The 60,948-nt window shown below is 40.0% G+C and overlaps 5 protein-coding genes across 5 annotated transcripts; 4 read left to right on the forward strand and 1 right to left on the reverse strand.

The window, feature by feature from the left end:
• Positions 1 to 2,591: 2,591 nt before the first annotated feature.
• pou3f3a (POU class 3 homeobox 3a) lies at positions 2,592 to 4,089 on the forward strand. Its single transcript, XM_033986982.2, has one exon. The coding sequence runs from the start codon at positions 2,652 to 2,654 to the stop codon at positions 3,837 to 3,839; it is 1,188 nt and encodes a 395-aa protein (XP_033842873.1). The 5' UTR covers positions 2,592 to 2,651; the 3' UTR covers positions 3,840 to 4,089.
• Positions 4,090 to 6,459: 2,370 nt separating this feature from the next.
• On the forward strand, positions 6,460 to 10,419 carry gpr45 (G protein-coupled receptor 45). Its single transcript, XM_033986952.2, has 3 exons — positions 6,460 to 6,601; positions 7,939 to 8,053; positions 8,707 to 10,419. The coding sequence occupies exon 3, from the start codon at positions 8,823 to 8,825 to the stop codon at positions 9,984 to 9,986; it is 1,164 nt and encodes a 387-aa protein (XP_033842843.1). The 5' UTR covers positions 6,460 to 6,601; positions 7,939 to 8,053; positions 8,707 to 8,822; the 3' UTR covers positions 9,987 to 10,419.
• A 538-nt stretch (positions 10,420 to 10,957) lies between these two features.
• c21h2orf49 (chromosome 21 C2orf49 homolog) lies at positions 10,958 to 12,348 on the forward strand. The gene is made up of 4 exons (XM_033987032.2): positions 10,958 to 11,069; positions 11,219 to 11,382; positions 11,473 to 11,701; positions 11,774 to 12,348. The coding sequence occupies exons 1-4, from the start codon at positions 10,959 to 10,961 to the stop codon at positions 11,825 to 11,827; spliced, it is 558 nt and encodes a 185-aa protein (XP_033842923.2). The 5' UTR covers position 10,958; the 3' UTR covers positions 11,828 to 12,348.
• A 346-nt stretch (positions 12,349 to 12,694) lies between these two features.
• fhl2a (four and a half LIM domains 2a) lies at positions 12,695 to 15,956 on the reverse strand. Its single transcript, XM_033987454.2, has 6 exons — positions 15,849 to 15,956; positions 13,823 to 13,997; positions 13,576 to 13,750; positions 13,314 to 13,483; positions 13,063 to 13,249; positions 12,695 to 12,969 (listed from the first exon to the last, which is right to left on the reverse strand). The coding sequence occupies exons 2-6, from the start codon at positions 13,976 to 13,978 to the stop codon at positions 12,818 to 12,820; spliced, it is 840 nt and encodes a 279-aa protein (XP_033843345.1). The 5' UTR covers positions 13,979 to 13,997; positions 15,849 to 15,956; the 3' UTR covers positions 12,695 to 12,817.
• Positions 15,957 to 24,461: 8,505 nt separating this feature from the next.
• On the forward strand, positions 24,462 to 59,999 carry nck2a (NCK adaptor protein 2a). The gene is made up of 4 exons (XM_033986572.2): positions 24,462 to 24,703; positions 50,606 to 50,847; positions 57,355 to 58,109; positions 58,467 to 59,999. The coding sequence occupies exons 2-4, from the start codon at positions 50,622 to 50,624 to the stop codon at positions 58,659 to 58,661; spliced, it is 1,176 nt and encodes a 391-aa protein (XP_033842463.1). The 5' UTR covers positions 24,462 to 24,703; positions 50,606 to 50,621; the 3' UTR covers positions 58,662 to 59,999.
• Positions 60,000 to 60,948: the final 949 nt, after the last annotated feature.

Consider the following 60,948-nt stretch of genomic DNA (forward strand, 5'->3'; position numbering starts at 1 on the left):
ACATAATTCCATATGTCTTACTTCATATATTTGATGTCTTCTGTATGTATCTAAAATGCAGAAAATAGAAAAAATACCAAACTTTTAACTACTATTATTAAAAACTACTTACTAATATGACTTTTTCTTCTACATTTTTCCCTTTTAGGCTTGTCGCGTGTAGCCATGGGTCTTATAGGTTATGCATGTATGTATGAGGTCAGCGGCAACATACAGTCTTCATAATTTCCAATTCTTCTGAGTTGTACAGGGAATACCACGTTGTTTTCATTTGCACAGGTGAACAGCAAAAGTCAATTTATACAAAATGACTCGGGATATGATGTAGCCTCATTGTTGGACCAGCTGAGAACCACTAAAAAGAAGAATGCAAAAGTTAAAGACGATATAAAGCCTATTTAGACTTACAGCCCGTAAAACTATTTGACTTTCCGTCTCCAAAATTTCAATGAGGACTTTGGAAAGAGGCACTTTGATCATTTCCCCTCCAAAGCCCTCCGGTTCCCCACTTCCACTTTGTCTCTCCCGTCTGTATTGGCGTGGCTGCCTCTGCTTGTGCTTTGAACACGCAGCAGGGGGTTGTGGGTAAAGTCTCACGCTGCGCTGGATCTCTCTGACTCAGGGAGAGCTGAAGGTCAAAGATGCTCGTGATCACAACAGCAAAATCATTATGAACAAGCTGGATCTTTAGAGTTGAAATCTGAGCCTATATAAACGGTACAGCTTTTTCTTGTCTTATCCAAATGTGTTTCTTTAATAACTTCGACTCTTAACTTGAAAACGACAAAAATCCCAAACTGAAACAAAATCATCTGTTTCTTTGAAAAGGAAAGCTTCTGGAGCCCATATGACGCTCTTTCTCTGCTTTATTCCTTGCGATTTTTGTTGGGAGCATTTGCATATTTCAAAAGTCTACCAAAGAAAATAGCCGTGGGGCAGAAATGGCCAATCTGCATATTGAAGACTCAACAGAGCAGTGTGCACAGGAGGGAGGGGGAGAGGAATCTTACAGAAAATAATCTAATGATTTTAAAGCAACAACAATGGTCCCAATTAGCAGCTGAGTAATGATTAATATAGTGGATTCATAGCAGCATTGGGTACAGATAGAAGGCATGGTTCTGGAGGAGTTCTGTGGGTCTGCGTGCTTCATAAGGAGGCCTCTTCACCCGGCTTCCTTCATGAATTACAAATCGGGCTCTGTGACCAGCCAGCACAACACATGAAAAACATTATTGCATTCTCAAAACGTCTGTGGAGAAGCTTTGTGCTCGAGACTGGAAATACAGACAACCGTTTGGCCAAGCTGCATATGCAGCACAGTAATAAACACTGACGTACACAGCATGTTATAGCGAAGGCAAAGTCCTTAAACCAGCGTGTGTATGTTTCATTACTTTACAAATGTGTGCAGAATGGCTATATATGTCAAACTCATGAATTGATATAGTATTTTTTGTGAGTCCAACTATTAATTTTACTCAAAAATTACTCACGGAAAGACATTATTTACCCATGTTTATCAGAGCATTATTATCAAATATAAAATACACTATTCACATATTTCAAAGTAGGTCTATAATGAAAATTTCTTACATTTTCATTTCAATATAATTGGGTCCAAAGTGGGACAAGCTTGGCAGTAAATGATGGGCCCTGATCATCAAGCTTATCTTTCTAAAATCACAGAATTACTACAGTGTTGGAGACTATTGTTGACATATTGTATATTACTTTGTTGTTAAAGATGCACACACATGGCTCATGGATTTGGAAGGTAAAAACTATGAAGTAAAAGAAAAATCCCTTGCACATTAGACAGTCCTTAAGTATTCCACGACGAAAAGAACACAAGTGAGTTTTCTCCATTCAGAGGCAGAGGTGGATTCCTCACTCCTCAGTGCTCAGCTGTGCGTCCCGTCACGCCACCGTGGCCTCGCTTTGACCAAGTGAAAAGCGGCGCACATTAAGATGCAATAAACGTCCGGACCTGCTCTGAACAGACTGCTGTATCCCTGACAGTGGCACCACAAAAGCTCTGCGCTCCACACTCTCATGGACTGTGGTCAGGGAACACTTTCTTTTAAGTGAGTATTATTTTCGCATGAAGTAGGACTAAATGCTCTAAACCTCTGTATAGCCTATTCAATTAAGAAATTATTGTTTCCTAGATCATATTATAATTTTCTACTGTGTGTGTCCCATAGCAGAAGTTTTCCTATACTCTGGACAAGATGACACTCCTCATCCTTCCCGTGTCCAATCAGCGGAAACCTCGCGCACCCATTCTGCTGTAATTGGATGAGGATGGGAAATTAATAGACGTGGTTGAGGCACAACGTAAACACATCTCAGCCTCTCAGTCAGAAAGACGCACGGGACGCAATGCCTAAAGTAATTTTTTTGAAGGAATTTGCGTAAAGAACATCCTTTCATTTTTCTTAAAAGAACCAAGAAGTAATTTTAAAGGAAGACGTGTGTACGCGCTGGATTAACTCAGTGGTCACAGAGGGCAAACTTTGGAGAGATTTATTGCACTGACTGTGATGTTTGTCAGTCTCTGTAAATTATTTTTTTTCACAACTGCGTCTTGAAAAACTCTCCATGGACCAAACTGAAGTGAGCTTTTAAACTCAAAAACACGCACACATATGCTTTGGGGTATGGCCGCCGCCACGTCCAGTCCGTACTTATCCAGTAGCAGGGTCCTGCACACCGACAGGAGGGGAGGTATGCAGCCGGTTACCACGGGCTCCAGCGGCTACCGGCCAGAGCCACCGGTCAAGATGACTCAGAGCGACTTTATGCAAGGCGCCGTTGTGGGGAATGGGAGTCACATGCTCAGCCACCAGTGGGTTACGTCGCTCCCTCACGCTGCAGCGGCAGCAGCTGCAGCCGCAGTGGCAGCGGCGGAAGCTGGGTCCGGGTGGCCTCCTTGCGCACCGGCACAGGAGGCAAAGAGGGGCTCGTCCCGCGAGGACCTTCACGCTGGCTCCACTTTGCACCACAGGACGCACCTGGGCGGACACCAGACGCACGCGGGCAGCTGGGGAGGCGGTTCGGGCGCGCATCTTGCGGACCCAGCCCTGGGATACTCTCAGACCGGCTTTACGGTTAATGGCATGCTCAGCGCGCACGGACACAACCTCGTGCACTCTGGCATTGTGCGCGGAGACTCCCCTGAGCTGGACCCACACCATCACCACCACAGCCAGCACGCGCACCACACGCACCACCAGCACCACGGCGTGGCGCACGAGCCACACTCAGATGAGGACACGCCAACATCTGATGACTTGGAGCACTTCGCCAAACAGTTCAAGCAACGTCGTATCAAACTTGGTTTCACGCAGGCCGACGTGGGACTCGCGCTGGGCACGCTCTACGGAAACGTGTTTTCACAGACCACTATCTGCAGGTTTGAGGCGCTCCAGCTCAGCTTCAAAAACATGTGCAAACTAAAGCCGCTCCTCAACAAATGGCTGGAAGAGGCAGACTCAACCACTGGAAGCCCTACTAGTATAGATAAGATCGCTACACAGGGCCGTAAGCGGAAAAAACGCACGTCCATAGAGGTAAGCGTAAAAGGCGCACTGGAGAGTCACTTTCTCAAGTGTCCCAAACCGTCAGCCCAGGAGATCAACGCTCTGGCAGACTCGCTCCAGCTGGAGAAGGAGGTGGTGCGCGTCTGGTTCTGTAATCGCAGGCAGAAGGAGAAGCGCATGACGCCGCCAGGACTGCCACGCTCACCCGAGGACACGTACTCACAGGTGGGCAGCTTGGGGCCCGACACACCGTCACCACCCGTGGACTGCAAACGGATGTACAGCGACACGTGAGAAACATCCGGGAGTTCAATCAGCAACTTTCCTGTTTCCCATAGCTTACCCAAAACTCTGACATTTTACTGCACTATAAACCAGCCTTTTGGAGAGAAAAAAAACAAAAACAACAACAACAAAACTTTCTAATCAGATCAAATCAAATGGAACCAGTTGTAACCAAAAGAAGAGGATGCATTTAAATCTCTACATCTTCTGCAGATATTTATGTCATTTCAAAGACTGCAGCGTATGTTTCAAAAACAGAAGTCTAGTAAGAAGCTTTACTGGAAGAAATTCCATTTGAAAGCAATAATGTTTTATTTCTTTAATTTGTGCTGTGTGATTATTCAGTGTGACTTTTCCAAGTTTTATTCCAGAAATGCTTTGAAATGATTTCTTTATGTTGACTATCTGTTGTGAATCTTTGTGAGATTTGAAAAATGAATATTTATTGTTGTCCTTTTCCACTGTGTCTATTTTTATGTAAATTACTAATTATTTAATAAATTTCTCATAAAATGTAAATGTTGATGTGCCTCATTGTAGCCTATATTTACTTCCTTAGGCCAATCTATACGCTCCACTATGTGAAAGTTCAATAGAGGATGATCTTTTACAAATATAAATATCTCCACACGTTTGGTCATGCATTTTTTTTTTCAACTTTTGTTGTATAATGAAATGATATTCACTCTTTTTCATACATTTTTGAACACCATGCATAGTCTCTGTCTTGTTGAGTGCCACAAGGACAGATCAGCAGTGGTTCTCATGGTGGCAGAGAGAGACGCCTGGATAATCAGCTGATGGAGAACGGAAAGTGTCTCTTTTCACCTTCTATTGACAAGCTCGGTGCTTTGACTAATTAGATACAGGCACAGGGCCAAAGTACAGCCCCACATTACTACCACACAAGTGCAACGCAGACCGCTGTATTTGTAAAATAATGTTCATGAAACTTTGAGATACATTTCAGAGTTCTGCTCTGTAGACCTGGGTGTCCCACATGCTACATCATAGAGTAACTCACCCTTTGACAGTCTCAGATCAACAAAGTCACTATGGTTTTCTAAACCACATCCCAGGATGATGTGGTCTTCTAAACCAGTGCTTCTCAGCTGCTCCAGTGATGAACCATTTTCAGTGGGTTGATTCTTGAAATGAAAACAGAATGTGAGGAAATTGATTTTAAAAAGTAAAACAGGGCCAAGCTACAGTGTAGTTTTAAAATGTTTGTATTGTATCACATGATATTAAAGTGATGTATTGATCAACATTAGATATTTTGCATTCAGGAGACAAGGCAAACAGTGAAACAATGAAATTCATATTTTATTTGGGTCTTGGCTTGCAGTGGGTCTTGAGGCTACACCAAGAACCAGGGCTGTGTCCTGACAACCAGAGATGTGTCACACAAGTGTCACACAGGTGCCTCTAAAATGATTGATATTATTAACATAATGTTTTTTAGGAAATATGTTAGACACATGAAACATTGAAAAAAAAAACAAAAAAAAACAATACACATGTGCCACTAGGAATAACCTCATTGTTAATAGGAAAATGTTTTGCAGAAGAGAATGTGAAAGAACTGTACAATGAAGCAGAAAGAAAAAAACAGGTAAAGAATTAGACTATTATTAAAAAGCACAGCTGTGGTATCAACTTTCTCCAGGCTAATCACTTAATTTAGGGCCCTAGGTGACTTTTGCACACAGCAATTGGCACCATAAGAATTTTTTATTACGTCTGGTTCCAAACACACACACAAGCCCAATAGATCTAACTGTGTTTGTATGTACCAAGATCCAGCTGTTCACATGATCACTGCCTGCTGCTTGGTCTTCTCCATTAACACAGTGCAGCTTTTCCACAGTGAAGGATTAGGGCCCTAGTTATGGAAACAGTTACAATATTGGGGAATTATGGAGGAATTTTGCAGGGGGATAAAATAAACATATTTTCTAGCCCTGCTGACCAAAGGAATGACTCCTCCTGAGCAGCACCCCGGATGTGTTGGTGCTACGGGACGTGACGTGCATACATGTGCCAGTCCGCTCAAGTGGAACAGGTTTGATGGGCATGTTCAACACGTGGGCATGATGCCAATTTAGACAAGCGCACGGCGTGCGCACCAGTTCAACAAAGTGAGCTGCCACTGCGCAGTTAGTGAACTGGACACGTGATCCATCACTACAGGTCCATTGACTGTTAATTAGTGCTAATTTAGGTATGCAGCCATAAGGCTATATCACCTGAACCCGGTAGGCTACTGGCCTACACTTTACCAATAGCACTATAGTTGTTTTGTCCCCTTTCTGGAATAGTAATAAGCCCGTTAGCCTTGTTTCCCAAACATCAGACTAAGTAGAGTAGAATAAAACATGTGGAAATGCTGCCACCTTCTGGACGAGTGCAGGCGCTGTTAAATCAAACATGATAAAGACCAGTTGGCCTGACCATTCCAGGTCAAAGCCTTCTTTAACTAAAGAGGAGAAATATTAAACTATGTCAAATAAATATTTATATTTTTAGGGTTTAGGTTTAAATAAGCAAAAATGTAAAAGTTACAGAAGATTTAGCCTACAGTCTATTGTGGGTCTTTTATTCCATGGACTGCTCCTTTAACGCGGAGACTCTGCTGGCGTCAGCATCATCTGGAGGCGGCGCAGGAGAAGAGGAATATCTGAGAAAAAACGTGCCGTACCATAACGATAATCACTGTCACTGATCGTATTGGCTCAAGCAGGGAGGACATAGACCCAGGTGCTCTAAAGGTAGGTCAGGCTAAACAGTCTTCAAAGCAGTTTAGTCTAGTCTATGTTCTTACATTTCAACCAAACACCGTAACCTGTTCAAACATGCACAAATAATGAGCAGTGACTTACACAGGGAATGCACACTGACATTCACTGGCTCTTTCTCTGTTGTGGCTCCATGTTTGCAGTGGGATACTTGTGGCTCTTTCTTTGTTGTGGCTCCTTGTTTGCAGTAGGATACTTGTGGCTCTTTCCCTTTTGTGGCTCCTTGTTTGCAGTAGGATACTTGTGGCTCTTTCTCTGTTGTGGCTCCATGTTTGCAGTGGGATACTAGTGGCTCTTTCCCTGTTGTGGCTCCATGTTTGCAGTGGGATACTTGTGGCTCTTTCCCTTTTGTGGCTCCATGTTTGCAGTAGGATACTTGTGGCTCTTTCCCTGTTGTGGCTCCATGTTTGCAGTGGGATACTTGTGGCTCTTTCCCTGTTGTGGCTCCATGTTTACAGTGGGATACTTGTGGCTCTTTCCCTGTTGTGGCTCCATGTTTGCAGTGGGATACCTGTGGCTCTTTCCCTGTTGTGGCTCCTTGTTTGCAGTGGGATACTTGTGACTCTTTCCCTCTTGTGGCTCCATGTTTGCAGTGGGATACTTGTGGCTCTTTCCCTGTTGTGGCTCCATGTTTACAGTGGGATACTTGTGGCTCTTTCCCTGTTGTGGCTCCATGTTTGCAGTGGGATACTTGTGGCTCTTTCCCTGTTGTGGCTCCTTGTTTGCAGTGGGATACTAGTGGCAGCTGTCATCATATTTAGCTACTGCCTCAGTTATTGATATGGCACAGCTTTTATTGGTGGTTATTGAACGAGTCACCTTCATAAACAAGGATGGTAGTTGTGACACACTTAGGTCTACTATGGTCGAATTCTGTGACAGAAACATCCTCTATTGTTGCCTTCTCTCCACCGTTGCTTATGTCTCACTCACGTTGATAGTCAGACAAAATCCTTGAGGCAGTGATTGTTCACATATAACACTGACATCAAGTCTCTTGTAAAAAAAAGAACAACAGGCCTATGTCCTTTTATTTGCAGACTAATCTTTGACAAAATACGGGATGAGAGACTGCCTGTTGCCATGGTACCCGTGACCTTGTTGCCATAGCAACATACATCAGCGACAGTATGCGATGCTGTTTTGATTAAGAGGCTACAACCACTGAAGAAATTGTGTTTGGGTTATATTTTACACATTAAAACATCTTAAAAAATATAAAATATTTTAATAATTTTGAAACTAGCTGGTGGCACTGTAGAAGAGGCTCTTATGTCCTTGATCTATGGTGATGTTCTTTTTCCCCACAGTGTTGTACCTGGAGGACTAACCCTGAGCCCTGAAGCCTATGCGTTAAAGAGTGTCCAGCATTACACCTGCGCACGCTCATGCTAAGTCAACACGCCGTCGCCTTTATCATCATGGGTGTGTACCACTGTTTGTGTCAAATATAAGGTGTACGATGTGAAGTGGGTGCTGTGGCAAATGTGTTATATGAGCCTGTGCTTGTTAATCATCAACCCAGATATAGTGCAACTGTATTTTGTTTTATTCTGTGTTTGGTCTGTGATGCACACTCTGGCCACACACAGTAAAATGCCATTTGAATGATTGCATTATTCCATTTCGTTTCAATAGACTAGCCTTGCATTATCCTACTTTACTTTTGTGTAGGATAACATATACTTATTTTATGATATGAGCATACTATATTATATGAAAATAATAATAATTATAAATAATAATTAAAATAAATAATACAATAATTTAAATAAAACAACATTTAAATTTTAATATTCATGAGGCTTACACAATTAACAAAATAGATAAAAATGTAACCTAGCTAAAACGTAACAATAAAAATGTAACCTAGGTAAAACATTTCCAACCTTGATAAATTTGCTGTTTCTCTCAAAGTATAAAAATGATTAAATACAGTTAGTTTAATACTAGATTATTTGATATTTGTTGTTATTACTTTAGTTTAGGACTCCTGGATTTCATCCGTGTTCAGCATTTGGCAGCTTAAATAAACTCTTTGCATTCACCATGTACAAAACTATCATTATTCTTCACAGCCCTCGACACTCCCAGCGCTGGTCAAGAGAATGACAGAAGACATCTCCTTCTCCTCACAAAGACTCCCAAAGATTTCCGTCCTCATTTTGAATGATACCCTGCTGCAGTCCACAGCATGTCCCTCTGTAATGACAGCCTGCCAGAGGACTGTGTGTTCATGGACCCGGGTGGCCCCGTGGCCCCAGATGACATCATGCCGTCCTCAGTCACTGGGACTCCTCTCATATCGGTGACACTGCGGGTGACACTGGCTGCCATCATGATCTTCATGATTACCATTGGTTTCCTTGGCAACGCTGTGGTGTGTCTCATTGTTTACCAGAAACCTGCCATGCGCTCTGCCATCAACCTCCTCCTGGCCACGCTGGCATTCTCTGACATCATGCTGTCTCTACTGTGCATGCCTTTCACTGCTGTCATGGTGGCCACTTCGGACTGGACATTTGGGAGCACCTTCTGTCGTGCTTCAATCATGCTTTACTGGTTGTTTGTACTGGAAGGAGTGTCCATACTTCTCATAATTAGTGTGGACAGATTTCTTATCATAGTGCAGCGCCAGGACAAGCTGACCCCATACAGGGCTAAAGTGTTGATCGCAGGGTCCTGGATGCTCAGTCTGTGTATATCCCTGCCATCAGTGCTGGGATGGAGGACAGCTGCGGCTGGTATCGGGAGCACCTGGGCCCCGCAGTGTGTCCTGGGATACAGCGAGTCCCTTGCAGACCGTGGGTACACCATCCTCTTAGCAGTAGCAGTTTTCTTTGTGCCATTTACAGTCATGCTCTACTCATACATGTGCATACTCAACACAGTGCGACGCAATACGCTTCGCATTCACAACCACACCAACGAGCACTCCTGTCTGCCAGCACTCAACCAAATCAGCAAAATGAGGATTAGCGGACTGCAGCGCCCCCCGCAGATCAAAGTGGACATGAGCTTCAAGACAAGAGCATTCACTACAATTCTCATCCTGTTTGTGGGGTTCTCTGTGTGCTGGTTGCCTCATACGATTGTCAGCTTACTTGGAGTTTTCAGTCATCGATTTTATTACAGCTCAGTATTCTACCCCATCAGTATAGGTGCCCTGTGGCTCAGTTACCTCAAGACGGTGTTCAACCCAGTCATCTACTGCTGGAGGATCCGGAAGTTCAGGGAGGCTTGTCAGGAGTTTTTCCCCAAAAGCTGCAGGTTGTGTCCCAGGGTCCCGGGTCGGAGCCACAGGAGAGTCAGACCCAGCAATATCTATGTCTGCAGTGAAAGCCAGTCTTCTGTGTGAGCAAAGGATGTTTCATGTCTTTTGTGTTTTCCATATGAACAACCAGGAACCAAAAAAGTAGCGATGATTGTAATTTTTTTTTTTTATTTTATTTAAATTTTTGTCTTATTTTTTCGTTAGGCTACACTGTTGGGACATTGTTTGTTTGTGTATCATAAAGTTGACAATTAAATATGTGGTTAAAAAAAAGTAATATTTAAAAAAAGAAAAAAGTAGCACATGCTCAGTCCAAGCTCTGAAGATGCAGTAAAAAAAGTACATGTTTACATTTCCTTAAGCACTATTCTATGTTATTTCTATTTCTGTAAGGGAAAAAAAAAATCTATTTGTACAATGCACAACTCCAACTCTCAAGTTTTCTTACTGTCAACCAATGTGCCAGTCAGATTTTGATCTTTGTGTCCTGATTATAACAATAAATATTTATAACTGTATAGTGTTATTCTTTTTTATTGGGTGACTAAAGGCAGCAGGTCCCTGAAAGAGCTTGACAGAACAGAAGATGGCGCTGTTTATGCTCAGCTCCTGCCATTAGAAAAGGAGGACGCTTGCACCCTTGCTTGATAACCCACTTACGCTTATGTGATGGGTTTAATGCATTTTTATTGTTAGGCCTTTCTCATAAACAAAAAGAAAATATCACATTACGTACCAACATCTATTAACTGGTAACTGTTAATTAAATATATTAGCCTTTTTAAATTTTATTTTAACTAAGTAGATCAAGGTGTACAACATAAGACATGATCCTGTAAGTGCCTGTAGTCTGCCGTTTGAGTAATGGCATCTTTTCAACCACACTTATAGAAATAATCTCTATACCTCTGTTGAAATTATTCTCTTATTATATACTTTATACATATATTTTTAACTTATATATAAAAAAATACAATGTTGTTTTTTGTTTTTTTGTGATACGTCTATACTTCAGTCCGTTTTGTTATGACGCGGTGCATGCTGGGAAATTCAAACATGGCGACTTCCACGGGACAAGCTGGAAAGGCTAACTCCTCTTCGGATGTGGATCTTTTACTGCACCCTGAGCTTTTATCTGAGGAATTTATCAAGTTAATATTAAACGAGGTAAGTGTGTCTTTACAAAATTGCGTCTTAAAGCCACGTGCGCCACTTCCATCGGGTTATTTATGTTATAGTGCGCATAAACCGCTCATTCGTTATCAGTGTGCGCCTTTTAACAAATATAAAAAGCACCGCTCGTCTGTTTAATGCAGCGGAAGGTTAATACTCGGGACACTAAGAGCCGGGATGAGCTTACGGAGCTGTACCTGCGCCATGTGATGCCCCTGCCTCAGAGGACGCTCCCCTCCAGCCGCTGGGGCAGGACAGTGGCCAAAACCAGAGAAGCGCACGCGCCACCATCAGCGTCCGCGCGCAGGTCAGACTCTCCACGCGGCGGCTTTTATATGTTTATTAGTCTGCATGCATGGACCATACTAATTATTGATCACGGATGAACTATTTCCAGCCATGACCCCAACAGAAAAAGGCCATTAATAGTGTTCGATGGAAGCTCGTCAAACAATGGTCCTCCCAAAGTGAAAAAACCAGAGGGGAGTGGTCTATCATCTGGAGGCACAGACCGGTTAAAGCCACCCCCAGGAGCAAACCTGGCCAGCCCCACCCGAAAGCTCACATCAGTCACTCCACCTTCATCTATAGAGAAGTCAAAGCTTACACGAGAAGCCCCCTACTCTGTAAGAATCTCTGAGTTACTTTTATGCAGTTTTGATCTCTATAATCTAACCTTATATTGTGTTTTCTCCCAGAGTTCAGATTCCCCAATGGCGAAGAAAAAGATCCAGCATGTGACATGGCCCTGATGTTTGTCCTCTCACTAAAACTGTGTCCAGAGCTTATGGTGCAATGCTGACCACTACAGTACATGTTTCCTCAAGTTTCTTCCAGTGTTGCAAAGAACACAGTAAGACATATCATGGTAGTATTAGAAACGACTGGTCCAATAAACTTAATAGGTCCAACACTTTCTTGTAGTTTTTCCACAACCTCAAGTGCACTTACCATCAACCACTACACTTGAAGGCATAGCAACCTGCTGTAACTATTTAAATAATATCTAGTCTGTGTAAAGACCCGTAACTAATTGTATTTACTTTGCTAGCAGCATAGTTTTCATATGTATTGTGATTATGATGGATAAACTGCTGCGGAGTGTGGTAATGGCCATACATAATGATAAAGTTCAAGCTCAATTATGAAATTTCCTGTTTGACTTGATGAAGAACATATTTAGATATACTTTTTAATCTTTGTGCAAATAATGTTGTGAAATTATTCAGGCCAAAATGAACATTTATTTTTATGTGATTGGTTTAATTAAACAATTGTAAAACAAAAATGGTCTTGGACTTAATTTTAACCCGAAACAGAAAAGTCATTGAAGTCAATACTGGATTTCTTTATAGGATTAAACGTTAAAGGACTTTATTTATAAGCACGCATGAAAAATCTCTGGTAGCTTTTTGTTTTTCTCAATACACTTTTTCATTTAATTTCAGAATCACAGTTTGATACAAAGATGCATATATTAATTCTTTAAGCTGTGATAATTGCACTTCTAGATGATTTTTTAAATATCTCTATGTTTCATAAGCACAAATCTTTACAGTCATGTCAGACAGCCACAAAGAATTTTAGTACATTTTCAACAGTGAGCATTCACACAGCAGTTAGTTAAGTGTGGCTTTTAATCATGTACATTTATAGAGAGCAATATGAGATTCTATGTGAAACTCAAACATAACCTAATATGCCATTGTTATCACTATGACATGTTTTCTGATGAGATCCAATTAGATGTCCTTTCCACATTCAGGACACAAGATGTCATCACGTTCAGTGAGGAAGCCACGCCCGACCAGGGACACGGAGCACTTCTTGCAGTTGAAGCAATCATTGTGCCATTGGCGCTCCTCAAAAGAAATGTACTTGCTGCCACCCAGACCTGAAAGGAAGATGAAGTTAGGTAAAGACAAAAATGTAAAATGTGTAGAAATACAGTACGTGATGTATTTCTACATAGCATATGAGCATGTACCACTGATGGGGGTGGTGCAGGAAGCACACTTCTTGGCATAAAGGTTGCAGAAGCAGTTGAGACAATAGGCGAAGTCATCTCTAGAGGTGAACCTCTGTCCAGACAGCTGCTGTTTGCAGCTAGTGCACAGGAAGCAGTCCTTGTGCCAGGGCTGCTCACGGTAGGTCACCCCTCCAGTTGTAATCGGCTGCAATACAAAAAAGCATTGGAAGATTTTCTTTTTAGTTGTGAGCTTTTGCAGTCTATCCTACCTTCTTGCAGTGGATGCACTGCATGGCAAACTGCTTTTCATAGCAAGGCACACAGTAGTTATGGTTGTCCTTAGGGATGAAACTCTTGGTGCCGATTGGCTGCTGGCATCGCTGGCATGTGAAACAAGTCTCATGCCAGCTGTTCCCTTTATGCTCCATCTTCCTTGAACCTGGACCAACAGATGGAGCAAAGATAATGTCAATAATATAATATTGAGTTTGGAAGACAAATAATTGAATTATATTATCTCTGTCTTCCTACCGGGCATGATGGTTTTCTTGCACTCATGGCACTTGGAGGAGTATTCATTGGAGTAACACTCGGTGCAGAGCAGCTGCTCATCTTTGGTGGAGAAAGGCTTGTCCACCAGTGAGCGCTTACACTGAAAGCACTTGAAACAGTCCTCATGCCAGTGGCGGTCCTTGTAGGACAGATCCTGTAACACAACACAATCACAGTTGATACTTTTCACCACTTCTGAAACCTGGGGTCAGTTGTAGTGTCTCACCCTGGAGTTGCAGCCAATGGGCTTCTTGCACTCCTCACAGGAGTTGGAGTACAGGCTCTCGTAGCATTTCACACAGTAGGGGTTCTCCTCTCTCAGGACGTATTTCTTCCCAAACAGGGACTCTTTACAGTAATGGCAGTCATAGCGTTCTGTCATGTTGACTGTGAATGGTGACCTAAAACAAAGACAACATTAGCACCTGTACATTTTAACCAGTGCTCCTATTGTCTCTCTATACTGGGAATGTTACTGTACAGCCTCTTTTCACCTATGTACTTTTTGTCTACTCTTTATTTTGTTCTGTGTAATAGGAGTGAAAGGTGACATGAGGAGGTATAAATAACCCCCATCAGGCCTGCTTAGAGACAGTCAGGGACCCTCTGCATACCAACGCCTTCTATGCCACGCACACTGACCCATCCGTCACCTCACCTCCAGCTGTCAGCACAAGATCCCTTATTGACTGTGTATGTGGCTGGAATGGCATTTGTAATAATGGCCACTCACGAGCTGCAGCTGTTGACGGTAGGCCTGCAGAGTCATCTGTTTATCCCATCTGTGGCTAAGTACTGCATTTATCCATGCCATCTTACGTGTATGCCCTTACTGAGGGCATGAGAGACTCCTGGGACTCACGGGACGAACACAATATATCTAATCAATTAGTCACTAATCACCACTAGCCATATCTTTGCCAAATTTGAGTCATGATTTTTCTTTCTATATATTATAATATTATATATTACACAATATAATAAATAATATTATAAAATGTGTGCGTGCGTGTGGTGTGTGTGTATGTGTGTATGTATATATATATATATATATATATATCAATCATATATAACATTATACATATTAAATGTATTATTTGTCATTGTATTAATATTTCATATTATACGTATTTCTTGGAGACAACTGTGCTCTGAAGGTATGGCCAGGATGTGTGGTGCCGCTGGTATTCAAGAGGTCTGTATCTTGTCTCAGTTGAAATAATCTTCCTGCCCCTCTGGACCAGCTTTTCCACCCCCTCCCACATTCTTCCATTGTCTGTTGCTCCCATCATGACTCACCTAGCTTAGAACAGGGTTTATCCAGATCCTAAAAATAAAAAAGATAATCTAAAGCTACACTAAACCTTCCAGCTATTCATGCTACCCATCTGGGATTATTGGTGCAAAGAAGTTGAACTTCAAAATGGCAAGATGACAGCTGATGGAAAACTGAGATTTCTCATTTTTCTGCAGAGTACACATCTACAGTAGACAATTGTAATGTTTTCACTCTGCTTAACTATCCCTTAAGTGGGAAGTAATTATAGAATTTAATGTGTGTCATTAACTTAACATCTGGACAGATTCAAACCTTACATCAAGCAATATTTATATAACTTAAAGACTGATTTGATGTTATCTTTTCTGGTTAAAAACAGTGCCCAGAGTGACCAGCACATGTATTTATACTGAGATTTTTGTTATTCATTTACATGTAAATAAATTGTTGAGGTTAATGCATCCATTGGCTCACACTCTCTCAAAAACATACACATTCACACATAGACAGCAAGGCAGGGGAAGTGTCTTGCCCAAGGACACAGCACCAGAATGCACTGAGAGAACTGTCATCAGATGATTGGGCTAAGGCAGAATCACTGCTGTTGAAATAATTTCAGCCACTGGCCTATAATTAAAGTTTACTGTAACACAAAGAAGCCATTTGTTTAACTGACATTTTTGTTTTACCGAGTTAATGAAAAATGCGCCTCTAAATATAGGACATGAGTGAGAAGGGAGAATGAGTGTGAAAGTGATGAGGAACAAAGCAGCACACAGAGAAGTGATTTTAAAGTTGTAGTTTATTGCTCAGTTAGGAATGAAGATTATAGGATTAAAAAGGTGTACAAAGAGGAAAGCACTGCAGTTTGAGGTAGACAGAAGATGGCACTGCTGATGCACATCCTGCTGATGAATGAAGATGCAGAAGATGAGAGGAAGGGGAGGGATGGAGAGATGGAGCTGGGTCTTACCTTTGGTCCGAGGAGGTGTCTGTGTGGAGTCAGGGCAGACTGAGCCGCGGGCCTCTTGTCAGCTCTACTTACTCCTGATTGCATTACTCCACCCATCAGGGACTAATTGAAAAAATGGGAGGGGCTCTGGAGGGAGTAGTGTGAGGGGAAGGGGTTTTTAGAGATGGTCTATAAATACAGCAGTGCTTCTCAGAGATAACACCAGGGCCCCCATTTTACCCACTCAGTCCCACCAGGCCAGTAGCCTTTTAAGGTCACGCCTTTATGCACTTGCACTTTGTGCCATATCCAACATCACAAACATCATCTCAACACCAGTTTTATTGTAGAGTAAATAGATTTTGTTATATATTCACATTCTTCATATTGTCAGTATATTATGTAATGATTACAATAGAAGTTATTATTTTGTTATGCAACACAATATACTTCGTACTTTAATAATGGAACGATGCCAGATACCAAATGTGAAAGGGTCTTGCCCAGAGAGAATTACCCCTTCTCTAGTGTCTCATCCGTCTGCGCCTTCCTAAATTCCTTCTCACTAGGGACTCCTCTTCAGTCCCTCTGCTGTAATATGTTGGTGATAGTATCTATGGCCAGTAATGACACTTGGTTTCGGAGAAATCTAGCACTATTTTCTGCATCCTCTGGTCTTGTTCACACTGTTGCCCCCTGGTCGCTGTGAGGCAGGCTTTCCTGACCTGCTGGTCTCGGGGCACTTTCCAATGACCAAATGCGTCATCAGTGCTCCCCTCAAGAAAGCACACAGAGGGCGGGGTGCCATACAAGACTCCTTCATGATAGTGGAGACTGATAATACCTCTACTGTGCTTTTTTAAAGCTTATGCCAGTTTGCAGAGGAACACTTGTGATAAACAGGACATTTTTATATTACAAAATTAAAACCCTATGATTGTTAAACTACCCCCAAGGAAATGAACACTGAAAATCTCATTACTGACTGGGTCGTAAACAGCATTTGGACCAAAGCATTGCTTGTTAATTATAAAAATGATTTGGTTCTCTACAGCTTGGACAGTATTTGGATGACTTGGATGTAGTTGTATTTGCAGTTTTGACCACATGTGTTAAACAACAGATTGTAGAGTTCAAGTGGGAATACACATTAGACTGGCATCCTGCCCTACAAGAAAACCCATAATAATTGAATCTAGGAAAATAGCTCTTTAGTTGATTTAATTTTGGACATGTGCTGTAATCAATGTCAAATGACAAATGATGGTCTGTGACCATGCCAGCCTCTAAACTAACATGTTCCTGTAACATTTGCCAGCCTGCTGTCTTCAGCTGGTCCCAGCCTGTCCCTCCCACACACCTACAACATGGAGCCAGGACCCAGTAGCCCCAAGGATAAAACCGCAGCTGTTTGGGCACAAGAGGGTTTAACCCAGTACTTACTTTTGATGTGACCAGTGCTTTATGCAAAGGTCAAACCATAAAGGCTAGTCGGGCCGGATCCCCCATTCCTAATGAGTTCACTGTTAATCATTTATCCAACACAACAAATGCAAGGGGAATCTGACATGCCGATCTTGGAGAAAAGGCCAGGGCTCTGCTGTCAGCCTGAGGAAACAGATCCTGCACATGACTTTGTGGAGCATGCACGGTTTTAATGAAGGTCTCTCATGACCAATTAGAACTGATGAAGAAAAATACACTCATTTGGGCCCACAGAGGAGAATGGTTATAAGAGCCATGGGGAGAAGAGCCTTAGCTGAGTTGTATACACTGATAGTATTGTGTTCTTTTGAACAAAATAGGTTACAAAAGTACATTCCAATATGTAAGGAATTGGCCCTAAAAGCCTTAATACAACAGACTCTGAAAGAAAGGTGCCACAGGTCAAATATAAAAGGATGTTGCCCTGACAGTTTTGCACTAGAGGACTTGGCATTCCAATCAGCTAAAATAGACAAATATAAATTCATTTGAAGTGTTGGTCCCCCAACCTGAAGGTCGGAGGATCGAGTCCCGCTCGGACCAAGTTCTGTCGTTGTGTCCTTAGGCAAGACACTTCACCCACATTGCCTAGTATGAAAGTGGTGTGTGCGCGAATGATAGGTGGTGGTCGGAGGGGCCGATGGCGCAGATTGGCAGCCTCGCTTCCGTCAGTCTCCCCAGGGCAGCTGTGGCTACAATAGTAGCTTACCATCACCAAGTGTGGAAATGAATGAATAATGACTATAGTGTAGCGCTTTGAGAGGCTTTGACAAGCCTGTAAAGTGCATTATTGTTAGCATGTCATGTTTATGTGCACAGATTCTCTGCTTTTGATGGAAAATACATTTTCTGTGAATTAGAGGCTGATTTTTTACATGGCTCAATGATATATGCTGTTACTAATAGATAGTTTAATGTTTAGACTTCTGGTGTATAATACAGAATGTATGCTCCCATAGGGGCCTGTGTAATTGAATTTATTAGTCTGCAGCGCAGCACGGCCACTAACGTGTATAAATGAATTAACAAACTAATGCCACTAATGTCTATATCCAAAGGTACATTTGCATTGCAGCCCTTCACCATTCTGAAACAACAGCCAAAGATAATATGGAGTATAGCACGTCATATTCACCTTTTCCATGAGTGTGGTGTGAGTGTGGCCGCTGTCCTCGCTGCCTGCTCTGATGTGGGCTAAATCTGACACAGCAAATCCTTGATCACTGAGCCTGGTGTTGTGTTCCCAGGCCGCTAAATCCTCAAAGATGAGATGTTCCAACACTTTATATAGACCAAGTTATATTTTCCTCTTTTTCCTTTGTTCATGGCTCTTTTAAAAATACTCTTGAAGAACAACTGACATACATTTTTGCCAATGCGATGTTAGGTGGAAGGGGGAAACTGGAGTTTCAGTCCTTGGCCAGGCTCATATTATTGATGTGTTAATGGGCAAGACACCTCACCCTTATTGCAGTAAATGAAATGTATGTCTGTCTTTGTCCGTACATTTAGTGAGACTGCAGATGTTCTGAACTGTCTGTGTATCTCCCATGTGCTAGTGCGTTTAACTCGTGTTCCTGTTTAGGAGAAGCTCTCATCTGATCTCACTTAGCTGTAACAGTTGGGCCCCTCTGTCTGGGCTGCACGACAAGGACAGCTGACCGGCTGTGGGACTCTCCACCAAACGCCCAGGCCACAAAACAAAAACATTCACTTAGATCTGGAAAAGTCCTTTATGACAGCTGCACTCATGCCTCCTATTAGAACATCTGTGTTATGTTATTTTTCTGTGAAACTCTTTTATGCTATTATTTTTTTATGGAAAGTAAAATGTAATCATGAATTGTCAATGAATTGTAATCAAGACAAAGATGTTTCATTGAGATTGAGTTCAAGTTAAGTGTTTTTATAATGTGTCACCAGTTATTATATTCTAGCAAAGACCTCAAACTCGATTAAAGACTTTTAGGTCAATGGAAATGCACATGGCCTGATTAAACACATCAGGGTTTTGTATCGGCCAATCCCTGTACTTCTATAGAAACATTTATTTTGTGATAGTTTATCTCTAGATGATATAAATTTGACTCTGGGAGCGTGGCCAACTATTGACACAGACGTCACTCATCAACCTGAACGCTCCCAATATTTCATTCAGTTCAATGGGCCAATCATGTATTAGTGTCATATTGATACAAATCTTGTCTGTGTTGTTTTATGAACCCTCTCTTGTCTGTTTCAGTGTCATTTCTGTCATACTCACAAATTAAAATGTATGTTTAAAGTCCATAGCCGGTGTGCCTTCTCTCCATAGCCGTATGAGTGACTTGAGTGTTATATAATGCCCACTTGTCTCACATAGAGGCCGGTTGTGAGCGCGGTGCCTTCCCTCTGAATGCAGGGCAATCATGTGAACATACTCCAGGCAATCTCTTTAATGAATGAAAGGATCCTCTTTAAAACATTCACATCGATGCCAGCGTCTCAAATACAATTTAAATTAATTAAGATAAATTAATTGGATTTGTCAAGATGACTAAACGTACTAAAGCAAGTACAACATACCAATGATGGGAAGAATACTTAGAAAATGTATTTAGTAACAAAATACTGAATATCTCAATTAAAATGTATTTTGTAACGTGTTCTGACACATGGTTCAATCAAAGTACTGTATTCTGAATACTTAGAATATTTTTACATTGAGCCACATTTAAATTATAATGGAAAAACACAACATCGGATTAAAAAGCAGCTTTATGTTTGTTTCACCTTTTGTTCTGCATTAAGTATCATCGATCAGAGAAGGAAAAATTACACATGCGCTCACAGGAAGTGGTGTTTTGCATTTTTCTCACTAATACTGTGGAGTTTGAACCCAAAATTGTGTGATAAAGCACTGCACTGTATTCTGAGATTTTAGGAAAGTAACTGTACCGGAATACAGTTACTGGATAAGTGTATTCAGAATACACATTCACAGTACATGTATTCAGTTACTTCCCAACACTGCCAACAACTAACCCTGACACTCACCCTTTAAAGCACAACTGCATGAATACATGTTTACCCCCTTCTTTATATTACCTTTAATGCAATGACCTCTCAGGTGGCTTCCATTCTGCAGAAAACATGTGCCACATTTACACAAACAGGCTGAAGTGTCTTGCTCAAGGACATGCAGGACCAGGGATCAAACTGCCAACTTTTGGATTATTGACTGATCCTCTCGTTCAACTCTCCTTAATTACCTGAACTTACCTGTGATTAATAACTAAAAAACTTGATACAGTAAGTATTCAGACACATGATCTGACTGCAGTGCGTAGCCTTGTCCTCGGCATGTATTTTGAGGGAGTGTATTGTGATAGCAGCAGGCGTCTGAATGGTAACCATAGCTGAGCGGGCTGGGTCATGACATACATCAACACTGTCCATCAGGTGGACTTGAGACCGGGAGCTTTCCTGCCAAAATAAACTTCCCTTTTCATCAGCGTGATAACTATAGCTGCGCAGAACTGGCCCTCACATGGTCCATGGGTGTGTGTGTGTGTGTGTGTGTGTGTGTGTGGTGGGACATGGCAGGTCTGAATATGGAAAATATCTGGGTTATGATAGTTCTAATGCTGTCACTTTGCGTAGAATTTACTGAGAGAAAGAAGAACTCAAAATCTGTTCTGCAAAAGAATTGTAAATAATGATTTAAAGGAAAACATTGCCCCAGAAAATCCAGTCAAATAATTGAGTGAACATAAATTAATTATTCAATTAATTAACATACTTAGGTTTGATTGGTTGGAGAAGGTGATTGTGGGTCGGGTTATGTCTGAACAGTGGGAAGGTTTTGTTTGTATTGAATTACATCTACTACTGTCTAAACCACTGCCTCCCAAACTTTTTAAACCAATCATAGAAAAGATTTAGCTTTCCAAGTACTACCACATCTAAATCAGGTGACAGGACTATTCTAAGTCAAATCTAGGGCTAAACCAGGTCTAAAGGACTACGTCACTGTACTTCTAAAAAATAAATTAACAAGAAACAAAAAAATGATATAATTAATTCTAAATTAGGCAAACCCACAAACTGAAGAACTTTCCTAGTACCACCTGAAGGAGCTCAAGTATCACCAGTGACACTTGTACCACAGCTTGAGAAAAACATCTAAACGTCTTCTTATGTTTAATCGTTTAATGTTGCAACTCACTGTTTTTGTTGTTTTTTGTGTTCTGTTTCTTGTTTGTGAATAATAATAATAATAATAAAAATAGATGTTTATTTGACTATTATTAATGGGAAAACAGTGCTACTACTAACTCTGATGAATCTACAGCTATATTTACTCTGCTGTTACTTAATGTTTCCTCTTCAACAGAGACAAGATTCCACTAAATTAAATGAATGACAAGAAATTAATCAAAACAAAAAAAATGTAATTCAATATCTACAGCTAATCACTCGCATGTGGCTCAGGTTTTTCCAGTTATTGTGCAGTCAGTTGATAGAACAGCCTTCATCACTTCAACAAATGGACCTTTCTAAACGCCCCCTAATTGAATTCATCTATACAGAATGTTAGTCATTGTCCACACATAGGTAAAAAGTTCAGTTCGTATTAGCATAGGTATGTAAGAGTAGTGGTTTGAAGTAACCGCATGTGATGAACATTCAACTCAGATATTCATTCATTCAACTTGTGCAGTTTGACTAAATATATATCAAATTATAGACAATTGTTATTATTAAAATGGCATTTATTACCTGACACATTTTGGATATTCAGTTTCTCTAAACACACACCAAGAAACACATCTAATTAGAGGGTTATCTGATCATTGGAGTTATCTCACTGTAGGCCTCTGCTTCAGCCTGCCTCCAACATGGATGCTCTGCCCCCTTGTGTCAAAAAAATAAACTGTTGTTTCGCCACTGTACAATTAAATAATGTTCTTCATGTGGTTCAAACTTTTTTTGTTCTCTCTCTCATTATGTGTAGACATCTGTATGTATGGAATGTAAACATGTGTTACAGAATACTAGTGTAGTAACAACGTCCCGACACAGGGGGGTGCTGTAAGTCCCCTATTCAAACTATTCCATTGCATTTTGCTTTTATTAAACGTTGCACTTTAATAACTTAGTTTCTTTTCAAATTTATGTTTCGAGTCAGGCTATAGCCATCAGGTCTTATGTTTGAAATAGATGTAGATTCAGTAATTAAGAAATAATCCATGGAGATAAAGATAATTAGGGTAAGTTAAAGTGATTCTGGGTCTGGTCTTGGTTCTGTTTTACTCTTTCACCAGTCCCAGGGTCATCCAGGCTTCAGTAATAGCGCTGTTTTAGTCCTGGCCGTACGTGAAGGGCAGCTCAAGTGATGTGAAGTTTTCAGTGACTGAACTATATATTTTGCCAAGGCTATTGCTGAGTCAAAGGTCAAAGGTTGTCTCTACTCATACTGATCCAAGAGACAGATAAAAAAAAAAAAACAACTACAACACTTCCTTCTGTCCTCATTGTGGTCAGTGAGGGGCGACACACTCCAGGCAGCAGCAGCAGCAGCGTGTGGGTTTCCACTGCGTTGTCCTGAACTCGTCCCGGTGCTGCTGACGTCATGGAGGGGGGTACGGACCATCAAGTTGCCCCCAAACAACAGGCCACTGCGGAAGTTTACTTTCAAAATAAACCTGTAAGTCAAGCGATCGCCAAATCAAGAAAAACTGACGATAGATGTCGAACACCGAATATAACAGACTCAACGGCCCAACTGACTGGATTATAACATTTAAATATTAAACTTCTGGTTTAGTGCTGATAGTAGTGATCATAATCCAAACACCACTAGTGCAACAATCACTGTCACCAGTAAAGAAACATGAAGAAACATGTCAGAACATCGTCCCAGACAAGAAGAGAAGAAGAAGAAGAAGAAGAAGAAGAAGAAGAAGAAGAAGAAGAAGAAGAAGAAGAAGAAGAAGAAGAAGAAGAAGAAGAAGAAGAAGAAGAAGAAGAAGTTAAGATAAGATAATGTTGTTGATGATGATGGTGACGATGATGGTGATGATGATGACGACGAAGATTATGGTGATGATGATGGTGATGATGGTGATGATGATGGTGATGATGATAATAATGACGACGAAGATGATGGTGATGATGATGGTGATGATGATAATGACGACGAAGATGATGGTGATGATGATGACGATGATGATGGTGATGATGATGATGACGATGATGATGGTGTGAAGATGATGGTGATGATGATGGTGATGATGACGACGATGATGACGGTGATGATGATGATGATGACAATGACGACGAAAATGATGGTGATGATGATGACGATAATGATGGTGATGATGATGATGACAATGATGATGATGACGATGATGATGGTGGTGAAGATGATGGTGATGATGATGGTGATGATGATGACGATGATGACGGTGATGATGATGATGAGGATGAGGAGGAGGAGGAGGAGGAGACCACATATACAACTGGTCAAGACCAGTGGTTCCCAACCATTTTTGTTCGAAAGACGACTCTTAGTTTTGTCTCACACCCTGAGTGTCTATTTTGTGGTTCCATAGACAACGTTTTAAAAGAAGTAGGCCAATATTGTGACTAACTCTTATCTCATTGTGTTAGACCTGACTGGGAGGGATTTACTATTACTTTTCACATGGGACACTTACAGCTTTGTAACAATTTATTGAAATACATTTTCCTTATTGAATTCCATCTGTGAGACGACTTATTCTGCAGTACAAAAAAAAAAAAAAAAAAAAGCCAGAGGTTGGAAACAATGCCTCTTACTTAAACTTATGATTAATTTCTGTCTTTAACCTTTTAAAATGTCACTATAGTTCACTATATTCAAATATTCAACATTTTAACTACTTTACTAGAACATTTGCTCCAGAACATATTTTTCCACTATAAGCCTGGCCTGGACCTTATACAAGTCAAGCAGTCCACATACCTGCAGCTGTCGGCCTTTTTCTTATTACAAGATGATCATGTCAGCTTACACAACTCTATCTTGTCAGGCTGAAAAATGCAAATCAATAGGCCCCTGTGAAAGACTTGACTCATAAGAACTCATTGAGGTTTTATTGTGAAAGTGCGCCGCGGCGCTGCGCTGCTCCTTTGTGACAATTGACAGAAGTGATTGAGGTGGAGGCAGCCTGCCTGAGACAGAAAAACAAGCGAGGATAGGTCGACTCTTTATGGCCCGTCCACGTTTAAAAAGACATTTGTAAACGCCTGAATGTGGATGTGGATTTAAAACATTTTATTTGTTGGACCTGCTCAGCTCGTGCGCTCCGAGGGTTTCTGTTTGTGAGTGTCGCCTCTCGCACATTCTCAGTGGAGTGAACACTAAGGTAAGCTCTGACCGTAAATGAGCCGTGCAACTTGCTCCGCTGGACTGCTCTACTTTACTAAACGACGCAGGCCACGTTCTGCTGTGTCGGTTTGGTTTGTCCAAACTTTTACATTTACAAACAGTCGTAAAAGTTGGGAGTGATACGGTGGCGTGCTCGTCCCACTTTCTCCGTTTGTCGCTGGCTCTTTGTCCACTCCAGTGTGGCACAGTGGAGTGAGCGCAAACCTCGGGTGGCCTTTGTGCCTGGTGCTTAGCGCTCTCACAATCAATGAAATTTTAAAACAGGAAGTGATTGATTCAAGATATTTTGTTCATTTGTCGATTTAGACTTGGCTTGTGTTTGAAGGCCTGTTTTCTAGGCTGTGGCAGGTCCTACCGTAGGCTACTCCATTCCTGTGTGCCTTTGCCAAACGTTTCACTGGGATATAGCGTAGTAATGTGATGGTTTCTGACTCTTTCTTAGGTGAACCTATTGATTTTCCCCCCTCTATGATGATGTGTGTAAAGAGCCCAAATTATCCACAAAGAAGGACGCAGTTATATCTATGCGTAAACTGGAGACTAGTGCCACATGCTGAGCTTGTCACTGAGTCTAGTGGCACTTGTGAGTAACTGCAGCCTCAGTTTCATTTTTTTTATATGGTGGACAAATTTACCCTCATAGTCCATTACCCTAACAGCTGTAAATTACACAGGAGGAAAGAATTCATCTTCTTCGACTCCCTAGCTATTTCACACTTCGATAACCTATTGCATAAATCACAAGCAGGTAAGCCATGGCACACCTTTTCCTGGGACACGCCCTCTCTCAGGGACTCCATGGTAACACACATTTCTAGGACAAGATTCAGTTCAACAACAATGAAACTTTGAAACGGAGATTATAAAATCTTCCAGTGTATTTCAATATTTATTCATTGAATTCCTAATCAATCCCCTGTTTCCGTTCTAGGCCAATCTCAACAGGGTCGTGCGACTGAAATAGCAGTTTCATGCTTAGACATACGCCCAAAGTGAAGTCTCTCCCTCTGTTGTGTAGTGATTTATATGTTGACTTGGACATAGGGGCTAGGCGAAAACTTTCTGAGCACACAAGCCTCAAATACAGGACAATACTCAAGCTCTAATATAACTTTGAGCAAGATAATGATGAGGGAACGGGTTAAAAAGTAGATTTTGCACAATATGTCCCCTTTAAAAATACAGCACATCCTGATATCCAGTGACCTGATACATAGCCTAAATGCCTCTTAAGCTGTGTTTCTCTGTATGTTGTGATTTATTTATGTGGCCATAAAAGATTTATGCTCTGTATTTAATTTTGATATCAATAAATCATTTCTATGTTTACCTATTTAGGACAAATTCCACTTACATTGACCTGAAGCAACATATTTTATTTGGCCTACTAAAAATCCAACCACTTTATGCTTAGAATCAGGCCTTACCGGAGTTCATGCATACAGGAATAGCATCTATGTCAAAGTGTATTTTTATGAATGCTCTGTAAACCTAATCTCTGCTGCAAAGAGAAACCAATCAGTGGTCAGGAGCAGGGAACAATACTCCAGGGATCATCACTGTACCAAGATAAGAGCTGCTCCATTGTTATTCTGAGGATCCAATCAGGGTTATACCACTGCTAAGGCCCCGGGGAACACAAAAGCTCACTAAAGATGGCATTTACCAATGTAATGAAGGGATTTGAAGTTTGTTGTTAAGGAACGGGGATGCAGAGGATCTATAAACAGTTTTGATGAGCTTTCTTTTTTTAATCTTCATTCCTTATCTGTCTTTTTTTTAACTTAGTCTGAACTGAACACTAACTGAACAAATATTGTTTTGGTGCCACTGGAGGAATATGACACTGACTTGCACTGGAAGAGTACAATGGTACAATGTCTCTTCCTTGAACCAGGGGGTCAACAAAGCCCGAGTTGGGGACATTTTCTGCGGATGTGTGTATAAACGTAACACTGTATGATTTTAAGTAGGGCACATCGAATCCCATTATAATGGATGTCCAACCTATGGCCCAGGGACCAAATGAAGGCCAATGTTTTTTTGGCGAATTTAATTAACACTACCACTTCAAAGCAATGACTTCACGGTGCATTGTGATACACACCTAACATTATTATTAAAGATATGATGGCTCTGTCACAGCTGTGTTAAATGCAGCCTTCTGAATGACTAAATGGAACGACTATTTGGTGGTGGTTTGCAATATTAAACTTGGTAGTCAGATATCCTGTGTGATACCAAATATCCCATGTCATATCAAATGAGTTCTGGCCCGTTGCCATAGGACGACACCCCTTGGTAAAGATAAAGATTGATGTTTATTTTATTATTATTAAACCAATGTGTGTGGTTGATGTGAAAGTAGCAGATTGAGGGCCTCTAAAGCATTTGTACAAACATGGCGCACATGTTTCCACAGCAAAATCTCTTTTTAACCTGAATGATACCAAGTGTTAATGAGGAGAGAAATGGACGGAGTCTAAGAGTTTATGTTTTGTCCATATTTTTTGTCAGATTACTACCTACAGTTTAGAAATGAGACCCCAAGAGCTGAGAGGATATTTGTGTCATCAGGTGTACATTGTTTCATGGCCCATTATGCTCCAATTTATTTAATGAGTTGGACATTTTCCAGTTGTGTCTTCGATTCATTTACAAAGAAACAATGGCTTGGCTTGTCCAGGTATACCCCACAATATCGTCGGTTTTGAATATTCTAGAAATCACATATAGACAAGGCACAAATTTTCTACCCAATCTATCACTCCTTTTGTGCTAAGAAGTTATTTAGGCCAAATTGGTGTCTTTTTAGCAGGTTGTTCTTCTCTGCGTAGTACTACTTCCCTGATCGTTACAACCTTGAGACAAATGCATAATGAATATGCCTCAAACCATGGAGGATTAAAAGGACTTGCAAAACAATTTCCCTCTGATAATTGAGAAATGTGCAGGATTATGGAAATGGAGAGTGGGATCTTCCTGGGGCGGTTCAGTTGGTGTGAGTGTGTGCGCTGAGGCTTGCTCTGCGGGCACCATCACACAAATGGAATTCAGTTCCAGTGAAAACCTGCTACCACAAGAGTCCCATATGAAGAGACGGGACAGGAGGGCAGAGACGTGTTTGATTGAGACTTAAGTCAAACTCCTTGTTGGTGTAAAGGCTGTAAGCTTGGTCAACATCGGTGGTGGTTTTGAATGTACATAGGACAAATATTTCATAGATATTTTAGATTCTGACTGTGCATTGTGATTAGAACAAAAGAAAAATTCACTCTAAAACTTTTTCACCATCTGACAGAATTGAAGACATTTTTGCCACTCATTCAATTTACACTAGGCCTGTCACAATAACATATTTTGAAGTTTGATATAGCGCAGAAGTAAATATAGACGATAAACGATAATACTGAAACTAATTTATGGCACTGACACTAAAACTCAAGAGCAGTTTTAGACCACAAAAACTATTCTAAATCTCCGTTATTGTTAAAAAAAAATTAAAAAAAATCATGAGCTGCAATAAATACACAGCAGAATGAAACACTTTAGTACTTAGTTTGCATCTGTAATGAGTCATAGAAGTTGTAATTCAACCTTTTACAGCTTAAATCTTATCATCTAGCCAAAAAATAACAAAACATTTCCAAGTGGTGCAAAGAAAAAGTACACATGATAAATATTGACGCTGAAAGAAATATTGTTCCAACTTGCATATATTGAACAATAAGTTGATATAGTAATTATCATGACTATGAAACGCACCTATTTAACACTTTCTGTTTGTTAGCTAGGTGTGTTAGTTTCAGTGTAGTTGGCGCCTCCCGTCAGATAGATATAAGACAGTGTCCATCAGCAATCTGACCAGAACTGAAGAAGTCTCTTGGATGAGCAGCAAAACATTTTTGTCAGGTTTACAGAATATAATTTTTCTTTTGCTATGGATCATACCTGGACGACTGAGGGATCACACAGATTAGATTTGCAATTTATGTTTTAATGTGTTGTGTTCCAAGTGCACATTTTAAACTTTTGAGAGAGGACATGTATGTGAACTGTTGAAATAAAACAATCGCATGCCGTTCAGAATGTGTTTGTAGAAGTCATGAGTGCTTTTACACGTGCTTGAGTATCCTGGTTATGACTGTTTTTTTGTTTAGTTTTTTTTCTGGATCTTGGTTTTGTTTGTGTCCATGTAGACGCAGTATCCTGATGTCAGTATCTTGGATATGCCAGTATATCTGTTATCGGAAACTGTGGTATGAAGACGCGATACCTGATTTGAAGTTTCTTGATGTTTAAACTGAAGTAACAAACAAGGTGGGAACAGCAATTTTCCCAAAACGGCTCAAACTTCTCCAACTTCTTTAAAAATAAAGTTTAGCATCATACTCTTTTCTGTGGCTCTCTGTGCTGCTCCCAAACTAACTCATGCTGTGGGACTCTATTGTATTTTTTAACTGTTAATAAGCCCTTCATGTTCTTATTTGATTGTATATTTTGTTCCTTTTATGTATGTCTTGTTGATAAGCCAAAAGTTACCCATGTCCTACTGCTCCTAGCTGACAATGTCGCTTCTTTTAATCCTCTTAGATTTAAGTGCAGCATCAAAACAATAGATCATGGCATTCTGTTAGAATGATTAAAGTCTTGGGGAGGGATAAGGGGGTCGGGGCTGCAGCATTTGAAAACTTGTATTTCAGATAGAACATTTTCTGCCTCCATTTACAACTTTAACTTCACGGCTGAGCTAAAATATGGACTGCTGCAAGGTTCTGTCCTTAAGTAGTCCTCTGGACTTATTCTCATCATCATTATGCTGATGACACCAGCTGTACCGTCCTTTCACAGTAGTCTTGTAAAGTTTTAAACAAATCAAAAATTGGTTGGCTGTACTTTTTTTTTTTTTTTTTAAGATTAATGATTTTAAAAAGTAGTAATTCCAATTGCTTCCCTTGATTTTAGAAATCAGTTCAATCCAGCGTTTGATAACCTGATAAATAACATCACACAGAATGCTAGAAATTGTGGCATTTTGTTTGAGTTTTAAGGATCAAATAAATAGTAATGTGCAAATACATTTATAAAATCAAGCCATTTTTATCTCTGCATCTCAAACAAAACTATTCTTTATCGTCATCGACTTGTGCAAAATCCAGCATCTAGACTATTAAAGGTCCATATAGATATGGCCATGTTACCCCAGTTCTGGCTGCCTTTCACTGGCTACTGGACAAGCAACATATTGATTTTAAAATCCTGATTTTAACATTTAAGGTTTTAAATGACTTGGCACCAGGGTAATAAAGTGATCTCCTTACACCATATGTTCCAGCTCATGCACTTTGCTCTGGTGAGGAATCCTGTCTAATGGGGCCTAGGACCAAACTCGCCACCAGAGAGGACTGTGCCTTTTTGGTTCTTGCCACCATCTATGGAACTCACTGCTCCATGAGCTCTGAAAAATGGTTTTAAAAGTACTGAGACAAAATATATTTATTCTGTCAAGCCTTTGATTGATCATATCTTGTAGTATTGCTTTAATGTGTTAAATGTGTTTCGTGCTTTATTGTGGGGGAATGACTATTTTTGGCACTGTAAAGCTTTTTGCTAACATAATAATACAAGTTATTTGTGTAGTACTTTTCAAAACAACAGTTAACAAAGTTTCTACATGTTTAACTGTGCCGTGGTTGCCATAGTTACCACTCTAAATATCCAGGATACTCGGATTTGTCATGTACACGAAGATATGAGTATCGTGATTTCTCTGAGCACATTAAAAGCCATATCCAGAATACTGTCCAGGATGAGGCTAACTGGCATATTTGAGCAGCAGCTGGCAGGTTTTATACATATTTACAGGAATTTATGCAGTGTGTGAACATCGAAATTTCTGTTCAGTTGCTCTTAATCTTACTGGATCAGTGCCTCTCTAAATTCCTGTTTTATTGTTATGATATTTTTAGCAATAAAGATATTTTTCTTATCTTACAGCAGCTATTGCAGCACAAAAAGCCATTGAACATGTAAGTAAACATTGATCTCCATGTTTTAATGCCTGAGCTTCGACTTGATATTATTGTCATGCGTCATTAGTCCCTATCCTTTCATACCCATGGGCTGCAGTAGAATTACTGCTTTAATCCATATACAAAATCTGTTCATCAGTGAGTGGACACGTGACAGTTTTGCTGAACTTCTGTCAAAATGAGTCACAGCCATCTGGACCGTCTGGCTCTGTGTAACTGAGAATTCATAACCCAATCTGCATGAATCAGTGCAGTGAACCGGGCTGTATGCAAATGTACGTTTGTTTACTGTATGAGATCTAGTGGCACCTGTGAAGACATTAAGTCAATATGTTTTAAGTCAGTTAGTGTCTGAATGGCTTGAGCAATTTGTCTACTGGGCTGCTGGATTATGAGTAAATTATTATCAGTTATTTTATGCTTAATTCATATCACCATTATTTTCTACAACTCTTTATGTCCATCATTGTGACTATCCTCTATATATTTGTCTATATATCTATAGCTACAGTTGAAAACAGAAGAAAAAAAAGACACGCTTTTTTCCTCACTGTCAGACACGAAATCAGACATAATTTTATTAGTCCTAATTGACCTAAAACAGGAAAATGTATTTTATTTCCTAAATACCAGAATAATGAGAGGATTGTTTAGACCATTTGTCATTACTTTCTTCAAAGTAAAAAGTCTACGTACATTAGTATTTGGTACCATTGCCGTTAAACTGTCTGGCTTGGATCAAACATTTTGGATATCCTTCCACAAGCTTAAATCACAGGAATTTTGGCCCATTCCTCCTGACAGAACTGGTGTAACTGAGCCAGATTTGTAGGCCGCCTCGCTCGCACATGCCTTTTCAGATCTGCCCATACATTTTCAACAGGCTTGAGATCAAGGCTTTGTGATGGCCACTCCAAAATATTGACTTTGTTATCCTTAAGCCACTTTGTAACCAGTTTGGCAGTATGCTGTACTTCAGACCTGAGTGGTACATCCCGTGTAGGGGCTTGTCCTCCCATGATGGTACGTCCAGTACTTCTTCCTCTGCAAAAAATATAGATAAAAAAGCAAATTAAAAACTACTCAGAAACCACTACATTTAGTCCATAAACATCATCCAGTCAGCACTAGAGATGCACTGATCCAACCATTTTCAGTTCCGATATCATAGCTTTAGGTATCTGCCAATTCTCGATATCAACCGATACCAGTGAGAGAATGAAAACAACATTAAACATTTATTTCCATTAAACTAAGATAAAACTGCTCAGAATGTGTTATGTAACTGTTATTTATCTCTTAAGTAACTACAGAACAGCTTTTTATAAATAATAAATCAAACATTCTGAGACTTTCTGCACCAGCTATGACCAGTAAATAGTTTTATTACATAAGTGTATATGTCCAACCAGGATATCGACTGAATCAATATTTGGATGCCAATATCCAATACAGCAAATTTTTCAGTATCGATTTTTTTAGTATCGTATCGGTGCATCCCTCGTCTGCACCCTTCTTTGAGTTTCTACAGTGATTCCACATCCTCACTTATTTGCCCCTCTCCTCTGTATTGTTAATTGGTTTGCTGAATGGAGCAACATGATAGGCTTTGTCTAATCCATTTGTGCCCTGTGTCTTTCACTCTATACACACACACACACCCCCCCACACTCACACACACACCCCCACACACACACACCCCAACACACACAAACTCAGTGCCTCACCCGGAGGAAACCCTGCTTTATTTATGAGATGTATAGCTCCGTGGGGCTCTCTGGAGGGATGACGACTGCACACAGGCGCTATTGGGCTACAGACCCCTCTCTCTTCTCTCCACTTTCTCTCTCCTCTCCACTTTCTCCCTCCTCTCTTCTTTCTCGCTCTCCTCTCCTCTTTTACTCTCTCCCCTCTTCTCTTTCTCTCTGTGTCCTCTCATTTGCCCTCTGCAGTTTGTCTTGGCACGCTCACTGTTGTATGAGGGCGACCTCTGCCTCAAAGCTGCAACACCAAAACAACAACAAATCTGATTGGACACAGTAGTTTTCTGATAGCAAGACATCACTCACATTTATGAAATGTAGAAATATAGCCTTAAAAATATGGTTTTATTTAGAGATTTTGTGCAATTTAATAATATTTATAATATAATTAAATGTTTGGGCCTTCTGTGATGAGTTCCCCTCTGCTCAGTAGCAATTTTCAGTTTTGGATATGATTTTAGTTTGTAAGACAGATTTGAAATGAACCAAAAATGTTAAAGTAACATTATTATTTCTCTGTATACCACAATACCATTTACAAATTCTACTTTAACAGATGCCAAAAGTGTCTGTGGTAGTGTTATGTTCATAATGTCACTATAACATCATGTAACACGGACAAATGAACTCTCTGGAGGCAGGACCCGTGCTCCTTACAAACTGTTCCCATGATCTTCTCTAAATCCTGATTCAAATATAGATTGTTTTGTCCTCTTTCTGGAAAAGAGCTGCAATGGAAAATTCCTGAAAATCCATAAATAATCACAGCTCTATCTTCCTCTTTCGAATAAAAATAAACTCTATTCTTCCTAAATTTCTTGAGTTGCATCATAAATTGTAAAAGCGTGACTGAATGCCAAACTGCAGGCGTGTGATACTGAAACTGCTCAGCCCCGAGAAACAATGATATTTTTGGTCAGTGTTGATCTGGTTCTTGTGGTGATGCAAGTCAGAGCAAAAATATTGTAATTTTCAGCTTCAGCTAATCATTTATAATTTTACAAAGGGGACAATACTCGCAGCAAATTTTAATAAGGATTTTGGTTCACTTTGGCAGAGTCGTTAGCGCTCCTACGCTCAGCCTGCTTAATCACTTGCTGAAGACATGCATCTAGTGGAATTGACTATATCTCAATGAGGGACGGATTTGAGAAGCTATAACATCCAATCACTTACATGGCATGCCAGGGATTACACACCTCGCCTATCTGCTTGAATTCTCCAGTGGGATGTGCTGATGCTGCTTTTTCAGTTCCGGTACCATTTCCGATACTATAGATTTAAATGAAAACTGACAGAGACTGACAACAGCATTTATTTTCTTCAAACAAAAATGGACAGAACTGATCCAAATGTGTGATGTAGCTGTTATTTTTATGAAGTAATTACAGAACAACTTTGTATAAATAAAAGTTCAAACATGAGACTTTCAGGGCCGACTTTGACTTGTAAAGGGTCTTATTACATTAATCATACATCTATATCTGATACAGAAAATGTTTCAGTATCAAATCGGTGCATGCCTAATTCTCCCACTTCTAACCATATTTAATGTGTATGTATGTGATTTTGTGTTTTTGTGACTTTCTGCATTAGGAGTGAACCGGATGATGTTTATTTCCTTCTTGATAAGGATATTTAGCGAATATTTTAAAGACGTATCAGGAATGTGCTAAAATGTAAATGTTTTGATTGAGGTTCAAGTCTAGGACAATTAAAATTAACCACAAAAGAAGGAACTTGACTGACTTGATAGCGCTGTTCAGGAAATTACACTCAACAATTCTACCTCCTTTTTTGATAATTATAATTGTAGATCATATATTTGATATTCTAATTTTGCACAACTCCAAAACAACCTTTGTGATCTTATCCTTTTTCTGTGCATCTCCCACTTCTAATCGGCGTTACCATTTTCCTCAACCGTAAGCTTCTGTGATGTTTTCTTCAGGCGTTGCACACATCTGACTTAACGCTGTGAGCTCATCAGGTGGGCATGCCATTGTTGCAGAAGTCTAACCGCAGTGCCTGTCTCCATCAGGGTCTGTTTCAGAAGCCCAGAGCGAGGGCCTCATCAAAGGGAATAATTCATATATCAGGGGCAGAGGCTGAGGAGGGAGTGTAGTGAAGAAGGTACGAGTAATGGGCAGAGCGAAGATACAGTTAATGTAAGTTTATCTCATACACCAGAGGAAGAGCATCATTACTGCATTTTTATATGAGACAACTTTTATTTTTTAGGACAACTTTTCTGAACTATTTAAAATCATATGTAGCTTGCCTGGAAGTGCCACTGATAGAAAGTTTATCTTTATTGCTGCCATAAAATGCATTTTATGGCTGCAATTTTTCCAGATATAATCCTTATCATTGGAAGTACATGGTAAATAATTAACTTTGGAATCAATACTTTAGAACCTCAATATTTGTACCCAATTCTGTTAAGATTAGTCTATCAATAGGTTATGTACTGACATAACTATTGCACCATAAGAACATGGTAATACAACTGAGTGAGAGATCTATCATTTTTTTATTTTTACGTTTCAATCTTCCCTTTGTCTTTCCCTTCAAAGTTCATGTATTTCTTTTATTTGTGATTTGTGCCATATTATTTTGTGAGAAAATGACCTAATATCACTTTCACGTTTTTACATTTGGGTTGGATAAAGGGTTAAGCTTTTCTTCAGTGACAGAAAAAGAAAAACTGTCAACTGATCTACACAATTATTGTATTATACTGTGTGAAAACCTTGTCTCGTCTCGCCTTGTGCCTCATCTCATCCCCATTTGTGATACCTCTAGGGCTGTTTGTAGTACTTCACAACCAAGTGTGCGTTTTTCCCATGAATCCTGTGCAGATTCACAGAATCGGGGCTAGTAGTTCCTCTCCCCTGTTGCTTCATTACGTGAAACGCTCTGCCTGCCATGTGCTGCTTTAAGCTGTTATTTCAGATCTATTCCAGTGCACTTCATAGAATACCACCCTTTTTGTTCATCGTGGTCTTTATTAGTAATTCTAACTCGTATCTCAGTGTACTAAAGCTGAAACTGAACTTTTTTTTTTCAAATGTACTCCAAGAATTGAGCGGTCCAGGGAATGAGCTGTCAGGCTGGTGAGGTTAAGAGAGGGTTTATAGGCCAAAGAGGTGATTTACAGCAAACACCTGCCTATCTCTAACTGGGATTCCAAAACACTTTTATTTTACTTTGTGTTGAGGGGGGTTGGCTGAAGGATGTTGTTTACTGCAGACCAGATGCATCCCTCATGAGAAGCAGGTCTGGAACTCTGACATCCAGCCATTCCAGTTTGGCCTCTGTCAGCATTTTTTTTCAGATTTTAACATGTAATTTGTACGGATGTACTGATCAGACACTGGGATACTGAACAATTTCCTAGATCGAATATCTGCTTCCAAGTATCGGTTCAGTTGATATCCTGGTTTGACATATAAATCAATGTAATCACACTATTTACTGATTGCAGTTGGCTCAGAAAGTCTCAATGTTTGAACTTTTATTTACACAAAGCTGTTCTACGGTTTCTCCAAAGATAAATAACAGCTACATAACACATTTGGATCAGTTTTGTCTTTTGCTTAAAGGAAATGAATGTAAAATGAATGGTTTTTGCTCTCTGCACTGGTATCTGTTGATATCGGTATATACTTAGTAGCTGTAGTATCGAAATTTGTATCGGAACTTGGTGCATCCCTGGTAATTTGTCGTAATTTGCGTAGAACACAAACATCCTGGCCAGTACATCCTCAACAACAAAGTTTGTCTGATACTACTTTAGAATTTCTTAATCACTTCACGACAAAGTAAACACAGAATTTATTAACTAATCAAGAGTAATTGGCAAGAATTACGTTTCACAGCTTTGATTTTTGGCATCATATCATGACAGTCGGGAACATCTGGGTTTTACAAGTGCGTTTGGTTTGTCCTTGTTCTAATTTCACCACAGAATCTATCTACTGCGTGTGCTGGGTTTCTGCATTAGTAATGGACTGTGTTTATTGTGTTGGAGGCCCGGGGTGTGCTTGTCTACGGACCAAATCAAAGTTTCCATGTTGATAATGCCGTTTTCATGTCAGCGTAGCATCTGTTGGCAACATCTGCGTCTCCATGTCATAAGAGTTTGAGTATTGCTCAAAGTCAAATTTTGCAAGTTTCTCTGAAGTTCTTTTGGCAGCTTCCTTCACAATGTCGTCAACTCAGCGATTTCTTGGAGCAAACGGGAGACAGTCAATCAAAAAAGAAAAAACACAACTTGGCAACATTTCACATAGTTTCAGTCTGTTGCACTTTGATGCCATTCAAAGATTTCAGCTTCAAAGAAAAATCAGGATTAAACCTAATTAACGTTTATACCGCGATACAGATACTTAAATTATATGAAATTATAGCTTCTGGTCATTTGTGTTGCTTGACCTGGAGGTGAACTGTTTCTTTGTCAAACAACATCACCTCGGGTTTTGCAGACGTCCCTCAGTAGGAATCACAGCAGCAGGAGCGAGTACTTCAAAGCGCTTTACTCTTGTTTGGCTTTTGTTGTTGTGCCAGGGGACATGAGCGCACACGGTCGCATACAGGGTGGTAAAAATATCTTGTTTATTCACAAAAACATGCTGTGGAAGGGATAAACACATCACATGGTACATAGAAAATTATAGAGGCTGTATAATGCAACTTGTACTCTTTAATGCATCATTTTGAGAAGGAAGCGTTTGAAAGTAGGAACGTCGAATCGGTAAATGAGCTGCCAATGTATCTGAGCGACACCGTAGTGGCTGTTTAGCTCGTAGATAAGATGACAATAGTAGGGAGGCACCAGACCAGCTTTTTCAGTTCTGATACTGATTTCTACACCTTCCCATACCAGTGCAGAGATTGAAAACAGCATTTATTTCCTTTAAACTAAAATAAGATAAGACAAAACTGATTCAAATGTGTGATGTAGCTGTTATTTATCTAAACATTCTGACACTTTCTGGGCCAACTACGACCTGAAAATAGTCTTATCTCACTTTACATGTCCAACCAGGATATAAACTGAATCGATATTTGGAAGTCGATACCAGAGCCAGCTAATTTTTCAGTATCTGCATCGCTATCCGGTGCTAGTATCGGATCGGTGCATCCCTAACCAATAATACCTAAAACCACATAGTTTCTTTCTGTGTTCAAAGTTGGTAATGTTTCTTATATTTCATTCATTGTATCCGTTTGCTAGTGGATTATAGCACTGACCCATATGGCCTAAAATTTTAATCTAAATCATTATCTAAAGAGACATTTTGTGTAGACGATATAATTGGTGATGTACCTAAGGCTGCTTAAACGTGTCTTTTATACAGTGCAGTATTTGAAATGTCATATCATCCCTATATATTTCACAATATATCTGCAGTGTGACCAGCCCTAACTTGCCTCATGAGTGTCTTCCAGATTAAGACCTGTCATTGTTTCTGCAAAATGAATGACGCTGCTGCAATGGGGGTGGATGTTTTTCTTCGTGATCCTGACAAATGTTTAAAATTTAACCTTAAAACCCAAGTTACACTAATTCTGTTTTGTATTTGTCAATGCCTTTTGTGGGATATTTCACAATCTATTGACCTTTTTTCAGACAATGGCAGATGATGGTTTGGAGAGAAATATTGGAAATCAAAGGATGGGGGGGGGGGGGATAAAGTCACATTCTTCCCCATCTGTGTTCACCAGGCCACCCAGCGACTGTTGTCATGGAAACAATCTTAACAATTTCACCTCCACTCAGTCAGAAGAGGGCTAAGCATTTACCCAAAAAACGAGAGGCGTGTGAACATGAAAGTCAAAGTGCATAGTTGGGGCACGGCGTCCTGTGTAGGTTGTGTGTAGCTTTATATTAGAAAGACTTAGTGGATGACGTACTTATTTAAAATACAGAAATTAATTGCATAAAAAGTTTGTCTTCAGCTTTTTAAACCAATCGGAAAAGGTTCAATATACCATGTCTCTTATTTATATTAGAACATGAGCATTTGCATTTAAAACATTGGCTCCCCAAACTCATCCACATCAAGCTGACAATTACTTGTCCTTTAACAGCATGTGGGTTAGTTTTAGTTTTAGTCTTGGTTGCTCAGTGTAATGAACTTGTTTATTTGTGAAATTGACTTGTATAGTGGTAGAGGCTGTCAGTGCCTCAGTCTCGTTCCAAACACACTCGTTGGCAGAAAGAAGGGAAGCAGTCTGTTCTTCCAGAGAGGGACAACTATAGCAATCGGTGGTATTGAGGAGTGAAGAGGAGGGAGGTGGGGCGGCTCTCACATCGGCTGAATAGGCCCACTGCCTTTGACCTGAATGCCAACCACAGAAAGCAATGCCAGTCGTTTTCCCCTTTAAACATCCCCATTTTTATAATCCTCTTTCACTTTCTCTTTCTCTTTGTGTGCTGCTGAAAGAGCCTGGGAGCTTAGCCCTGAGTAAAGGGACTTGTGAAGTGGTGGTGCAGCCCAGCTCAGCAGTCCTCCGCTCATCCTCGCTCTCTCCCTCTCTTCCGGCTCCCCCCTCCTCCCTGTCCCCCTCAGCAGTGCAGTGCAGGGGTCAGAGGGCCAGCGGCTCCCAGGCTGGTTCCTTTTAAAACCTTCTCTCCCACACATCCTTTGTTTATTTGTTTGCACTATCATAGAGACCGCTTGACTCAGTCACCCTGAGGTGTGTAAAATATCTCAGTTATTCAATAGATTCCATTAAAGGTTTTTTTCCTCACCTCATAATAACTCACTATCATGTATTACCTGTTTTCTCTCTTTTAGTTTGTTCTCTTAGCAGGATTAGTTACTGTATTGTTATAAAGCCAGTGATATAGGTCAAACAAGTGTTGATGAAGCCCCAAGGACATATAGTCGGAAGTGCATTATTAGCTGTAATTGATCATATTTATGTAATGCTTTTATTCTACAACTAGAAACAGTTCAAGCACTCACACGTTCACAAGCATGTGCAGACAGGCCTTGAAGCTGTCAGCCTCTACATTTACATGCACAGGTCAATCTGAGTATGCCTTTGACCCAGGTTTTGTCTCATGACCCCATTGAACTGGTCAGACCACTCCTGATCCCAGTCTACATGAGGGTCAAAAAGCCGAATACCTGTGAACGGGGTGCTAGGAGACACTGAGGGTGTATCGTAATTTTGGATTAGCGTGAAAACTTTCCAGCTACTCCTGCTAATAAAAACAGATGTCATGCAGCCACACATCACTTCCTGTGCCAACAAAAAGTTCACTACATTTAGTGATTTCTATTGTGTAGTCAAGGACAGAAGGGGGCAAAGGACCTGTGGTTTGGCTTCAGACAATTCAGAGAGGAGGGAAAATGCTTTTAAATGACTGACCAAACCCCAGTGCTAATCATTGATATGAAAATCCATGCATCCTAACACTCGTTAATCCTCATGTTTTAGGCTAAATGGCCTGGTAATCAAAGTTTAAATACATAAAATATTAATTATTGAACTGTATGATTTGTGTGTTAAGTGAGCTATGTGCTAGGTTTTATTGGTATTTCTCATAAAATAAACACAGCCTTTCTACCTGTAACATTTAGTTTGTATTATTATTTTTGGATGTAACTTGAGGTTAACTCCAGTATTTTGTTGGATTTCATATAGTTAAATGTAATGTTTGCACTCTACATTGTATAGTTTAGTGGTTTAAACAACGTTACATGCATTTCTGTGGATTCGTTTATCATAAGCTACAGTTGTGCTAGTTGCGAAAATCATGGAATAACAGTATTAAGTTTGGATCCAATAATCCAACGCATGGTCGAATATTTACATCATTTATTAGTCATTAAGAAACTAGTGATTAAATTGATGAACAAGCTTGTTTTCCATAAGACATCATTGTGTGGAGCTGTTCAGCCGGCAAGAAGGAAGCTAGAGCTAATCAGCCGTTACTTTCTCTAAAACAACCCTTTAGTCCGTTGGCAGTGATTTCATACATCTGTGAGAAACAGCGGCTGCTTTCCTGTGGTTCTGATGATGGTTCTCAATAATTTATGCCAAAAAAGAGAGAGGATCCGACAGTTTTATCTACCGCCATTGAATGAAACGGGATGCTTTGGCTCCAAAAATGGGCGGGACTCAGAAGAGGTGCCCGTATGTTGAAGACGTCTATTCTTTTGCAAATATATAAGCATCAACTCATTCACTTTGAGCATAATTTTTTTTGTAAATGTTAAGAAATACTCTGCTCACAAGTCGTCATTTGCATCAGAAGCGCATTCAAACACATCAGTCTGTCAGTTTTAACATAACAAACCAAACCATCGAAACTCAAGTGTTTTCCACATGGCAGCGATGCGATTGCTGGTCAGACTGTGCCATCTTTTCAACCATATCAGCTACAGACTATATATATTTTTTATAACATGCGAGTCTCATAAATAATTTTAAGTGGATAAAAGTTTTACCTAAGCTTGAACTGGACATAAAAGCACTCTGTAAGTAGTCCTCCAGGGTTCTGTTGGTGTGCAGTGTGAGTTTGCAGGTGTCTGAAAACACTGCAGTAGACACTATCTGGCTGCCTGCTCTACATGAGTGGCCACAGAGGGATGGACTTGATTTAGAGTGGCGTTCCCATCACCCGGCTTAATGAGCAGGGTTGTCAAGGCGACGGAGAAATTGGTACGATGGATGACACAAGGTGAAGTACTTGTGCTACTATGAGCTCAGCCAATTTAGATGAAGACACTAGTAACTGTATAAGGCCAAGTCCCTCTCTGCTGTGGTGTATTTTTGGAGATGTAAAATTTGGTATTTGGAGGGTTCATGCAGTTGCGCTCCACTATGTATTCTTTGTATTTTGACCCTTTCACTTATTGCATTCATATGTGCAGCTAGTTTGTCTGTAGTGAATACGTGTGAGTGTGTATGTCTGTGCAGGACTAATAATCTGATTATGACCCAATTTCTGTGATACTGTGCTATTTTTGTCATATCATTTTCTTGTGATTCAGTGCTTGTGATTCTATGCTCAAAAATGGACATTTCCACCCACTCCTCCTATTGGTCATCTTCTGTGTAAAGATGTAACAAATTATTTCTGTATAAACCTCATGGTACGATATTTATTGTGATTTTGTGGGAATGTGCATGGTGTTATAGAAGGGCTCACGATATTGAGCTTATGCTTACAATAATAATGTAACAGCCATATTAGCCAGTTATTTGTCTTCATTTTTCAATTATAGTGTTCCCTCGTTTATAGCAAGGGATACGTTCCAAAAGTAACCCGCAATAGGCGAAATCCGTGAAGTAGAAAGCTTTATTTTTTACAATTATTATATATTAAGGCTGTTAAACCCCTCACCACACACTTTATACACTTTTCTCACACAGGCATTAACATTTTCTCACATTTCTCTTGTTTAAACACTCTCAAAGTTCAAACCTTCATAGATTTTAATAAATAAGCACAATATTATAGAACAAAACCAAATACTATACTGTACTGTAAATAAAAATGACAGCTTTTAGAAATACTGTAACAAATTCAATTTTAATGGCCTACGAGGTTGGACATGTAAGAAATGATTAATAGTGACTCACGTGTATTTCACTGTTCCTCTGACCGCGCCTCTTCGTCTTGGCGCCGCTCCGCTTTAATGCCTCGTACTGTTCTTTTTCCTGCAGTCACTGATCCACAAACTAAAGCAGACTCCATCCTTACGATGGTCTTGTTGCAGTTACAATCCTTTTTGCATTGTTATTGTCCTCCTTCTTCATGTGACGAACCGAAGATTAATTTATTCCATAATGGCGCCCCCTACAGCCGCGTAACTTCTACCTTCCCTTCCCTCAGTCCAACTTTTTCTGCGATAGTTAGCATCTTCCTCGGCCTTTGGGCACAGGCACCTTTATCGGTGCAGAACGTTTCATCAACATTGTGGGTTTTATCGGGGAGAAAACTTTGCAAACATACAGCACTTCAGAGTCACACTGAGACCCAACATTTAAATTTGGCTGAACGCATTCTGCTGTAGGGCAGTGCTGCTGTAGGGCAGTGCTGCTGTAGGGCTGTGCTGCTGTAGGGCTGTGCTGCTGTAGGGCAGTGCTGCTGTAGGGCTGTGCTGTTGCGCTGAAGTCTTTTAGTCTGGGCTGGACTTCATTTTTGATGAATTTGCGGAACTTTTCTGAGTGTCATTTTGCCAAGGGAGTCCTCATGATGCCTGTATTTCCTGAGGATACATATACTGTGTCTCAGCAGAGACCACGTTGTTGTTTGTCTCTTTTTCTCCTTTAGCTCTTGTGGTCTTGGCTAAACCAAAATGCGTCTGGTATTTTAAAAGCAGCAGGGGCATTATGGGGGGCATCATGGGGGGCATTCAGTGTCTGCTCAGCTTTCCTCTTTATCCAGTCTCCTTTCTTTGCCATCTGCATGTCGCTGTGTTGAGTGTGGAACACATCCAGAGTACAATCCTATTGGCTCAAACTGCAGATCTGACTGGTCATGTGGCGCAAAGGATCATGGTATATGCATTTTTTTTTCTACTGACACAAACTCAAAACTATTATTTTGTGCACAAATGCATGCCATTTTCAATATCAAAAAGAAACCACAACAATATCGAGGCAATTTTGCTACTGCGAAATTGCAATACCATTTTGTCCCCACTTCCTATAAGGTGTGAGTGAGTAACAAGTGGCTTTAACCAATCACAGTGAAGTGTGAACTTTCAGACTCCGTAATCAAGGCTCTATGAAAATTGTGACAACCCAAAAAAAGTTGTTTTTCTTTTACTGAAATGCAACTATAGTGAAACAGCAGAATACTGAACAGTGTTTTCCAATAAGTCTACCTGTAGTTTACCCATCCATCAGTGATCGTCCACTGGGAGAGTAGAATTCAATAAGCTGAGGGAGGCGAGGCAGAGCTGATACAGGAGTGAGCTAGCCCGCGGCACACTCACATACCTGCCCCTGTCTACTGCAACTGTTTATGTATATTTGAAGAACATAAATGTCAAAATGGTGACATCTCATTTATTTTTTTGTTTTGAAAAGTTGGACTTGTACCAAACTTTTTTTTTTCAGTGCATGATATTGTAGTAAAGCACTTTTTTTGGTAACTGTATTATCGATTTCTATCAAATTTGAAAAAGCTTCAGCGTTGCACACTTCCTTCTCTTCTTAGGCGTCCTTGTCTGAGCGCGTGTGGAAAGCCAGTTTGACGGCTTTAGTGACGACAAGCTGAGGCACATGTGTTACAAAAAATGAACCCGGCTGTTGTGTGTTAACTGCATTATGAATGTTATAGGGTTTTACATAATAAACTTGCATAAATTTAAAATAATATCGTTGAATTGAGTTATACACGAACGGGGTGATCACCTGTTCCTCTTTCAGTTATCCTTTTGTCTCTTGCCCTACTTGGAGAATGTCCCACTTTCTCATTGTTGCCATATGAATTATAAAGAGTGAATCCCAGTATTGCCAAAACGTTTCTTTGTGTGTTAATTTCAGAGTTTTTTAATATGTTGGTTCCTATTGCTATTCCAGCCTCTTTGTGCGTTATGATTGTTGTGTTACTGCATTTATCTTTGAGCTTAGGTTTTAAAGTCCGTTCCTCCATGTCTTACCATATGGGCTCGCAGTTTGAAACCATATTCACCAAATATCCTGTTAAAGTGGTTTCAACCTCTACTTTGAAACCTTTAGATACTCTTCTTTCTCCATGCCTTTCGTTTCATAAGAGGCGATGAATTTAAAACCCTGTACACTCTATGAAAAAGTAGGCTAGCCATCGCTATCTGTCAGAAGAGAACAACACTGCATAAAGTGTATTTATAAGGGACCACTTCATAGACGGCCTGAATATCTCAGTTGCTTGTTGAACTTTGATATGGGAACTTTTAGTACAAGCTCTCATGATTGTGTTTGTCTAAAAACTGGCTGCACTAGAACTGTAACGGGAAAAGAAATTTTAGGTCATTCTGCTGGAATACATTTCAAGAACATGCTAAACTGGATGGATCGGTGCCACTACTGCACTTTAATAATCTGGTGATATACATTTTTATAATCACACCTGCTCCTGTTTTTAATGTTTGAAATGAACCTGTGCAGTTATTTGTTTTGTTTTTGTTTGTATTGTTCTGTATTTTAACAGGGGGGTCACTGTACTCTCCCTGTATAAAGATAAATGGAATGAAAATGAAATGTACGCAGTAAAGTCCTGGTTTCTTATCTGACCTCTGGAACATATGAATGAGATTGGGGTAACTATAAATGTCTTCCAATATTGATGATGTATATTTAAAAAAAATCCTGCTTCTTTATATCATAATCGTGCTTGTCCAGGAAGTGTATTAAATTGCATTGCTTTTATACAAGGACGGCAGTTTTTTAATTCAGCTTGAATCTTTGAAAGTATACAAGGACGGCAGTAGCTCTTTGGTATCCACTGGTTTGAAGGTTGGTGGTTCGAATCCCGCTCTCGGCATCATTGGTAGAGCAGTCAGATCCACTGACACAGGTTGTGGTGTGATTCCAACTCCCATAGATAAATGTTGTGTTCTTGGGCAAGACACTTAAAGCGCCACTCAACTATTCACACACATATTCATACACCAGTACTCAGACACTGGGACAAGGTGGGTTAAGTGCCTTGAAGGTGGCAAAGCGCTGTATAAAACTGACCATTTACCCTAAACACAGTTACACAAAAGTCATTATTTGTGCTTTACAACACGGAGGGCTGATGTTAAAACCCACCTTTTCTCCCTGGCATTTATTACTAGTTAGACAGGATATCTCTCTGTTTTGTTGTTTTGTTTTCCCTATGTACCTTAGTATTTATGTATACATGTGTTTTTTGTTGACTTAAGTGATGCGCTTTGGTCATGTGCTATCCTGCTTTCAACATAAACATCATTGGTTGAGTGGTCAGATCCACTGACCCACAGTTTGGCGGTGTGATTCCAGCTCCCACAGATGAATGCTGTCGTTGTGTCCTTGGGCAAGAGTCTGTGTACACTGGTGTATGAATGTGCGTGTGAATTGGGTGAGCGGTTCCTTGATGTAAAGCGCTTTGAGCCTTGAAGGTGGAAAAGTGTGACCTTACCTTACCTTGCTTATATAAAATAAATAAACTTGAATTGAATTTAATTAATACCTTTTTTAATGGATGGCATCTTTATGGCCTAGCTTAAGGCACAAAAGTTTAAACAAAGCTATTGTTTAACTGTAGAAGGCTCTATAAAAGCACTATTTGGGATGAAACCTAATTAGTTATTTCATATCCTTTAGTAGAACAAAAGCCTGATCCCTCTCCTTATCTTCTCACAGCTCGGTTTCATGCGTTCCGTTGCCACTTCCTTTATTTATTCCAGTGATCTCATTTCCAGCTGTAGATTTGGCTGTGTGCTAAATATAGACTGGATTGCTCAGATGGTTTTCATACCACGAGATTGTCAGCAGCGGTTTCCAGAACTTGCCAATGAATTAAAATCTCAAATTCCTAAAATCCATTCTCTAATAATTTATATAATTTTATCGTTTGTTGTCAAGTTGAAAAAGGCGTTACGAGACTAGCTCACCTAAGGTCCTGTGAAATAGTGCGTGTAATTGACCACTGTCTGTCTCCAAACAAACAGAACAGGCTTTGGGCGTGTTTGCGCGTGTGTGTGTGTGTGTGTGTGTATGCGCGCGCCTGAGAGAGAGAGAGAGACTGTGAATGCAAAATGAGGGAGTCCATTGATTTTGTGTATCTGTATTTGGCAGCTCTCTAACAATAAAAAAAAAACATCATATCCTGGTCCCAAGGTTGTATTTGAGAGCTATCAGTGTTAAGTTGAAAGTCCTTAATACTCCACCTGTCTTTTGTTACTGATCACAGGCTGTCAGTTGTAACCAATGGGAATTTATTTTTTCACACAGTGTCACACTATTTTATTAGTTTTTTTCACATGTGTTATTGAGCTCAAGCAGCTTTTAACAAAGAAATACCAGAGTTAAAATGATATTAAATTTCCCTTAATCCTCTGCCTTCCAAAGATTAGGTTAGATCCCACAGCAACACAACCAGAAAACTTAGATTTAGCTTAGTTATGCAATTTAGTTGTATGAGGGTATCCTGCCCCCGTTTAGGGATAAGCACTGATGTAAACTGGATAAAAAGGGGATTAATCTGTAATGCGACATGGAACTAAAGAAATCCTAACACAGTGATACTTCAGGGAGTCAAAATCCACCATAGGCTGTGGTTGGTATTTTACAATGTCATACATGCGGTAATAATGTATTATTTATTAACCAGCTTTCTCATTATTTGTTTAGTTACTCATTTGCTCTGCTCACTGTAGGATCTGCCCTCTAGTGGGTAACTGGGGTGGTGTTTTATAAAGAAACCCAAAACTAGGTTAAGCCACCTGCTTCTCTATATGTGCAACAACAGTGGCAAAGAAAACTGGTGTTCTTCTTGAGCTGGATGTCTCGTAGAATGTCAATTGAGCAAAGCATTTTAAGCTTGTAACTTTTCAGTAGTGCTGGACAATTTTGGGGAAAATAACATTCTAATAAGTATTGTGATTTCAGTTAAATGTGCAATTTCAAAGCAGGACTTACAAAACACCTTTTTAAATGCATCGAGGCCAGAGAGCAGACAGTGCTATCTGCCAAACGAATTAAAAAAAACAATGCAGAAAAGAAAATAATTTATGAGCAAAACAGACTTATGTTAAAATTACAAGAAGCAGAAACTGAACATAAACGTTCTCTTACTGCTGAGAGTTGGGAACAGGTGCTGGTTGCTAAAACTGCACTGAATTCACTACTGATTCAAAAAACTGAAAAAGAATTATTTTTGCAAAAGTATAAAAAATATAATAGTAATAAATCTGCAAAGTATTTAGCAAGTTTGATTAACAATAAAAAACAAAATACTATAATAACAAAAGTAAAAGATGCAAGTGGTAAATTAGTTCATACAACAAGGGAAATTGTACAGGCGTTTAGAAAATATTTTATTAATCTGTACAAATCCGAAACTGTAAGTGATGAAAGTGATAAAAATATGGATTTGTTTTTTCAGAAATTAAAACTACCGAAAGTTAATTTGCAGGATAATGAGGGACTCAATGCTGAAATCACAATTGAAGATGTTAAAAAGTCAATCAACTCGTTAAAAGATGGGAAAGCTTGTGGCCCAGACGGTTTTCCTGCAGAGGTGTATAAAACCTTTGTGGACATTTTTGCTCCTCTGTTAACAAGAATGTTTCAGCATGCATATGATGTGAAGAAACTGCCAATTACAATGCAGCAATCCATTATTACATTAATACCTAAAGAAAATAAAGATCTTGAAAATCCTGCATCATACAGGCCATTATCAATTCAGAACACAGATTCAAAAATTCTAGCAAATATTTTAGCAATGCGCCTGAATAAAGTGATGCACAAATTAGTTTCCTGTGATCAAACTGGCTTTATCCAGACACGGCAATCCTGCTCCAATGTACGACGGCTGCTCGGCATTTTACAGTATGTAGCATATAAACAAGAAAAGGCTGCGGTCATTACATTGGACGCAGAGAAAGCCTTTGATCGCGTTGAATGGATGTATTTATTTAGAACACTTAGGGAATTTTCATTTAAGGAAAACTTTATTAATTGGATTAAATTGCTCTATACAAATCCACAGGCTGCTCTTTTAATGAACGGAACAATGTCTGAAACATTCTTGTTGGAAAGAGGCACCAAACAAGGGTGTCCACTTTCTCCTCTTCTGTTTGACTTGATCATTGAGCCACTGGCTGAATGTATAAGAATGAACAAAGAGATCAATGGCATAGAAACAAATAATAGTTCTCATAAGATATCACTCTATGCTGACGATGTTCTTTTATTTTTGAACAACCCTACAGAGTCTATACCTCCACTTATCAGGACTATTGAGGAATTTAGTCAATTCTCAGGTTATAAAATTAATTATGAAAAATCATTAGCCCTTCCAATTGGAGATATAACAGACAGTATAACATGCTTTCATCCTTTTAAGGTAACTACAAATGGGTTTAAATATCTTGGCATATACTTTTCTACAGATTTAAATAAGTTAATTAAAAATAATCTTTTACCTGCAATTGCAAAGATTAAAACTGACCTCCACAGATGGACGCCTCTGTCATTATCTTTGATGGATCGGGTAGCAGTTATAAAAATGAATGTTCTTCCTCGCTTGCTGTATATAATACAAATGCTACCTTCATATATCTCTTCTAAAATCTTCAAACAAATACATAGTGCTATAAGAGCATTTTTGTGGAACAACAAGCGACCTAGAATGGAACTTCAGAAACTTCAGCTGCCCATCCAGAAAGGAGGCCTTGGGATTCCAAATTTCCAATTCTATCACTGGGCATCACAATTAAAATTTGTTTCAGAGTGGGTTAAAAATGGCCTGTTCTGTTTTCCTGATTTAGAAGAAATTGGCTTAGATACTGCACAGCTAGAATATCTCCCCTTTTTATGTTTGGAAAAAGTATATGCTAATATTAAAAACAATTATATTCTTAAAAATATCTGCAAATCTCTTAGTGCTATCCGTAAACACTTTAGTATTGACAAATATTCGTTTTCAGCACCTATTGCTAATAATCCAGATTTTCAACTCACCTGTACTGATTCTGGCTTTAAAGAATGGAGGGAAGTAGGTATTACAAAAATATCAGATCTCTATGTAGATGATTTTATAAAGTCATTTCAACAATTAAAAAATGAATTTAATCTCCCACAAGCTCACTTCTTTCGATATTTGCAAATTAGAAGTTATCTCAATTCTATTACATATTACAAAAATGGTGTAAAAAACAGTATTTTGGATAATATTTTTATAAAAGCTGTTGTGCTTAAAGATAAAATTATAACAAATATATATGACCATATTAATATGAATACAGGTGTAGTTATTAATATTAAGAAAAGTTGGGAATATGATTTTGGTGTTAAATTGGATGATCAACAGTGGATCAAAGTACTAAATGATGCAAAACAAATCACTAAATCAAATAAATCTCATGAAGTACAGTATAAAATTATTAATAAAATGCATGTGACCCCTGTAACTCGGAGTAAATATGAAACTTGCACAACACTTTGTTTTAAATGCAAAAAGGAAGCAGGAACCTATTTTCATTTAATGTGGTCATGTCCAATTATTCTTTCATTTTGGTCTTCAGTTCTTCAGGAAACTGAAAAATATCTTGGAGTAAAATTACCTGAAGACCCTAAGGCTTGTATATTGGGTATAAACAACTATACTCGAGAAACAAAAATGCTTAATGTTATTATGTACGCTGCACGCCTTTCTATACTCCAGGTATGGATCCAGGACCAATCTCCCTCCCTCACCCTCTGGCGTGAAAAACTTCTATCAATTTTGCCTTATGAAAGGCTTTACAATGTCCTTGAAGGAAAGCTAGACTCTTTTGTTAAGGACTGGTCGCCCCTGCGTGAGTTTTTAGGCCCAGAATGGCAGGCAATAACACATATAGGTATGGACTAAAAAAGTTAAATGGGTAATAGATTCCCTGTGTTTTGTTTTTTTTTGTTTTTTTTTTTTTGTGAAGTGAATCTGAAGTAGACCAGATTATTGATATTTTATGTTATAAAGGCTCCTTTTGGTATGATATTGTCCCCCTTGTGTGTGCTTATTTGGTGTTGGTGTGTTGTTGTTTTTTTGTTTTTTTTTGTTTTTTTTTGTGTGTTTTTTTTATATTTGTGTTATCAGTAGATATGTATTCAGTTTGTTATTGTGAAATATCATGTAAATAAATAGTTTAAAAAAAAAAAAAAAAAAAAAACAATGCATTTTAGAAAACGTTTTATAGAGGTCTAAACAAAAGGGTTTTTAAATGAGAAGGCACAATATCTGGTATTCTGTTATTGATTTGATGTTTACAGCTGTTAAAATGTCAAAAATCAATAACACCACAACTGATTAACTAGAAAACATGAAAAACTGATTGCTGTTTTCTCTAGCTTAAAATGGCTATGTCTTTTATTTAATACTTGTCTCTTCTTCCGTAGGGGGACTCCATGAAAGATGACAGAGGAGGTAATTGTTGTAGCCAAGTGGGACTACACGGCCCAACAGGACCAGGAACTTGACATCCGGAAAAACGAGCGGCTCTACCTCCTCGACGACTCCAAGACCTGGTGGAGAGTCCGGAATGCAGCCAACCAGACGGGCTATGTCCCCTCCAACTACGTGGAGCGCAAGAACAGCCTGAAGAAGGGGTCGCTGGTCAAGAACATCAAGGACACGTTTGGTAAGAGGCGTCTCAACATGGGGGTCAAGGCCCGCTCTGTCACAAGCTGTCACTGTCCCACAAGTGTGTTGGTGAAAGTGGAAAATTCCCTCCCCCCACTTCCTGTTCCATGCCCCCTGCTCCCTATACTCATAAACAGTGGCCCCAAAGAGCACATCTGAGTGACTTGGCCTCCATTTTCCCACCACACTTTTAGTCGTAAGTACTTTTACACTCACTGTCATTGTGTCCACTGGGATTGTTTACAATATCCAGCGTGAGCTTCCTGTCATCAATGTCATTCACCTGTGACATCGGCTTTGAGAAATGGATGTACGCATCATTCACACTAGTGTAGCTGGACTTAGAGATGCTTCCATTGATTTGGTGGCTTGTATGAACGTGAATCAAATGGAAAATAGAAACAGTGACCATTTCAGTGTTCTTCATATCGGTAGGTAGTAGACCGGAATACATGGCTTCAACAAAATGGCCGACGCAAACTTGTTTCAGCCCTGTAAATGATCAGATTGGTTATAACGGAATACAAAAAAAATGCGATAATGATGTACAAATGAGGGCAAAGGTCACAAAGGCGACTCTCTGAAATGAGATGTGGCTGGTTATGGAATAAGAGGTAGATTGGGGTCAGCAGTTCAAAAGATGCATCTAAGCTGACTGAGCACTTACCCATCAACTAGATCACCTTCCATCCCTAGGTCAAGGTTCTACTTCTTTTATTAGTGCTGGGGGAAGTATTTATAATAGCCTGTCCAAATGCCTAGAGACGTGTTTAGGTATTCAAATCATGCAGTTTATCTTTTACTTTCTGTATTATTTGGCATTGTGATTTAGGTATGGAACAATATTGAAAAATAATTGTGATGAACGATTATGTCACAATAATTATTAAAGTTGCGGATGGTTCAAAAATATTATAGATAGGAATAGTTATAATTTTAATATTATGAATATATATTTTAAACTGTTATGGTAAATGGTCATTTCTATATAGCGCCTTTCCACCTTCAAGGCACGCAAAGATCTTTACATCAGGGAACCACTCACCCATTCACAAACGCATTCATACACCAGTGCGCACAGACACTGGGAGCGAGGTGGGGTGTCTTGCCCAATGATACAATGACAGCGTTCATCTGTGGCAGCTGGAATCACACCGTCAGTCTGTAGGTCAGTGGATCTGACCGCTCTAATGTCAATGTTTGTCAAGAGCGGGATTCGAACCGCCAACCTTCGGACCAGTCGACAAACGCCACATACTGAGCTGCTGTCGTCCTGTCTTAAGTGAAAACAACAATGAGCTAGAACAGAACAGTATGGATACGTAGCTTTTTTTCTGCACATTCTGATCACATAGAGGCCATTATCTTTGTCGGCAATTATTATGATTATAAATATAAGTATGAAATGTCCCACAAACAATTATTCTCTATCCCTTTTAACACGATAAATTATATTATTGTGTATTGTCCCTTTCCTAGTGTGATTTCCTCCCTTACATCTGCTGTCATGATTTGAGTCAAGTGATGCAATAGCAAAATGGCCTGCGATGTGAAAAGGCTGCTTCTTATGCAGTGTGCCCTCTTCACTTTGAGATGCACAAATGTGATCTGACTATTGCCTCCAGTGTGAACACATCCATGGTGTAAAGTGCTGACAGCCCTGGGTCTGTGCAGAGCGCTCCAGCATTATCTGTGCTGCTGTTGTCCATACGAGGCGGGCACAAAATATTGCTAAAATATAAATATCAAAGTATTGGCTAATGCAAAAAGCCATATTGGAACAAAATGGAACAACACAAAACGGTTTTACATCTTTGAAAGTAAAATGTAAAATTATTGTTGTTTTCTTGTTAATAGTGTGACTTTCAGTTTAAGGCATGTGCATATATTTTGATTTAATTTAACTTATTGTGTCGAAAATGAAATCAGATTATAATTGTCTAAATTCAAAAGTTATCGAATATTGCATTTTTTTTTTATTATATCACGCAGGCGTTGTCCTCACACTGTCCCATGTGTTTCCATTAGCTCCTCACTGTAGTCCACCTCTTTAACATGGGGTTGGATTGATTAGTGAGGAATCAGCTGCGTAATGGTAACACTGGCATAATGGATTCACCGCCTCTGCCCATCTATATTACCTATTGACTGTAACATTATGGCCTCGTTCCATTTCACTCTAAGTAGTGTGCTTCCAGGGCTGGCTGCTTCAGTGTTAAAAGCCTTGAGTAAATCTAATCGGCAGGAAAAGTCTGGTGATGAGGCGATGAGCCATCGTCGAGGTCATAAATAAAGCAGGCAGCTTCTTGCATAAGCGAACAGCCCAAATATAATCGCCCTCTGTCATTATTACTTCCTCTCCATTTATAGAACACAATATTTGACTAAGCCAGGTCTGCGATTTGGCTGCACGCTGTGATCACTCTCATCCCGCTCCTATTTAATTTTCATAAACTTGTATCATACACGTTCAGCCAGGCAGAATTGAATTATAAAAGGCCACCCGTCGTTTCATGCTCCATGTCTCTTTTAAACTGTAATTGCAGATAGACCAGTGATTGCTCAACCCCATTTATAAATTTGTGTATTCAAATATCGAGTTATTGTTTGGACCAAGGGATGGGTGGTATGGCAAACGATTTATATGTACATCATGTATCTCTATGTGAAATTCACCTGTAAGAGCTTCACAGATGTTGGCCAACTGGAGAAGTGGCAGGAAAAAAGTGTAAGTTTGAGCCGTAGCCTGTAAAAAGAATTGGACCAAGTGATTGTGACGTCACCCATAGCGTCGGGCTTCAGTCAAATAGTATCATAGCAACCAAAGAGCCAATCGGGATCAAGGCTATTGAATGTAATGCCCCTTCCCAGCAGCACTGCTGGTTTAGCAGGGAGCGGGCACTTAGCAACGCTGTCAATCAAACCTGTTGCTAAGCAGGAGCAACTTTGGGGAAAGAAAGCACCAGATTTGTTTGTTATTAATGTTCATATATTGATTTATGGACAAAATGGCAAAATAAAAATACCAGGATCATGTAGAGCGGGTTAATACAAACATTTTAAGACAGCAGTGGTTTCAGAGAGGAGGGCGACAATTTCTCAATAGAAAGTGAATTGGAGTTAAAGGAGCCGGAAGCGCACTCATGGTCACTTCCTGTTTGGAACGAGGCAGCGAGCACGTTAGCTATGTCCATTTATATATGCAGTCTATGGTTTGAGCACCGAGCTCGATGAAATAATTTATTGTCTGATCACGATTAGATTTTTAGCACCATATCGCTCAGCTGTGTATTTGGCATTTGGTAAAACAATCAAGCATATTCAATTCAAGCAAAGTATTAGTACTAGCTGTTTTATTTTAAATAGATGTTCTAGTGGCGTTATGGTTTTTATTGTTTTGATTACATGTCTATCTTTAGATTACTTTATGTAATGGTCGGCTCCATATGGTTTGGAGTTCAGGATGAAAGCTGCTGAGTAAGAGCTTAAAAGGAGTGCCAAAATCCTCTCATACTAACACCCTGTGCACCTCATACCAGGAAAACGTATTCACAGAATTTTACTGCGGTTTGGATAAAGTCACAAAAATCCTTATTAGACTTGGGTCACTTGGATCCAAATTCTTTCATTTTTTCCCCCTGAACTGTACAGACATTTGTATTATGCTACAAATAAAGCACTAGTAGTTCATATTAGTACTTTCACATTAGTTTGAGAGGAACACAGCAGGATTTGCCACACGTGCAACTGTAACTCTGCAAAATTATTATCTTTTGAGTATGATCGGAGCATAATTGGTACAAAAAAATTGTCAAATACTATATCTCTTATTCGATAATGTGTAGCATTTCGTGCTCTGTTTGCCTGATCTCTAGGACGTACTACCATACATATTCTGAATACATTTTTTATTTTTTTTACTCTTTCATTTGGTGGTATTCAGAATGCAGTTACTTTCCTTAAATCAGAGGTGTACATTGTCGTATTTGATCACATAATTTAGGCTTCAAACTGCAGTGTTGAGGAAAGAAAAATAGAAAACACCGGTCTTGTGGTGAGAAGTGCTGGAAGAAGTACCCAATTTTGTTAAGTATATGCACAGATACCAGAGCAAAAACATACTCATGTAACAGTAAAAGTATCACATGAAACAAGTATTAGTAAAAGTATTAGAGTGCCTGTACTAAAATGTACTTAGAGTTCAAAGTAAAAGTATTTCGCACAGATTTTGTGATATAATGAAGCTTCAAATGTGGTGATTTTGATAAAGATTTGTGCTGAATTTTAACAATGAATCACACATGAAGCTCTTTTTAATACTGTGTTGTTTTTACACTATAATTTAAATACAACTCTGTGTAAAAGTATTTCAGGTGTTCAGAGTTCAGTACTTTGATTAGACATTTAATGCAGGTGTTCAGTATTCAGTAGTATCTAAACACATTTTCAAAGAATTCTTCCCATCACTGTTTATGATTGATGTGTAGAAAACTTTTGGCGTAAGAGGACTGAGTTTAGGCCTGTCAGAGCTGAGGAGGACAGTGGAGGTAACTTGCTCATGTGAGGCAGCAGGGCCTTATTTTTCTTACTATGACTAACATGTTGCACCATATGTGGGCCGAACTGTAGAGTGAAGTAATATGCTACAACATGGAGTCACGGGCACTTTCATCAGCTCAGCCTGCGTCCTAGGGGCTCTGCTTCACTGGATAAAGAGCCGCTGAGGGAGTGCGTGTGTAGGAGGAGAGGTACTGTTCTCGCCCGGTGCCTTGAAGTGGAAATGAGTCGAAGGTGTGTTTGTGCATCAGTCGTGCTTAAGGGAAAGTCAATACATCTCCACACAGTCTTTGAGATATTTATTTCTCAGTTGGGACTACCTTTTGGCACAAGAGCCAACCTGTCTTTAGCTTGGACACCCCAGCACCTTGCCATTAGATGCGCCTCTATAGACATGATATACTTGTTATTCCCATCCCATCCTTCCTTTGTCAGCAGTGTCCTGTGATGTGCAGTGCAAGAGAAACAGTTGCCAAGGGAGCCCTGTCTATTTCACAGCTCTTCCTCTCACTGCTGCCAACCAGTTTCATGGTACTCCGGCTGAACCCTGCTATTGTACCAAACAATGTAAATGTTCTGTTGAGCTGTGGCATTTCTGTGGCATTTCAGCAGGATCCCCGACACCAACTGGCTGATTAGCTGTCAACAAAGACCTACTCGGAGATCTTCACTACATTTATAGACACGACGCACGTGGCATATGCTGTGCCAGTGGTCCCAGTTGAGGTTCAAAGCACGGGCAACCCAATTATGACTTTGGCACAAATCTGTTGTTACTGGGGCGGACTAAAACTTGGGGCTGTGACGATGTAATTGAATTGTGGGAATACGATTGTGTGAATAACCCGGACATGAGTTGGAGGCGTTCGTCCTGGTAATCTTTCATTATTAAATGTATGACTCTACTTGTCATGGCCCTGTCTACTCCAACTGTACTCAGATTTCCCTGTGTGATGTGATGCTGTGGACAGGGTTCATAGTGGCGACAGTAGCTCAGTTGGTAGTGTTTATCCACTGATCCAAAGGTTGCCGGTTCGAAGTGGTGTAAACATCCGTGGTTGAGAGGTTGAGTCAGGTCCACTGGCCCACAGGTTGGTGGTGCAAATCCAGTTCCCACTAATGAAAGTTGTTGTTGTTGTGTCCTTTGGCAAGACACTTAACCCCGCTCGTAACCCAGTGTCTGTGTACACTGGTGTATGAATGTGTGTGTGAACGGCTGAGTGGTTCCTTGATGTAAAGTGCTTTGAGTGCCTTGAAGGTGAAAAAGCTCTGTATAAAAATGTGACCATGTACCATTTACCACAGAAAGTATATTGCACGCCACCGCTGGTTCTGTGGTTTGAGTATCATAATTGGCACATAGGTCTATTCTGGTGGCACTCAGTCCTGTGCAGTTCAAAGGCTCATCTAGTTGATTTTTGTCGATAGCTAAATCTTACATTTCTTGGTTATGCTGCTCATTTTGGTGAATCATATACTATGCATTACAATGATTTTCTGGGATTGTATGTGATGTGAAAGGAACAATGATACAATTGACCAGGCGTCATCAGGCCTCCCTCTGTGTTATTGCAAGGAGCGTTTCTTGTTTTCTTGCTTTGAGGGCTTGAAAGTGCAGTTTTTGGCCTTAATTAGTTTTTGTGCTGACCTGGCCGCTCTGTTCTCCCAAAGGATTCTCCTCTTTTCTTGTGTTATTTTTACACAACTCAGGACTCATCTTGTCCTTACTTTCCTCTTGTTAAAATTTTCTATATTGCTTTGTTAGTTTTTAAATTGCGCCATTACAAACAATTGTTAATTGTTTTAACAATTCAAAACCAATTACTCTTAAAGATACTTTTCCATTATGATTCAGTCTAGCACAGGTGGATTATATGTTTTGCATCTCATTTAACAGTCAAATAACCAACAATCAACAATGTCTTAAAGCCTTTGTTTTGTTCTGTAGGTTTGGGGAAAACAAAAAGGAAGACCAGCGCTAGAGACACTTCCCCAACACCGAGCTCTGATACAGAATATCCCTCAAATGGCAGTGGAGGAGGAGGTGGAGCCGCAGAGAGGATCTATGATCTCAACATCCCTGCTATAGTCAAGTTTGCCTACACCGCAGAGCGTGATGATGAGCTGACCCTGGTCAAGGGCTCCCGTGTGGTGGTGATGGAGAAGTGCAGTGATGGCTGGTGGAGGGGCAGCCAGGGTGGCCGTGTGGGCTGGTTTCCCTCCAACTATGTTCAAGAAGAATCAGGGGGAGCTGAGGATGGAGGCGAGGGGGACACCTCTCGGGGCTACGTCAGCTCTCAAGGGACGTTACTGGCCAACGGGCGAGCAGGAGGCCGTGTCCTGCACCTAGTCCAAACACTTTACCCCTTCAGCTCAGTGACGGAAGAGGAGCTGAACTTTGAGAAAGGAGAGGTGATGGAGGTGGTGGAGAAGCCTGAGAATGACCCTGAGTGGTGGAGGTGTAAGAACTCGCGGGGGCTGGTGGGGCTGGTGCCTAAGAACTATGTGATGGTGCTGGAGGAGCGACCAGCACTCTCCTCCTCCACCTCGGGCTCCCCCAACCGCCACATAGCCCCGGCACGTGCCGGGAAGTTTGCTGGGAGGGACTGGTACTATGGGGCTGTCACCAGGCACCAGGCGGAGTGCATCCTCAACGAGAGGGGGGAGGAGGGCGACTTCCTCATACGGGACAGTGAGTCATCGGTGAGTCAGACTCTGGACCTCTACACTTTAAGATTTGACATTCAATAAACGTAAACACTTTTCAATGAATAACGTAGTTTTTGATAGAAATCGACAATAAAAAACAGAAGTCCACTTTTAACAGGCAAAGTTTGCTTTTACACGCTTATTATGTGCTATATACATTATCATGTCTCATATACTACAACGCATCAGAAACTTTGCCTGTTTAGCATTATTTAGCATAGACATGAAATTACTAAAGCAATGTCATATCTTTAGTGCATCAAGATAAATAATTGAGGGCTTAGTACACACTGCCCTCTGCTGGTGGAATTGCATGCCTCTCTAACCTATTGTCTTGTGCATCTCTTACAGCCTAGTGATTTCTCCATCTCCCTGAAGTCAGCTGGCAAGAATAAGCACTTCAAAGTGCAGCAGTCTGAAGGGGTGTATTGTATTGGCCAGCGCAGGTTCAACTCTATGGACGAACTTGTAGAGCATTACAAGAAAGCCCCCATTTTCACCAGTGAACATGGGGAGAAGCTGTACCTGGTGAAAGCGCTGCTGTGATAAACCCCTCCTTTGTCTACACTGGATCTGACACAATTCTTAAGTCACTCCCGTCTTAACAAGCCTTAGCCTCGGACCCTGCGTCAATGAAGGGGAGCGTCTCCTCGCCAAGGTTTTGTTTTTCACACGCAAATTGTATCTAGTGCCCTCCAGTGGAGACTCACAGAATTTTTGCTTGGCCCATAAAGCCCCTGGAAATCAACCACTGTGTGAACTTGCAGCCACATCCCTGCACTAATTTGCCTCTTTTGTTTTGGGGCGGTGAATAGATCCACTACAATAGATGTCTCCAGGGCCTTTTGGGGGGTGGAGCTTTCATGATGTCATACATAATGTCCATTTATGACAGCGCACATTTAAGTTACACCATTGCTCTTAATCCACACAGCAGGACAGGGACAGTTTAAGAGGACATATACCCTCTTGTGGACCTTACTCTGATGTCTCTTGCCCTGTTTCAGCCATGTTTTACTTTCTTTTGTTTTTAAAAGACACTAAAATACCCTTTTCTGAACTGTAGATTTTTGAGATCTCTATAGAGTGAATAATCACAAATGATTTCACAAAGTGACCAGTTACTCTTGCCTTTACCTTTTTTTTTTCCATTGATCCTCTACATGAGATCTCTACTTTTATGCCATCAAAGCCGTCTTGTCTACCTGTTCACAATCTAGTATTGTGAGTTTCCCTGTTCTATTTGGAGAACTGTTGCAATAGAGGAGATATTAGTAGAGTTTGAATGTTTCAGTGTAACCAAATGTGCCACCCTCTACCCATACTACTGGATTCAGGTCTGCACTGCACCCACTAAACTTTCATTCATTTATTTTCATGCTCTTTACAATGGATCACAATCTGTACGTCCCAGTATATGTGTGTGAACACACCAGGACTGAAGAATAATTAAAACACACGTACATTATAGTCCCTACAAATACAGGACATGATGATTCAGACACTAAAATAGAACGTTAAAAATGAAATATTTCCTCTATTTTTCGTTGCCCAAACAAAAATCTGGATGCTGAACAATTATTTATTATGGCAAGCTGGCTTTCACTGTTAATAACCAAATACACTGTCACATGGATTGTAGTAATAAAAAACCTACCAAACATCCGATTCTGTTAGTACATGTGTTTACCAATGGAAGTGTTGATGGTGGTCTCAGCTTTTATGTATCTGAATGTTATTGAGCATTGTTATTTAATTCTTGTCTCCACTGTATGTATATAATCAAAGGTGCATATATGAGATGATGAGATCCAACAATGGTACTGTATCACCGACAATGATGAGAATTTAAATACATTTGTTCAATAAAATTTTGGAAGAATACCAAGACTGAGTTGTGTGCTTATTATCACTGAGCTGGTGGAGGGTCAGAGGCAGTTTATCACTACGCCAAACGTTGATGTGTTGTTGTTTTTTTTCTTTTTGTTAAATTTAGCTTGACAATTTTATCTAGCAGTCACTTTTTCCAGGATTTTACAATAATTTAGACTGTGATTGTATCTGGAGTGGCCACCTACACTACGCATGTGAGACATTATTATCACACAGGAAGGTTTAAATTATTTCAAAGTGCCTTAGAAGATATTTTCAATTGCTCTGATTACTTCTCTCTACAATGGATATTATTTTTTCCAGAAACTATTTTTTGTTGGGCTAGCAATTCTGCTGCCCACCAGGGGGCAGTGTGTTGCTATGGCTTTGTTCACCAGGTGAAAGTAAAAAAGTGACCCCAGGTATGAAAATGATCAAATATATTTGCTGAGGCATTCATTTAAATCATGGAGGCTACATGCTGACTGGGATAAAAATGTGCACATAAATGGGCCTAAGGTTATACCTGTGGGCCTGTGTGTTTGTTTTACTTCAAATTAAAGAAAGAAAAAAATAATCATGTAAAAGCTTAGTCAAATGTAGGCTGCTGAAAGTTGTCAAGGTCACCACAAACTTTTCTCAGGGTCTACTATTATGAAATGTCTTCTCAAAACAGAAAACAACCCTCCCAAACAACTGTCCGACCTTATCAAAGGCAAACTCCACATTTCTCCACTGACCTGAAACCAGCCGCTGAGGAACACGGGAGATTGATGTTTACAGAGAAATGTCTGGACTGAAAGTAAATAAGTAGGCCTACCAGCCTTTGTATGAAATCTATAGCCCTACCAGCCTGTGTGTGAAAGCTATAGGCCTAGGTGTGTGTTAGAGCCAATGACTTACTCAAATGTTTTTAAATGACTTGAGGTCTGTATGTTGGCGCAGATGGCTCACATTTTAC

This window comes from Periophthalmus magnuspinnatus, chromosome 21, assembly GCF_009829125.3.
Source record: "Periophthalmus magnuspinnatus isolate fPerMag1 chromosome 21, fPerMag1.2.pri, whole genome shotgun sequence".
Classification (NCBI taxonomy): Eukaryota; Metazoa; Chordata; class Actinopteri; order Gobiiformes; family Gobiidae; genus Periophthalmus; species Periophthalmus magnuspinnatus.

What these genes read in the sequence shown, in the direction of transcription:
- pou3f3a (XM_033986982.2), top strand. Translation starts at nt 2,652, where the DNA reads ATGCTTTGGGGTATGGCCGCCGCCACGTCCAGTCCGTACTTATCCAGT.
- gpr45 (XM_033986952.2), top strand. Translation starts at nt 8,823, where the DNA reads ATGTCCCTCTGTAATGACAGCCTGCCAGAGGACTGTGTGTTCATGGAC.
- c21h2orf49 (XM_033987032.2), top strand. Translation starts at nt 10,959, where the DNA reads ATGGCGACTTCCACGGGACAAGCTGGAAAGGCTAACTCCTCTTCGGAT. An exon ending in TCAAGTTAATATTAAACGAG is followed by an intron (nt 11,070 to 11,218) that starts GTAAGTGTGTCT and finishes TGTTTAATGCAG; the next exon opens with CGGAAGGTTAATACTCGGGA. An exon ending in CCATCAGCGTCCGCGCGCAG is followed by an intron (nt 11,383 to 11,472) that starts GTCAGACTCTCC and finishes AACTATTTCCAG; the next exon opens with CCATGACCCCAACAGAAAAA.
- fhl2a (XM_033987454.2), bottom strand. Translation starts at nt 13,978, where the DNA reads ATGACAGAACGCTATGACTGCCATTACTGTAAAGAGTCCCTGTTTGGG. An exon ending in CCATTGGCTGCAACTCCAGG is followed by an intron (nt 13,751 to 13,822) that starts GTGAGACACTAC and finishes GTTGTGTTACAG; the next exon opens with GATCTGTCCTACAAGGACCG. An exon ending in AGTGCATCCACTGCAAGAAG is followed by an intron (nt 13,250 to 13,313) that starts GTAGGATAGACT and finishes TTTGTATTGCAG; the next exon opens with CCGATTACAACTGGAGGGGT.
- nck2a (XM_033986572.2), top strand. Translation starts at nt 50,622, where the DNA reads ATGACAGAGGAGGTAATTGTTGTAGCCAAGTGGGACTACACGGCCCAA. An exon ending in GAACATCAAGGACACGTTTG is followed by an intron (nt 50,848 to 57,354) that starts GTAAGAGGCGTC and finishes TTTGTTCTGTAG; the next exon opens with GTTTGGGGAAAACAAAAAGG. An exon ending in TACGGGACAGTGAGTCATCG is followed by an intron (nt 58,110 to 58,466) that starts GTGAGTCAGACT and finishes CATCTCTTACAG; the next exon opens with CCTAGTGATTTCTCCATCTC.